At 44.7% G+C, this 72,089-nt stretch overlaps 1 protein-coding gene and 1 non-coding gene across 3 annotated transcripts; one reads left to right on the top strand and one right to left on the bottom strand.

Moving 5' to 3' along the window:
- Positions 1-18,146: 18,146 nt before the first annotated feature.
- Positions 18,147-18,345, top strand: LOC145348800 (U2 spliceosomal RNA). Its single transcript, XR_013888019.1, has one exon. It is a non-coding gene; the product is annotated as a U2 spliceosomal RNA (small nuclear RNA).
- A 23,033-nt stretch (positions 18,346-41,378) lies between these two features.
- LOC145348166 (zinc-binding protein A33-like) lies at positions 41,379-69,296 on the bottom strand. Of its 2 annotated transcripts, none has more exons than XM_080196361.1 (7): positions 69,217-69,296; positions 65,377-65,847; positions 60,395-60,490; positions 55,680-55,913; positions 48,837-48,859; positions 47,118-47,233; positions 41,379-45,232 (listed from the first exon to the last, which is right to left on the bottom strand). In XM_080196361.1, exons 2-7 carry the CDS (start codon positions 65,788-65,790, stop codon positions 44,688-44,690), a joined length of 1,428 nt encoding a protein of 475 aa, XP_080052487.1. In that variant the 5' UTR covers positions 65,791-65,847; positions 69,217-69,296; the 3' UTR covers positions 41,379-44,687. The 2 variants fall into 2 exon arrangements, with proteins under 2 accessions (XP_080052487.1, XP_080052486.1); XM_080196360.1 differs by having other exon boundaries at positions 69,165-69,253.
- Positions 69,297-72,089: the final 2,793 nt, after the last annotated feature.

The following is a 72,089-nucleotide window of genomic DNA, read 5'->3' as shown; positions in this document are numbered from 1 at the left end:
AGAATGTGCAGACTCCACACAGGCAGTGATCCAAGCCAGGAATCAAACCTGAGTCCCTGATGCTGTGAGGCACAATAAGAAGCTTCACAACATCAGATTAAAGTCCAACAGGTTTATTTGGGAGCTTGCAGAGTATCACTCAGCTCAGTGTTAAAATTCCGTCAGCTCCTCTCAGTCCCTGTGCTTGTGCTTGTACTTGTCTGGGCATTGAGTGTGTGTGCGTCTGTGTGTGTGCATGTGTGTACACATGCACATGTGTGTGTGTGTGTATGTGCATGTGTGTGTGTGTGTGTGTGCATGTATGTGTGCGTTAGTGAGTGTGTGCGTGTGCACGTGCGTGTGTGTATGTGTGTGCCATTATTTCATTGAGGCGGTTCAGAGAAGGTTCATTACGATGATCCCTGGTAAGGAGTGATTGTCTTACGAGGAAAGGTTGAACAGGTTGTGACTTTACTCATTGGACTTTAGAAGAATGAGATGATCTCATTGAAAGGGGCTTTAGGGACTTGACCAGGGCTGAGGATGTTTCCCCTCATGGGAGAGTCCAGGACCAGATGGCATAGTCTCAGAATCAATAATAAATACAGGAGCATAATGCAAGACAGAGATGAGGAGGAATTTCATCTCTCAGAGGAGGCTTGTGAGTCTAACACCATGCCACAAAGAGCTATGGGCGCAGAGTCCTTCTGTATATTTAAGGGTGAAGTAGATAGATCTTTGATCAATAAGGGAATTAAGGGTTCCGAGGAAAGGACAGGGAAGTGGGTGTGAGGAATGTCAAATTAGCCACGATCCTATTGAATGCTGGATCATTCTGTTCTCCTGTTCTCATTGCTTATGGTCTTTTTAAAAAAATTTTACTTCACTCTTAAAGTTACAATGTCAATGCTCAGATTGGACCGGGCAAACCTTTTCCTTGCTTGGTCCAAAAATTCAAATTCAAAATCCAACTGAATCCAATTCAAAGTCCCTTCAAGAGAGACAAACAAGATCCAAGCTGACAAGATAAGACATACCAGGTAGTAGACTAGACGGGGTTGAGGTGCATAAGGAGGAGGTGTTGGCAATTCTTTAGAGTGTGAAAATAGATAAGTCCCCTGGGCGGGATTGGATTTACCCTAGGATTCTCTGGGAGGCTAGGGAGGAGATTGCAGAGTCTTTGGCTTTGATCTTCATGTCGTCATTGGCTTCAGATATAGTGCCATAAGACTGGAGGATAGCAAATGTTGTCCCCTTGTTCAAGGAGAGTAGAGACCATCCTGGGAATTATAGACCAGTGAGCCTTACTTCTGTTGCGGGCAAAGTTTTGGAAAGAATTATAAGGGATAGGATATATAATAATCTGGAGGGAAATAAATTGATTAGGGATAGTCAACACAGTGTTGTGAAGGGTAGGTCGTGCCTCACAAACCTTATCGAGTTTTTTGAAAAGGTGACCAAAGAGGTGGATAAGGGTAAGGCAGTTGACGTGGTGTATATGGATTTTAGCAAAGCGTTTGATAAGGTTCCCTATGGTAGGCTATTGCAGGAAATGCAGATGTATGGGATTGAGGGTGATTTAGCAATTTGGATCAGGAATTGGCTTGCTGATAGAAGACAGAGGGTGGTGGTTGATGGGAAATATTCAACCTGGAGTTCAGTTACAAGTGGTGTACCTCAAGGATCTGTTTTGGGGCCATTGCTGTTTGTCATTTTTATAAATGACCTAGATGAGGGTGTAGAAGGATAGATTAGTAAATTTGCTGATGACACCAAAGTTGGAGGAGTTGTTAACAGTCAGGATGGATGTTACAGTTTGCAGAGGGACATAGCTAAGCTGCAGAGCTGGGCCGAGAGTGGCAGATCGAGTTTAATATGGAAAAGTGTGAGGTAATTCACTTTGGTAAGAATAACAGGAGTACAGAATATAGGGCGAATGGAAGGACTCTTAGTAGTGTTGACGAGCAGAGAGATCACAGGGTACATGCGCATAGCTCCCTGAAAGTTGGCACCCAGGTTGATAAGGTTGTTAAGAAGGCGTACGGTGTGTTAGCTTTTATTGGTAGAGGGATTGAATTTTGGAGCCGTGAGGTCATGTTACAACTGTACAAAACTCTGGTGCGGCCGTACTTGGAATATTGCGTACAGTTCTGGTCGCCGCATTATAAGAAAGATGTGGAGGCATTGGAAAGGGTGCGGAGGAGGTTTACCAGGATGTTGTCTGGTATGGTGGGAAGGTCTTATGAGGAAAGGCTGAGGGACTTGAGGTTATTTTCATTGGAGAGAAGAAGGTTACGAGGTGACCTGATTGAGGCATACAAGATGACCAAAGGATTGGATAGGGTGGACAGTGAGAGCCTTTTACCTCGGATGGTGATGGCTAACACAAGGGGACATAGCTTTAAATTAAGGGGTGGTAATTATAGGATGGATATCAGAGGTAGGTTCTTTACTCAGAGGGTAGTAAAGTCATGGAATGTCCTGCCTGCAGCAGTTGTGGACTCGCCACCTCTAAGGGCGTTCAAACGGTCAGTGGATAGGCAAATGGATAACATTGGAATAGTTTAGGTTAGAGGGTCATTAGATTGGTTCCACTGGTCGGTGCAACATCGAGGGCCGAAGGGCCTGTACTGCGCTGTAATGTTCTATGTACCATCCTCCATGCAACCAGCTCCACTCTGTCTGAGCTTTGACATCACATTAAACCCTCGTGAGTCTGAGCATTCCTGTCTTTTCTCGATCAGTCACAGGTCAGAGGGTGGTAAATTTGGGGAACTTGCTGCCCCATTTCGAAGTGGAGGCTGAATCATATAATTTTTACAGTGCAGAAGGAGACCATTTAGCCCATCAAGTCTGCACTGACTACAATCCCACCCAGGCCCTATCCCCGAAACCATCCCCCCCACCCCTCCCCGATGTACTCTGCTCGTCCCCCTAACACAAAGGGCTTTTTTACCATGGCCAATCAACCTAACCTGCACATCTTTGGAGGGTGGGAGAAAACCGGAGCACCCGGAGGAAACCCACGTAGACATGGAAAGAATGTATGGACTCGACACAGACAGTGACCCGAGCCGGGAATCGAATCCAGGTTCCTGGCATGTGAGGCAGATTTCAATAAGAAGATATACATATTTCTAATAAAAAAATGAGTTAAAGGGATATGGGGAATGGGTGGGGAGGTGGAATTGGAACCGGGGGGGTGATCAGCCATGATCTGATTGAATGGTGGAGCGGCTCAAAGGGCTGAATGGCCTAATTCTGCTCCTAATTCCTCTGTTCCTATGGTCTGGTTGCCTATGATCAGATTTCTACCTCTGTCGCATCACTCATACCTATAAGATAGGAGTGGAACTAGGCCATTCGGCCCCTTGAGCCAGGGACCTGGGTTCAATTCCCGATTGGGTCACTGTCTGTGTAGAGTTTGCACGTTCTCCCCATGTCTGTGTGGGTTTCCTCTGGGTGCTCTGGTTTCCTCCCACAATCTGAAATTCGTGCTGGTTAGGTGCATTGGCCATGTTAAATTCTCCCTCAGTGCACCTGAACAGGTGCCCGAGTGTGGTGGCTAGAGGATTTCACAATAACTTCATTGGAGTGTACTCTGGGCAAAATCGCTAATTACACCCTGTTACTCTGTGACAAAGTAAATTCTCCCTGTTCATCATTCTCAACATTGACACACATGCTCACACCACCTTACTTCAATGCCTTCCCACTCATACATATAAGATAGGAGTGGAACTAGGCTATTCGACCCCTTGAGCCAGGGACCTGGGTTCAATTCCCAGCTTGGGTCACTGTGTGTAGAGCTTGCATGTTCTCCCCGTGTCTGTGTGGGTTTCCTCTGGGTGCTCTGGTTTCCTCCCGCAGTCTGAAATTCGTGCTGGTTAGGTGCATTGGCCATGTTAAATTCTCCCTCAGTGTACCTGAACAGGTGCCCGAATGTGGTGGCAAGGGGATTTCACAGTAACTTCATTGGAGTGTTAATGTAAGGCTGCTTGTGACACTAATAAATAAAGGTTATCTCCTCATCAAAGGCAACCCCTAATTTAAAAGAGTGCCTCCTGGTTCTGGACTCCCCCACAAGAGAAAACATCCTTTCCGTGTCCACCTTGTTAATATTGTTGAGGCTCTTTCAGTCAAGGGGCGGCATGGTGGTTAGCACTGCTGCCTTATAGCGCCACGGACCTAGGTTCGATTCCCGGCTTGGGACACTCTCTGTGTGGAATCTGCACATTCTTCCCATGTCTGCGTGGGTTTCCTCTGGCTGCTCTGGTTTCCTCCCACACTCCAAAGATGCGGGTGTTAGGTGCATTGGCCATGCTAAATTGCCCGTTAGTGACCCGGAAGGTGTATGTTAGAGGGATTAGCGGAACAAATATGTGGGGTTACAGGGAATAGGGCCTGGTGGGATTGTGGTCAGTGCAGACTTGATGGGCCAAATGGCCTCGTTCTGCACTGTGGGGATTCTATGATTCTAAGTTATCCCTCACTATTTACCAGGATGTTGCCTGGCATGGAGGGGCTCGGTTACGAGGAAAGGTTGGAGAAACTGGGACTATTCTCCTTGGAAAGACGGAGATTGAGGGGGGACATGATAGAGGTATATAAGATACTGAAGGGAATAGATAGAGTTAATAGTGAGACTCTGCTCCCTAGACTGGGTACAAACATGAGAGGTCATGATTTAAGGGTGAGGGGGGAGAGGCATAAGTGAGAGGAAGGTTCTTTACGCAGAGAGTTGTGGGGGTATGGAACGCGCTACCGAGTAGGGTGGTGGAGGCAGGAACGTTGGACTCGTTTAAGGTTCAGTTAGATAGACACATGAGTGAAACGAGGATGGAGGGTTATGGTAGGGGCTATTAAATAAGGTTAGAACCTCGGGAGACACCGGAAAAGCAGGCTTGTAAGATTAATGTTTTGTCTTTTTATTCCGCAGGTGGAGGTCCACCTCGTGTCAAACAAGGGGCATGCACACGGTGGGTCGTGCGTGGGCTGCTCTTGGAAGTTCCGGGAGTGGCCTAGAACTTCGTGTCGGTGTGTGTGCTTGATCCTGGACCGGTAGGCGGGCGCCGCAACAGCTCGGTGACTAGCACTGCTAGCTGTGCAGATACATGGATTTGGGCCTGTGTCTGTGGGAGTTTGCGCATTCTCCCTGTGGTTGCGTGGGTTTCCTCCGGGTGCTCCGGTTTCCTCCCACACCCCAAAGATGCGCTCTTAGGCTGATTGGTTTTACCAAATTGACACTATTCTCCCCTGAATCTGGCTAAGTTAGGGGTTCCATTCGTAGACACGCAGGGTAGAATAGGCGTAGGGTGATGCGGCGGCGCGGGCTCGTTGGGCCGAAGGGCCTGTTTCCCGTGCTGGGTTGTTCTTTGTTCTTTGTTATTCAAAACTCCAGTGGAAACAATCCCAGCCTGTCCACCTCCAGCGATCAACCTGGTAAAGCAAGGCTCTCCTCTGGATGCTCTGGTTTCCTTCTGGAATCCAAAGATGTGCGGGTTAGGTGGATTGGCCATGATAAGTTGTCCCTTAGCATCAAGGTGATTAGCAAGTAAGTACATGGGGCTACAGGAATAAGGCCTGGGTGGGATTGCTGTCAGTGCAGACTCAATGGGCCGAATGGCCCATCTGCAAGGTACGGATTTGATGATTCGATAAAAGCTCCTCCAAACTGTCTCCATAGTATTTACACCCTTCCTTCAATTAAAGAGACCAAAACTGCACACTGTTTTCAAGATATGGTCTCACCAATGCCCTGTATCACTGAAGAGTTTAATCCTTATTTTTATGTTCAATTCCTCTCTCAATATAGGATAACATCCCATTAGCACTCCCGATTACATGTTGTGTATTAACTTTTCGTGACTCCTGCACTACAGCACCGAGATCCCTCTGCATCTCAACATTCTGCAGTTGTTCTCCATTTAAGTCATCCTCTGCTCTTTTATTCTTCATGCCAAAGGAAACAACTTCACACTTTCCCATGTTATACTCCACCTGCCAGATCTTTTGTCCTCTTACACAACCTATTGATATCCATCTACAAACTCCCTGTTGTCTTTTCCGCAACTTATCTTCCTACCTTTCTTTGTGTATTCTGCAAATTTAGTTGTCTGCCTTCAATCCCCTCATCTAAGTCATTGATGTAAAGGCCCCAGCTCAAAGCCCTGTGGAACTCTATTTATTGTATCTTGCCAATCAGAAAAAGACACATCAATGCAAACTTTCTGTTTCCTACCATTCTTCCAATTTTCAATTCAGCAAAATATGTTGCACCCTACACCATGTGCTTTTTTATTGTAATAATCTTTGATGTGGCACCTTATCAAATGTCTTTTGAAAATCCAAGTCCAACACATCTTCCGAACTTTATCTACAGCTCATGTTACTCCTTCAGTGATCTCTAGTAAATTGTTTAAACAGAATCATAGAATCCTACAGTGCAAAAGGAGGCCATTCAGCCCATCGAATCTGCACTGACCACAATCCAACCCAGGTCCTATCTTCATAACCCCATGTATTAACCCTGATAGTCTGCCTGACACTAAGGGGCACTTTAGCATGGCCAATCCATCTAACCCGCATATCTTTGAGCTATGGGAGGAAACCAGAGCATATGATTTCACTTTCATAGAAACATACTGATTCTTCCAAATTACTTCATCTTGTCTGAGTGTCCAGCTCTAACTTTGTGATTGATTCTAACATCTTCTCCATGGCAAATGTCAAGCTAACTGGCCCATAATTTCCTGCTTTCTGCCTTTCTCCCTTCTTGAATATTTCCAATCTGAACAAACTTTTCCAGGACTGAACAAAGTTTTGAAAATTAACACCAACAAATCTATTACCTCATTAGCCACCTCTTTTAAGACCTTAGTATGAAGTCCATCAGGACATCAGGCTTGTTGGGCCACAGGTCCATCAGTTTGCTCAGTGGGCGACACAGTGGCCCAGTGGTCAGCAGTGCTGCCTCACAGCACAAGGGACACGGGTTCAATTCCTGATTTGGGTCACTGTCTGTGCGGAGTCTGCACGTTCTTCCCATGTCTGCATGGAGGGGAGTGCAGCCTAGGTGAGATGATCTATTGGAGAACTGTTACAGGCTTGATGGACCTAATAGCTTCCTTCTGTACTGTAGGCTTTTTATTGTTTACATAACAAGGCTTAGGAAATTACAGAACATTGTGACTTTGGTACAACACTAAATGATATGCTGAGGAATTGCTTGGTTTGGGGTGTCAATGATGAGTCTATGCCGAGAAAGTTGCTGGCAGACTCAGAGATTAATTTTAAGGGAGTGCTGAAACAGGGTTAGTGGTGGAGAGTGTTGAGAATAGTGCCCAGGAACTTTAGAGCATTTAGAATGACACAGTCCATCTGTTATGATGGGACACTACAGACAGCAGTAATGCCAAAGTAAATACATCAGTCCCAATCAACAAACAAATACAGAAGCTAATAGAGTTATAGAGTTGGAAGATCCAGGAGGAGGAATCAACAGCCTAGGATTATCACAGAGTGTTATAGGTGTAGGGAGAAATCACTCTCCAGGGATTTGCAGATTCAAGGAAACAGAATGCTTCATGTGTCACTGGAAGGGCCACCTGGGACACAGATGAAAGGGTAAGCAGAGCCTGTCTGCTAACAATAAGAGAATAATTCAGCATTAGCACTGCAGTCTCACAACATGAGAGATTCAGGTTCAATTCTGGCCTCGGCTAACAGTCTGTGTGGAGTTTGCACATTCTCCCTGTGTCTACATGGGTCTCCCACGGATGCTCCAGTTACCTCCCACAGCCCAAAGATGTGCAGGTTACGTGGATTGCCTCTTAGTATTCCAAGATGTGTAGGTTAGATGGGTTAGTCAGGATGAATGTATGGGGTTACGGGTAGTCGAGAGGGCCTAGGTAAGACATTCTGCTGGAGAGTTGGTGCAGACTCAATGGGCCAAATGGCCTCTTTCTACACTCTAGGGGATTTTATGATTTTATGGTTGTAAATTATGGGGGACTGTGTAAGTTAACTATCATTCTGTATATTAAGAAAGGGAGGGATGTAGTAGTGAGCCCCTTTAAGGGTGATCTTCTGGATGGTCTTATCAGGCCATGGGATCCACTGAGTAGGGAGTGGGCTTTTGCTCAGTTAGACCCTAGAGGTATGACTAGAAGCATCAAATCTGCATCATCCTGTGAATGCTAATTGTTAATAAACGTTCTTTGTTCGTTCAGAACTTGTGGAGCCAAGTTACTACACTGCCAAACCAATTTAAAAAGGGACATTTAAAGATTAAGGCTGACAAATTATTTTGATGTCAGGTTATCAAAGGAGAATAGAGTTGAGGTCAGCCAAGGTCTAATCAAATTGAGAAACAGGCTGATGGGGTTTGGTGTGTACTCTTCCTGTTATGTGGTCTCAAACAGGTGCCAGACCAGCAATTACAGCGGACAAGGCAATGAATGGAAAAGAACAAAGAACAGTACAGCACAGGAAACAGGTCCTTCAGCCCTCCAAGCCTGTGTCACTCATTGGTCCACCTAGACCATTCTTTTGTATCCCTCCATTCCCAGTCTGCTCATGTGACTATCCAGGAAAGTCATAAACGATCCCAGCGTGTCCGCCTTCACCACACTACTTGGCAGTGCATTCCAGACCCCCACCATCCTCTGCGTAAAAAACGTCCCTCTGATATCTGACTTTTACCTCGCCCCCTCACCTTGAACCTGTGACCCCTCGTGATCGTCACCTCCGACCTGGGAAAAAGCTTCCCACTGTTCACTCTATTTATACCCTTCATAATTTTGTACACGTCTGTTAGATCTCCCTTCATTCTCCGTTTTTCCAGGGAGAACAACCCCAGTCTACCCAATCTCTCCTCATAGCTAAAAGCTATGAGGAGCTATGAAAGTTTTTGAACGGACCAAACAGCTAAAGTTAAAAGTAAATAACACTGAAGGCTTTTTTCAAAAAATTAAAGTCTGTTATATAAATAATAATGAGTTCAGTAAAAATATTTAAGCAAATGTCCTATATAATAAGTGATGTCATAGAATCTCTACAGTGCAGCAGGAGGCCATTCAGACCATCGGGTCTATACTGACCACAATCCCACCGAGGCCCTATTCCCGTAACCCCACACATTTACTCTGCTCATCCCCCTGACCGCAGGGTCAATTTAACAGGGCCAAGCAACCTGACCTGCATATCTTTGGACTGTGGGAGGAAAGTGGGGCACACAGAGGAAATCTACGCAAACACGGGGAAAATGTGCAAACTCCACACACACAGTGAGCCGAGGTCAGAGTTGATCCTGAATCCCGAGCGCTGTGAGGCAGCAGCACTAACCACTGTGCCACCATGCTGCCATGTCAGCACAAGGGAAGCTGATAAAGAACAAAGAACCAAGAAAACTACAACACAGGAACAGGCTGTTCGGCCCTCCAAGCCTGCACCGACCATGCTGCCCAACAGAACTAAAACCCCCTACCCTTCTGGGGACCATATCCATCCATTTCCAGCCTTTTTGTATTTGTCCAGATGCCCCTTAAAACTCACTATCGTATCTGCTTCCACTACCTCCCCCGGCAGCGAGTGCCAGGCACCCACCTCCTTCTGTGTAAAAAATTTGCCTTGTCCATCTCCTTTAAACCTTGCCCCTTGCACCCTAAATTTGTGCCCCCTAGTAATTGACTCCTCCATCCTGGGAAAAAGCATCTGACTATCCACTCTGTCCATGCCCCTCATAATCTTGTAGACTTCTATCAGGTCACCCCTCAACCTTCGTCATTCCAATGAGAGCAAGCCAAGTTTCTCCAAACTGTCCTCATAGCTGATGTTCTCTATACCAGGCAACATTCTAGTAAATCTTTTCGGTATCCTCTCCAAAGCCTCCACATCCTTCTGGTAATGTGGTGACCAGAATTAAACATTATATTCCAAGTGATGATTGGTGAGTAGTTGGTATGTGTTTTTTATTGTAGCCCTAACATTATTCCTCTTAAGTCAGTCAAATGCCCAATAGATAGAGGACAACTTGGACCGAAAGAGTACACATTATGTTCCATGTGGGAACTTTGGGATGGTTCTTATATCCTGGCCACGTTTGCATGAACGGCAGCTGCAGCTGTTCAAGCTCATGTTGCAGCGCTTAAACTATAGTTTTCATTACTCTGGTGTATCTGCAAGACTGAGAGTTTCAAAACTAGTACATTTCTATATGTGGTTACCCCACAATATAAGCGTGGAGAGACAGGTGGGGGGGGATGGGTGATCACCAGATAGTCATGTAGCATACCCTTAAAGCAACTCAATTTCCAATCACCATTCAGTTCTGAATACTACTGAACACGGTGGTTCCTCTGGGAGTGAAGCCTTAGTCAAGTCCACTGCACCATGACTGTCTAAGTTATGTAGGGATTGGAGGAAGTCTGGGCAAGAAATGGTGACAGGAAATTTTATAGTTAGGAGAAGAAACAAACTTTTCTGTGGCTGCAACTGTAAATCCAGAAAGGTTATTTTTGCTTAAAAAAAACAATAGAAAATGTTGGATCAACTCACATGTCAGTATTTGTGGAGGGAGAAATGATGTTTCAAGTCTGTAAACTTCTTTTTCAGAACTAGCATTTTACTTTTATATTCAGATATGTTACTTGCCTGGTACCACGATAAGAGATGACTCTGAGGGAGGAGTGCAAAAAGGTGGAAGTGGATGGGCCATATCAATATAGGTAGAAATCATAGAATCCCTACAGTGCAGAAGGAAGCTATTTGGCCCATTGAGTTAGCACCGACTGTCTCAAAGGGAATCTATAAGCAGCTACCCCCCTGGTGCTGGTTAGGTGTATTGATCATACTAAATTCTCCCTCAGTGTACTCAAACATGCGCTGGTAAGTGGCGACCAGAGGATTATCACAGTAACTTCATTGCAGTGTTAATGTAAGCCTACTTGTGACTAATAAACTTTACTGAACCAGATGGGTTTCAACAACAACTACAAAGGATCATGAACAAAGCCCAGTCCATCACTCAAACCGGCCTCCCATCCACTGACTCTGTCTACACTTCCCCCTGCCTCGGAAAAGCAGCCAGCATAATTGAGAACACCAAGTACCCTGGACATTCTTTCTTTCACCTTCTTCCATAGGGAAACAGATACAAAAGTCTGAGGTCACGTACCAACCATCTCAAGACCAGCTTCTTCCCTGCTGCCATCTGACTTTTAAATGAACCTACCTCCCATTAAATTGATCTTTCTCTACACCCTAGCTATGACAATAACACTACATTCTGCACTTCCTTTTTTCCTTCTCTATGAACAGTATGCTTTGTCTGTATAGTACGCAAGAAACAACATTTTTCGCTGAATACTAATGCATGTGACAATAATAAATAAAATCAAGAACTATTAGCAATGTTTCATGGTCAGCATTAGACTTTTAATTCCAGACTTTTTTTTAAACTTGATTTAAATTGCACCAGCTGCCATGGTAGGATTTGAACCCAGGGCCCCAGAAGATTATTCTTTGCCTCTGGTGACAGCACCACTAAGCCATTGCTTCCCCAGACATCACTGGCTAAGCCAGCATTTATTACCTATTCCTAATGGTTTCTTGAAGGGAAACTTTTGAATGAGAGGGTTGTATGACTTTGGAACTCTGTCTTAGAAAGCAGAGGAGTTAGCATCGATAAATATTTTTAAGGTAGAGGTAGACAGATTCTTGTTAGGGAAGAGAATCAAAGGTTATCAAGGGTATATGGAATGCAGAATCAGAAACACAGATAGGTCAGCCATGATCTTAGGAATGGCGTATTAGGCTTGAGGAGCCAAATGGCCTCCAAATGGTGGGTGGCACGGAGGGACAGTGGTTCGCACTGCTGCCTCATAGTGCCAGGGTCCGATTCCCGGCTTGGATACTGTTTGTGTGGCGTTTGCACATTCTCCCCGTGTCTGCGTGGGTTTCCTCCGGGTGCCCCAGTTTCCTCCCACAATCCAAAGATGTGCAGGTTAGGTGGTCATGCTAAATTGTCCCTTAGTGTCAGAGGGCCTAGCTAGGGTAAATACATGGGGTTATGGGGATTAAGGCTGGCTGGGGCTGTGGTTGATGCAGACTCAATGGGCCAAATGGCCTCTTCCTGCATAGCAGGATTCTGTGATTCTGCTCCTATTCATGTATTTGTATAAAGCGCTGCAATTCATGTGGTGTAGGTACACCCACATTGCTGTTAGGCAGGCAGTTCCAGGAGTCAGCCACAGTGAAGGAATGCTGACATTTGTCAAAGTCAGGATGGTGAGTGGCTTGGAGTGGAACTTCCAGGAGGTGAGGTTCCCAGGTGTCCACTGCCCTTGTCCATCTGAGTATTAGAGGTTGTATGTTTGGAAGAAAGGAGTTTTGGTGAGTTACTACAGAGCATCTTGTAAATAGCAGAAACTGATGCCACTGTGCAATGGTCGTGGAGGGAATGGATGTTGGATGTGGTGGTTTGGGGTTCCATGGAGTGTGAAATGCTGGCAAACTGGTTGTAACAGTAAAAATAGTCAAATTGTAATACAACTCTACAGGCCATTGGTGCAAGCCTCACTGCATTTATCTGTATAGTTTTCATTCCTTTGTTTAAGGAAGGATATTCTTTCCTTGGAAAATGTTCAGGTATCATCAATTCAGTTGACTCCTAGCTTGAATGGGTTGTCTTAGAATGAAGGATTAAGCATATTGAGTCTATTACACATTGAATTTTATGAAAATGCGGGGTGGTGTTATTGAAATATATCAGATTCTGGGAGGGATGGGGTGGCATACTAGTAAGCACTGCCTCCTCACAGCGCCAGGGAACCAGATTCAATTCCTAGCTTGAGTCATTGTCTGTGTGGAGCTTGCATGTTCTCCCTATGTGTGCGTGTGGGTTTCTTCCAGGTGCTCCAGTTTCCTCCCACCATCCAAAAGCCATGCTAAATTCGCCCTCAGTGTATCTGAACAGGCATCGTGGTGCTGGAACTAGGGGATTTTCACAGTAACTTCATTTCATTAGCCTACTTGTGACACAAATAAATAAACTTAATAAAAAGCAGAGTGAATGCTCATTGAATGTTTCCCTTTGTACAAGAATCTAGAACACTGAGGACAATTTGAGAATAACGGGGTTTCCATTTATGATGGTGATGAGGGGACATTTAGAACATAGAACATTACAGCGCAGAACAGGCCCTTCGGCCCACGATGTTGCACCGACCAGTTAAAAAACAATGACCCTCTAACCTAAACCAATCTCTTTTCATCCATAAACCTATCCACGGATCTCTTAAACATCCCCAAACTAGGCGCATTTACAACTGCAGCAGGCAGGGCATTCCAATCCCTCACCACCCTCTGGGTAAAGAACCTACCCCTGACATCCGTCCTATAACTAGCCCCCCTTAATTTAAAGCCATGCCCTCTCGTGCTAGCTTTCTCCATCCGAGGAAAAAGGCTATCACTATCCACCCTATCTAAACCTCTAATCATCTTATATGTTTCAATAAGATCCCCTTCCAGCCGCCTTCTTTCTAGCGAAAACAACCCCAAATCCCTCAGTCTCTCCTCATAGGACCTCCCCTCCATACCAGGCAACATCCTGGTAAACCTCCCCTGCACCCTCTCCAAAGCCTCCACATCCTTCCTATAATGTGGGGACCAGAACTGCACACAATACTCCAAGTGCGGCCACACCAGAGTTGTGTACAGTTGCAACATGACGCTGCGACTCCTAAATTCAATCCCCCTACCAATAAACGCCAAGACACCGTATGCCTTCTTAACAACCTTATCTACTTGATTCCCTACTTTCAGGGATCTATGTACACATACACCTAGATCCTTCTGTTCATCCACTGTCTATAGGCCCCCGAATAATGATCTGGAGGTGGGGCGGGCTGTTAACGCGCAAATAAGTGCGGCGTGCAGGAATGGGACGGCCGTAGTTATGGGGGATTTCAATCTGCGTATTGATTGGTCGACCCATGTTGGACACGGTGGGCTCGAGGAGGAGTTCTTGGAATGCTGCCGGGATAATTTCCTTGAACAGTGTGTGTTGGAGCCAACGAGGGAGCGAGCTATCTTGGATCTGGTGCTATGTAATGAGGCGGGTAGAATTAGGGACCTTGCGGGGAAGGATCCTCTTGGAGAGAGTGATCATTGTATGGTGGAGTTTCTGGTGCAGATGGAGGAGGAGAAAGTGGGTTCCCGGACACGCGTCCTTTGTTTGAATAGAGGGGAGTACGGTAGGATGAGAGAAGAATTGGCGAATGTGGACTGGGGGAGTGCGTTGGAGGGAGGGTCTGCTGAGGAGCAGTGGAGGATCTTTAAGGAGATCTTTCTTGGTGCTCAGCAGATGGTCAAAAAGGACTGTAGGAGGAGAGGTAATAAGCCGTGGATAACAAAGGAGGTGAAAGAAAGTGTTAAATTAAAAGCGGAGGAATTTAGAGTAGCTAAGAGTAGTGGGCGAGAAGAGGATTGGGAGAGGTTTAAATGTCAACAAAGATTGACAAAGAAGTTGATAAAGGAGGGTAGGAGAAACTATGAAGCTGGGCTAGCGCTTAATATAAAAAAGGATAGCAAGAGTTTTTATAAATATATAAAAAGGAAGAGGCTGGCTAGGGTGAACGTTGGTCCTTTAGAGGATGAGAAAGGGGACCTAGTGGTAGGGGATGGGGATATGGCTAAGGTCTTGAATAACTTTTTTGTTTCTGTCTTCACGGAGGAGGACGTGAATAATTTGCCGGGTGTTAGCGATGGAAAGGTGGTAGGACTGGAGGGTCTTAATGACATTACTGTTACTAGAGAGGCGGTGCTCGACAGACTGGAGTGGCTGATTGTGGACAAGTCCTCAGGACCGGATGGAATGCATCCGAGGGTTCTGAAAGAAATGGCGGAGGTTATAGTGGATGCATTGGTGGTTATTTTCCAGACGTCGCTGGATTCCGGGGAAGTGCCGGAAGATTGGAAAACGGCTAATGTTACGCCGTTGTTTAAGAAGGGTGCCAGGCAAAAGGCAGGGAATTATAGGCCGGTTAGTTTAACGTCTGTGGTAGGTAAAATGTTAGAATCCGTCATTAAGGACGAAATTGCGAGGCATCTTGAAGGCAATTGCTTGATAGAGCAGACGCAGCACGGTTTCATTAAAGGGAAGTCGTGTCTGACAAACTTACTGGAGTTCTATGAGGATGTGTCTAGGGCGGTCGATAGAGGAGAGCCGGTGGATGTGGTCTTTCTGGATTTTCAGAAGGCGTTTGACAAAGTACCTCATAAGAGGTTATTGCAGAAGGTCAGGGGACATGGAGTTGGGGGTAGGGTGTTAGCGTGGATAGAGGATTGGTTGTCAAATAGGAGGCAGAGAGTGGGGGTCAACGGGTGCTATTCGGATTGGCAGATGGTGACTAGTGGAGTGCCCCAGGGGTCGGTGTTGGGGCCTCAGCTTTTTACCATTTATATAGATGATCTGGAGGAGGGAACCGAGTGTAGGGTGTCGAAATTTGCGGATGACACCAAGATTGGGGGAACGGCAAATTGTGCGGAGGGTGTGGAGAGTCTGCAGAAGGATCTAGATAGGCTGGGTGAATGGGCCAGGAAATGGCAAATGGAATTTAATGTTGGCAAGTGTGAGGTGGTCCACTTTGGTAGGAAGAATGGTAGGAAGGACTATTACTTACGGGGCGAAAAACTGCAGCAGGCGACGGTGCAGAGGGACCTCGGGGTCCTTGTGCATGAGTCGCAAAAACCCAGCTTGCAGGTGCAGCAGGTGGTCAGGAAGGCAAATGGGATGCTGGCCTTCATAGCGAAGGGGATTGAATATAAAAGTAGGGAGGTCTTGCTGCAGCTGTATAGGGCATTGGTGAGGCCGCAGCTGGAGTACTGTGTGCAGTTTTGGGCGCCGCACCTGTGCAAAGATACTTTGGCCTTGGAGGGAGTGCAGAGGAGGTTTACTAGGCTGATACCGGAGATGAGGGGGTTGAGCTATGAGGAGAGGCTGAATAAACTAGGCTTGTACTCGTTAGAGTTTAGAAGAATGAGGGGAGATCTCATTGAGACGTATAAGATGATGAATGGGATGGATAGGATAGAGGTGGAGAGACTCTTCCCGCTCAAAAAAGACAGTAGGACTAGGCGGCACAGCCTCAAGATAAAGGAGTTTTAGAACGGAGTTGAGGAGGAACTTCTTCACTCAAAGGGTGGTGAATCTCTGGAATTCTCTACCCGTTGAAGTGGTGGAGGCTGCCTCGCTAAATATTTTCAAGAAGCGGGTTGATGGGTTTTTGATAAGAGAGGGGATTAAGGGTTATGGGGAGAGGGCCAGAAAGTGGAACTGAGCCACGACAGATCAGCCATGATCTTATTGAATGGCGGGGCAGGCTCGAAGGGCCAGATGGCCTACTCCTGCTCCTATTTCTTATGTTCTTATGTTCTATTCAGAGTCCTCCCGTTAGCCCTATACTCGACACATCTGTTATTCCTACCAAAGTGAATTACCTCACACTTCTCCGCATTAAACTCCATCCGCCATCTCTCGGCCCAGCTCTGCAACCTGTCTAAGTCACCTTGCAAACTACGACACCCTTCCTCACAATCTACCACACCTCCGACTTTGGTGTCATCAGCAAATTTACTGATCCACCCAACTATACCCTCATCCAGATCATTAATAAAAATTACAAACAGCAGTGGCCCCAAAACAGATCCCTGAGGCACACCATTCGTAACTGAACTCCATGACGAATATTTACCATCAACCACCACCCTCTGTCTCCTATAGCCAATTCCTGATCCAATTTCCTAGATTACCCTCAATCTCATACATCTGCATTTTCTGCAGAAGCCTACCATGGTGAACCTTATCAAACGCCTTACTAAAATCCATATATACCACGTCAAACTGCCTTTCCCTCATCCACCTCTTTGGTCACTTTCTCAAAAAACTCAATAAGGTTAGTAAGGCACGACCTACCCTCTCAGAGGGAGGTTAACCTTTAGAGTTTCACTTCCCCAGAGAGCACTGAATTGTGATATTGTACAAACTAAGTAGTGGCATGATGGGAAAAGTGGTTAACTGTTTGGTATGGTACAAAAAGGACTGACCAAGCAACTCCTAAATACCTGATCCTCGCCCGACCTGGTAAGGCCAACAAAGGCTGACTCCATATATCTTAAGACTAGAATAAAACCAGAGAAGGCCAAATGCCTGACCTCAGTCTGTCTTGATAAGGTTGAGTCCACATACCCTGGGACTACATACGTAAAATAAGATAAGGTCAGAGATGGAGTCACAGAACCTTCTATTATATCAGAAAACAAGATATGGTCAGAGATGAAGGAATCACAGAACTTTTTGGTTCTATCAAAGGCCAAGATAAAAGTATGACTGATGAGACAAAGAGTTCTGGGAGGTCTGCAGGTTGTACCATGATTTATGACGTTGCTTATGATGCTACTACTGATCGAATTCCTCAGTAAGCTCTGGTCACACAAACTGATAATGATTATATATAAATACTGAACTGATTCTTCATGTTAGCGTGGACTTGACGAAGAATTAGCAAGTCGTAACGTCGGCTCTCTGAACTCAAGTTTTTGCCAATACTGCATGCAGTGTTGTGTAAATAAAGACAAGTTATTTTGTTGGAACAAACTTTGTTGAGTCTTTCTACCACAGCCAAGAGGCAGGAAAATTTCCACTACAACAGAAAAGACTGAGTTAGAGATCATTTTGATTTACAAGGGAGTCAAAGATTTGGGAGGGGGCAGTCAGGACAGCCACAATCAATTATATGTAGATCTTTGTGGTGGAGCTGACTCCAGGACCAAATAGTCTACTCCTGTTAATATCATAGACTCCCTACAGTGCAGGAGGCCATTCGGCTCATTGAGTGTGCACCGAACAATCCCACCCAGACCCTATTCCCCCTAACCCCATATATTTATCCTGCTAATCCCCCTGACACAAAGGGGCAATTTAGCACGGCCAATCCACCTGACTCCCACATCTTTCAGACTGTGGGAGGAAATCGGGGGAGACACACTCAGACACAGGGCGAATGTGCAAGCTCCACATAGATATATATGCAAAAGATACTGCTTATGTTAGGTTCACTGTGGAAAGGGATAGAGAGGAAATAATCAGGGCAATAGTGAAAGGGCAAATTGCTTCTCGGCCTTTTGGCTAAGATCAAGTGTAGTATTAACGTGCTGTGCTTGGTTGAAGTCATTAGGTTACATTCCAGCTTCATTTGAACCAATTTTTAAAAGCAGCATCTGGGCCTTTTTGCTAAGATGCAAATGAGATCAAGCCTTTGAGAAGGTGCTATGCCTACTCCAATCAGCTTGGATCATGTAGATCAAGCCCAAGGTGGGAGGTGAAAGCCCTGTCTTGTCAGCTTGAATCCGGAACGTCTCAAGTTGTTGAGACTCTGAATTGGACTTTGATTGGATTGAACTGGAATAAAAACAAAAAAAAAGCTGCTTGGCAGGGGGAGGAGCGATTCGACATATTAATATAACGTCTCCTATACTTCCCTAGCTCAACGCTTCATCATCCTCTGCATCCCTTGCAGCGACTTGTTCAACGCTGCTCGGTTTCGGCAAATTCTGGGTTTGTGGTGATCCTGGGGCTAAGTAAGTATCACCAACACTGTGTGAGCTGGAGGCTGTTTCAAAGACTGCACCAGCATTTAGCTCGGTGCAGCCTGCTTGAATCAAAGGCTTCAATGACACTTAATGAAATATTGTGTCTGCAATGTTTGCAATTTATAGACATGTAGGTTTGTATTGGTTTAATTGAGATTTTTATGAATAAAGTATATTTTTGAAAATAAAATCTGTTCTTATCAGTGTCCTCGACTGAGTGTTGCAGACTGGCGCATTCCAAGGTCCAGGACTACGTGCTGAGGGGCGCGCTGAAGCTTGGGGCAACCGTTGCAAAGGCACAATGGGGAAAGGCCACACTGTAAGGCCTCTTAACGGAGGCAGACTGAGGGCCCAGGAACTGCAGAGTATCCTCGGCCTGCGTAACTGTGTGTCAATCTGGCAAATAACGGCTCACAGTAAAATTTGAGGCGTGTAAACAGTTATTAAGTTTTGAAATGTAATAGCTGTAATTTGTATTGGACTGTAAAAATAAGAACATAAGAAATAGGAGCAGGAGTAGGCCATCTAGCCCTTCGAGCCTGCCCCGCCATTCAATAAGATCATGGCTGATCTGTCGTGGCTCAGTTCCACTTTCCCGCCCTCTCCCCATAACCCTTAATCCCCTCTCTTATCAAGAACCCATCAACCCGCTTCTTAAAAATATTTAGCGAGGCAGCCTCCACCACTTCAACGGGCAGAGAATTCCAGAGATTCACCACCCTTTGAGTGAAGAAGTTCCTCCTCAACTCCGTTCTAAAACGCCTCCCCTTTATCTTGAGGCTGTGCCCCCTAGTCCTACTGTCTTTTTTGAGCGGGAAGAGTCTCTCCACCTCTATCCTATCCATCCCATTCATCATCTTATACGTCTCAATGAGATCTCCCCTCATTCTTCTAAACTCTAACGAGTACAAGCCTAGTTTATTCAGCCTCTCCTCATAGCTCAACCCCCTCAACTCCGGTATCAGCCTAGTAAACCTCCTCTGCACTCCCTCCAAGGCCAAAATATCCTTGCGCAGGTGCGGCGCCCAAAACTGCACACAGTACTCCAGCTGCGGCCTCACCAATGCCCTATACAGCTGCAGCAAGACCTCCCTACTTTTATATTCAATCCCCCTCGCTATAAAGGCCAGCATCCCATTCGCCTTCCTGACCACCTGCTGCACCTGCAAGCTGGGTTTTTGCGACTCATGCACAAGGACCCCGAGGTCCCTCTGCACCGTCGCCTGCTGCAGTTTTTCGCCCCGTAAGTAATAGTCCTTCCTACCATTCTTCCTACCAAAGTGGACCACCTCACACTTGCCAACATTAAATTCCATTTGCCATTTCCTGGCCCATTCGCCCAGCCTATCTAGATCCTTCTGCAGACTCTCCACACCCTCCGCACAATTTGCCATTCCCCCAATCTTGGTGTCATCAGCAAATTTCGACACCCTACACTCGGTTCCCTCCTCCAGATCATCTATATAAATGGTAAAAAGCTGAGGCCCCAGCACCGACCCCTGGGGCACCCCACTAGTCACCAACCGCCAATCCAAATAGCACCCATTGACCCCCACTCTCTGTCTCCTATTTGACAACCAATCCTCTATCCACGCTAACACCCTACCCCCAACTCCATGTCCCCTGACCTTCTGCAATAACCTCTTGTGAGGTACCTTGTCAAACGCCTTCTGAAAATCCAGAAAGACCACATCCACCGGCTCTCCTCTATCCACTGCCCTAGACACATCCTCATAGAACTCCAGTAAATTTGTCAGACACGACTTCCCTTTAATGAAAATGTTTTCATTCTGCACTGTTTGCAACGTATAGACATGTAGGTTTGCAATAGATTAATTGAGATTTTTATGAAGAAAGTACATTTTTGAAATAAAAAATATTAATGAAATATTCTGACATTCTACCTTCCCGAAGCATACTCTAGTATACTTCCAGGAGGTCCGGGCCCCATCAAGTTCCACAACGCCGAGTAAAACTCAGCTGGTAAACCGTCACTTCCGGGAGTTTTACCCTTCTGAAAGGACTCGACGGCCTTTGTCAGCTCGTCCAGAGATACCGGTCTGTCCAGGCTGTCCCGCTCGCCGTCGTCTAAGACCTGCGTGATAGACGACAGGAAAGACTGGGATGCCGTGCTGTCTGTTGGCTTCAGGTCATACAGTCCGGCAGAGAAGGATTTGCAGGTCCTCAGAATGTCAGACTGCGATGACCTTACTGAGCCGTTCTCTTCCTTCAGGCTGTTGATCACAGAGGTTTCTCTGTGTACCTTCTGGAAGAAGAAACGCGAGCACTTTTCGTCCTGCTCCACGGGGCGGACCCTGACCAGAAGATGACTTTGGCGGCCTCTGAGGCAAAGAGCGAGGCTTGCTGGCTCTTCACCTCCCAGAGATCCTCCCTGACATCGACCCCCATCGACTGCAGTTGGAGCAGCTCCTGCATGCTTTTCAGGAGTCAGGACATGTCCCCCCGTCTCTCCTTGGCCTTCTGAACCCCTTTGCGAATGAAGAACCTTTTGATGTTGCCTTTGATGGCTTCCCACCAGAGCGATGGAGACTCAAAGAAGGGTTTGACGGTCCTTCAACCGTGGTAAACCCTCTTGAGTTCCTCGAGGTTCTCTGGGGTCAACAGTTCTACATTCAGCTTCCAGGACCCCCTGCCCACTTTCTGGTTTCCCTCCAGCTGACAGTCGGCCAGCAGGAGGCAGTGGTCAGAAAAGAACACCGGCTTGACGTCGGTGGGCCTGACTGTGAGCGTGTGGGATACAAACATGAAGTCGATCCTGGAGTGGACAGACCCGTCGGGCCGTGACCACATGTACCTCCGCTGCCCTCCATCTGCTGGGTTGCTGAAGACGTCGAGCAGCTTGGGATCTTTGACTGTTTCCAGCAGGGCTCTGGACGTGGGCCTGACAGTATGCTTCTGGAAGGCAGAGTGTCAGAATCCATGAGGAAAGGCATCATTACCCTCATCTACAAGCAGAAGGGGGAAAGGGAAGAAATTAGAAATTGGCGACCCATCTCACTATTGAACATGGATTATAAAATTCTGGCCAAAGTCATCGCCAACCCGGTCAAATCTGCTCTGGGGTCAGTGATCCATCCTGATCAAACCTGTGCTGTAAGCGGCAAGAAGATCTCTGACAGCCTCGCGCTACTGAGGGATACGATCGCCTACGTGCAGGACAGGCAGGTGGATATGTGTCTCATCAGCCTAGACCAGGAGAAGGTGTTTGACAGAATATCGCACAGCTACATGATGGATGTGCTCTCCAAAATGGGCTTTGGGGAGGGAATCTGCAATTGGATCCGACTGCTCTACACAGACATCAGTAGTGCAGTTTCAGTCAATGGGTGGGAATCAGATAGTTTTCAAATCAGGTCTGGAGTCAGTCAGGGCTGCTCTCTCTCCTCCGTCCTTTTTGTGTGTTGCATTGAACCCTTTGCCGAGGCCCTCAGAAGCGATCCAGGTATCAAAGGGGCGACAATGCCAGGCAGTGGAGGCATGCAGGTCAAAGCCTCCCTGTACATGGATGACGTGGCTGTCTTCTGCTTGGACCCCTCATTTGTCTTCAGGCTCCTCCAGGTCTGCGAGCAGTTCGAGCTGGCCTCAGGAGCCAAAGTCAACCAGGGCAATAGCGAGGACATGTTTTTTGGGAACTGGGTTGACAAATCCTTTGTCCCCTTCGCTGTCAGGGCAGACTACCTGAAGGTGCTGGGGATATAGTTTGGAGTGACAGGGGCATGTGCCAAAAACTGGGACGAGTGCATTGCGAACGCCAGGCAGAAACTGGGCTTGTGGGAGCAACGGTCCCTCTCCATCACAGGAAAAGACCTGGTGATTCGGTGCGAGGTGCTGTCCATGTTGTTGTACGTGGCGCAGATGTGGCCCATCACCAAATCCTGTGCTGCAGCAGTGACCCAGGCTATCTTCAAGTTTATCTGGAGATCAAAGATGGATCGCGACCGGAGAGAGGCGATGCACTAATCTTCAGAGAACGGAGGGAAAAACGTTCCCAACGCCACCCTCATCCTGATGGCCACCTTTGTGTGCGGCTGCATCAAGCTGTGCGTAGATCCTCAGTGCACAAACAGCAAGTGCCACTACTTTTTGAGGTTCTACCTGTCCCAAGTGTTGTGGAGGATGGGTCTGGCCACACTGCCGCGGAATGCTCCAAGTAGTTGTACTGTACCGCAGCACTTGTCCTTTGTGGAGAAATTTTTCCGCAAACACACCTTTGGCTACATGGCGATTAAGCAGTGGTCAGCACATAACGTCCCGCAAACCCTGAGAGAAAAGGAGTTGGCGGATCCTGTCACATGGTTCCCTGAGCAGACTGTCAGTGTCATCTGGCAGAATGCCTTGTTACCAGAACTCACAATCAAGCACCAAGACCTGACTTGGCTGGTGGTGAGAAGGACACTCCCTGTCAGATCCTTTATGAATGCTCGAGGTCTCACCACCGCACGCTGCTCTCGAAGCGGCTGTGGGGCTGAAGAGATGGTCGCACACCTCCTTGTGGAATGTGCCTTTGCAAAGAAGGTCTGGAGTGGGATGCAGTGGTATTTGACGAGGTTCATCCTGAGCAGCTCAGTGACGCAGGACTTTGTGCTCTACGGGCTGTTTCCGAGGATGCACACCGAGACAAATTTCAACTGCTGCTGGAAGGTCATCAACTCGGTGAAGGACGCACTTTGGTCCACCTGAAACTTGCTGATCTCGACTGTGTTGCAGACTGGCACATTCCAAGGTCCAGGACTACGTGCTGAGGGACGCGCTGAAGCTTGGGACAGCCGCCGCAAAGGCACAATGGGGAAAGGCCACACTGTAAGGCCTTTTAACGGAGGCAGATCGAGGGCCCGGGAACTGCAGAATACCCTCGACCTGCGTAACTGTGTGTCAATCTGAGAAATAACAGCACACAGTACATTTTGAGGCACGTATATAGTTTTAAGTTTTGAAATGTAATGACTGTAATTTGTATAGGACTGCAAAAATGTTTTTATTCTGCACTGTTTGCAATTTATAGACATGTAGGTTTGTATTGGTTTAATTGAGATTTTTATGAATAAAGTATATTTTTGAAATAAAAAAAAGCAATTTGAGATTCTGGCCCTCAAAGACTCTTTTCTTCAGTTGGCTGAAGGTTGAGCTGGCACATTTCAGGTGATACTGAATTTTGTCTGCTATGTCTGTCTTTGTCAAGCAGAGGTTCCAAGCTGTAGAAAATGGTATGTCTCAATGGGTGGGGCGGCACGGTCGCACAGTGGTTAGCACTGCTGCTTCACAGCTCCAGGGACCTGAGTTCAAATCTCGGCTTGGGTCACTGTCTGTGTGGAGTTTGCACATTCTCCTCATATCTGCATGGGTTTCCTCCGGGTGCTCCGGTTTCCATCCACAGTCCAAAGATGTGCGGGTTAGGTTGATTGTCTATGCTAAAATTGCACTTAGTGTCCTGAGATACATAAATTAAAGGGATTAGTGGGTAAATATGTAGGAATATGGGGGTAGGGCCTGGGTGGGATAGTGGTTGGTGCAGACTTGATGGGCCAAATGGCCTCTTTCTGAACTGTAGGGTTCTATGGATTCTTCTATGAATAAAGAAGGGCAGCTCTTACCTGGTGTAAGCTGATTGGATGAGGATTTTAGGTTTCCAGATGTTAAGCGAAAAAAAAACATTTTCTCATATGTTCCACAGAAGGCGTCCACAATGACCTGGAGCTCAATTTCTGAATGGCCACGCATACAAACTTCATCTGCGTACTGGAGTTGTATGACTGAGGCTGGAGTGATTTTGAATTTGAATTCAATGTGGCGCAAGTTGAACTGTCTGTACTGTAGATTATCTCAATACTTGTGCCTAATTTTCAGCGAGTAAAATGGAGAAGTGTGTTGGGATGATGACACTGCCTTGTTTGACCCCAACCTTCATTGAGACACAGGGGAAGATCTTCAGGTTGTTCACACCAGTAGGACTTCCTGGTCGCAATAATGCACCCTTACTGCAGGTTTCTTGGTAGCACAGGGTGGATTCAATAGGGGATCCCATTGACAGTGTTGGGATCAGAGTATCTCACCGCTGGTCAATGGTGCGTCGCCTCCTACCACCAAGAATTATGCCGTAAAAGTCTACAGGATCTCGCCTGGGGTATGTGATGGTTGTGTTGCTGAGGGTAAGGTCACATCAGTCATTGTGGAGTAGGCAGAAGATGAGGACAAATTTTTGAAGTCAGCCAAATTTGTTGGAAATCCGCCATAAGCCTTCACTGTTGACAGAATCAATTACTTTGTGAGGTTGGGAAAGGTCATGTATCCATGACTCTCCCCACATTATTTCCTCACTATCCTGGACTCTTGCTACATAATGAAACATGCACATGAGCAAAATAATATGGACAAGCCAATAGTTTATCTCCAACTCTTCCAAATTAGAGTTTTGCACAATTAAATTGCATCTTTTAAGTTAGCCAGATCTATTCAAGAAGATCCACTTCAAATAAAAGACAAATTTTAAAATGAGGTGAAAGAGGTCATGTGGGATATAAGAACAAAGAACAAAAGACTGTACAATGCAGGAACAGACTCTATGGCCCTCCAAGCCTGTATTGATCGTGTTGTTCTACCTAAACTGCTTGTATCCCTCTTTTCCCCGTCTGTTCATGTGTCTATCCATATAAGTTTAAATGTTCTTCACGCACCTGCCTCAACCACTTCACTTGGCAGTGCATTCCAGGAGACAACCACCCTCTGTAAAAAATTTCCCCTGGATATCTCCACTGAACCTCCCCCTCCTCTTACTTGAACTGGGCCCCCTTATAATTGTCATTTCTGCCCTGGGAAAAAGCTTCCAACTGATAACCCTATCTATATCTGTCATAATTTTACGCACAATCAGGTCGCCTCTCAGCCTCTGTTCTTCCAGAGAGAACAATCCAGTTTACTCAATCTCTCCTCATGATGCATCTCCACATCATGACTACTATCGACACTGCAAACTGTTGGCTCCAAGTGGAGAGGATCTCCAAGAAGATCACGCATATTGACACAGATACCCTCCATACCAGGCAACATCGTGGTAAACCTTTTCTGCACTCCCTCCAAAGCCTCCACATCCTTCTGGTAGTGTGGTGATCAGAATTGGACACAGTATTCCAAAAGCAGCCTAACCAAGTTTTTATATAACTGTAACATAATTTGTCAACTTTTTGGCCAATGAAGGCAAGCATGCCATATACTTTCTTCACCACCTTTTACACCTGTGCTGCCACTTTTAAGGATTTGTGTACCTACGTGCCCAGATCTCTCTGTGTGTCTATGCTCCTGATGGTTCTGCCATTTATTTTGTAGCTCGCACCTGAATTGGATCTACCAAAATGCATTTGTCCAGATTAAATTCCATCTGCCATTTCTCTGCCCAATTTTCCAGCTCATCTATATCCTGTTACATTCTCTGACAATCTTCATCACTATCTGCAACTCCACCAATCTTAGTATCATCATCAAACTTGCTAAATCAGAGCAGCTCTGTTTTCTTTCAAGACCTTTACAAACAGCACTGATCACTGTGGAACACCACTAGTTACAGATTTCCATTCACCCTACCACCGCTATCCTCTTTCTTCTATGGCCAAGCCAATTTTGTATCCATCTATCTAGTTAATCCCTGATCCCATGTGATTTAATCTTTTGCACCAGTCTTCCATGAGGGACCTTGGAAATGCTTTACTAAAGTCCATGCAGACATCCACAGCCCTTTCTCCATCAATCATTTTTGTCACCTCCTCAAAAAAAGCAACTAAGTTAGTGAGACGTGACCTCCCATGCTGTCTGTCACTAACAAGACTGTTCAGTTCTAAATGTGTATAGATCCTATCTCTGAGAATCTTTTCCAACAATTTCACTATCACTGACATCAAGCTCACTAAGGTGAAGACATTACCCAAAGCTCCAGATAAAACGGACCATTTTATGATTGACAAACAGGAATGAACCAGTCCAAAGAAGAGGAGTATGGAAAGAAGAAGCCAAGATGGCCAACTGTGCACATGCAAAGATAAATGAAATGTAAAGTGAAATGTTTCTATAATGCATGAATATTCCACCCCATATTGAATATTACTTTACATAAGTACTTTTGTGTTAATAATCGTATCTGCTAACCATGAACAGATATGTGATAATAATGTAATCTCACAAGGACTGATCCACCCTGACACCTGTGCCTTTAAATGTGCAACTTTTAGTATCTTTATATATGATTACTTTATCCTCTATATGATTACATTATCTTTTATGTGATTACCTTTTGATATTAGTCAAACAAGTTTACAGTTATTGACATGTATAAGCATGCTTATACAACCTAAGATTTGGCAACTTTTCCAAAATGATTAAAACAGCATTCTGACGCTAATATACATATAATTATTAACAGAGCAGTAATGCAGGCATATGAAAAAGCTAGCCAAATCACAGTGATATGGGATTACCTTTTCATTATGAGAACTGTAGCCCATGCACAGACCAGGAATGAAACTCAGCAGCTCAAACTTGCTGAGTAACTTTTGAAAGGGGAACAAGATGTTCACATAGGACACTGTCCCTTTCGTTGTCACAGACCCAAAGGCTGACAACACCCTGCAGATCAGTCAAATGCTTTTACTCAGAGTTTGGAGGTAAGGGCTGGGTTCATGCATCTGTCTTTGCTTCGAAAGACCTTCAATGCCTCATTGACTACACACTGAAGAAAAACTCCAAATGGGGAAATCTGTGTCACAAATACCCTCACCACTCACTCTCAAGTGTGGTATTAAAGAAAACAATTTCAGAGTCAACTTATAGCACCACCAGGAAGGAGCAAGTACTAAGGGTCAGGTCCCCAAGGTTCAGTGGCTCTGGCACTGAACCTTGGGGAACACCATTGTATACCATCCTCCAAATGGGTTCTGTCCTTGCTCACTCAAAGCAAATTTCTCTTTCTAACACTATAATGTTTTCCCTAATCTGCACTGTCATGTACTGAGGTTGTGCAGGTCACCGGGCAAATGTTACATAGAACCTACAGCTAAGAAATAGTCATTCTCCCCATGTCCGCATGGAATTCCTCCAGATGCTTCACTGTCCTCCTACAGTCTGAAAGATGTGCTGGTTAAGTGAATTGGCCATGCTAAATTGTCCCTCAGTGTACCCGAACAGGCACTGGAATGTGGCGACTCGGTGATTTTCACAGTAACTCTATTGCAGTGTTAATGTAAGCCTACTTGTGACACTGATAAATAAATAAATATATAAGACTGGGTAAATACAGCAGGGGTGTGTGTACTGTAAACAGTATTTGTTCTCCTTCAGTTTATATTTTTAAATCTGCCTTGTTCCACATTCTGTTCACAACTATTTGTTGTCCTATACTTTCTCATTCACTTTTCTATGTTGATGGTCTCAAATGGCTGGATATTTTTAAAAAATGACATTTCAGGTGGAGATTCATCGATAGTTGCAATCTCTGGAAATGTTCACAATTTTTCACTGCTCAGCTCTTGTGAACTGGCAGCCTGGTCCCAGAGTCTGGATGTGAACCGACCCTGGAGCAGAGAGGAATGAGCCTTTCTACTTTTTATTTAATTCATTCATGAGACATGGGAGTCACAGCTAGGCCAGCATCTTCTGCCCATCCCTAGTTGCTCTTGAACTGAGTCGCTTGTTTGGCCATTTCAGGGAGCAGTTGGGAGTCAACCACATTGCTGTGGCTCTGCAGTCGCACGTAGGCCAGACCAGGTAAGGAAGGCAGATTTCCTTCCCTAAGGATTTTAGTGAACCAGATAAGTTTTCCCGACAATCGGCAATGTACTTATGGTCATCAGTAGATTCTTAATTCCAGATATTTTTCATTGAATTGAAATTCCTCCACCTGCCTTGATGGGATTTGAACCTGGGTCCCCTGAACACTAGTTGAGTTTAACAGTCTAGCGATAATACCACCAGGCCATCTCCTCCCCATACTGCCTGTTATTGCCCTAAAATAGGGACAATATTTATCACAACCTGAGATTGGTCATTGCGGACATGATGGATGTTGAGGTCAGGGATAGGTGCGTAAACAGTCTAGAGAATGTCAGTATATCGAAGGAAGGAGTGTTGAGTATCCTAAATTACATTAAGGTAGACAAGTCCCCAGGGCTGGATGGGATCTATCTTTGCCTATCAATATTCTTAAAGATTCTGCCATATACTGTATATTTTCCATTTGTATTACACCTTCCAAAATTCATGACCTCACATTTGTCCAGATTAAACTCCATCTTCCATCTCTCTGCCCAAGTCTCCAACCAATCTATATCCTGCTGTATCATCTGATGATCCTCACCGCTATCTGCAATTCCACAAACCTTTGTGTTGCCCGCAAACTCAGTAATCAAACCAGTTACCTTTTCCTCCAAATCATTTATATATATTACAAACAGCAATGGTTCCAGCACCGATCACTGAGGAATGCCACTTGTCACAGCCCTCCATTTAGGAACACACCCTTCCACTGCTACCCTCTGTCTTCTATGATCGAGCCAGTTCTGTATTCATCTTGTCAGCTCACCTCTGATCCCATGCAATTTCACCTTCTGCACCAGTCTGTTATGAGGGACCTTGTCAAAGGCCTTACTGAAGTCCATGTAGACAACATACACTGTTTTACCCTCACCAATCATCTTGTTCACTTCCTTGAGAAATTTGATCAAGTTCATGAGACATAACCTCTCCTTCACAAAACCATGCTGCCTCTCGCTAATACACCCACTTATTTCCAAGTGGGAATAAACCATTTCTTGAAGAATCCTCTCTAATAATTTCCCTATCACTGACGTAAGGCTAACTAGCCCGTAATTACCTGGAATTTCCTTGCTACCCTTCTTAAACAAAGAAACAACATTCTCCAATTTTCTGCAGCCTCCCCTGTAGCCACTGAGGATACAAAGATTTCTCTCAAGGCCCTAGCAATTTCCTCCCTTGCTTCTCTAAGTATTCTGGGGTATACCCCATCAGACCCTGGGGACTTGCCTTAATGTTTCTCAAGAATCCCAGAAGGATGTGGAAGCTTTGGAGAGAGTGCAAAGAAGATTCACCAGGATGTTATCTGGTCTCTAGGGTGTTGGCTGTGAGGAAGGTTGAATAAACGGGAATTGTTTTCACTGGAAATTCAGAGGCTGAGGGGAGATGTAATAGAGGTCTCCAAAATTATGAGAGGTATAGACAAGGTGGATGGTCAGAGGCTTTTTCCAAGAGTGGAAATGTCAATTACAAGGGAGTACAGGTTAAAGGTGAGAGGGGGGAAAAGTTTAAGGGAGATGTGAGGGGGAAGATTTTCATGCAGAGAGTGGTAGATGCCTGGAATGTGCTGCCAGAGGTGGTGGTGGAAGCAGGCACATTAGCAATATTTAAGAGGCATCTGGGTAGGTACATGAATAGGGAGGGAATAGAGGGATATGGACTGAGTAAGGGCAGAATTTTTCTTTTAGTTAGGGCATCATCATGGGCAGCACGGTAGCACGGTGGTTAGCACTGCTGCTTCACAGCTCCAGGGACTTGGGTTCAATTCCCGGCTTGGGGTCACTGTCTGTGTGGAGTTTGCACATTCTCCTCATGTCTGCGTGGGTTTCCTCTGGGTGCTCTGGTTTCCTCCCACAGTCCAAAGATGTGCGGGTTGGGTTGATTGGCCATGCTAAAATTGCCCCTTACTGTCCTGGGATACGTGGATTAGAGGGATTGGTGGGTAAATATGTAGGGATATGGGGATAGAGCCTGTGTGGGATTGTGGTTGGTGCAGACTTGGTGGGCTGAAGGGCCTCTTTCTGCACTGTATGATTCTATGAATCTATGATTGGGCACGGTCTTGGAGGGCCGAAAGGCCTGTTTCTGTGCTGTGCTTTTCTTTGTTCTCTGTTCTTTGTTATGTATCAGTGCTCATAGAAAACACATTCTGGTTCAGCAACCTCCTGCAAAAAAATGATATGGGACCCAGGAGAAAAATGACAAGCTGACAACATGTATGTCAGTCAATGTCTCTCAGACACTTTGAGAGAGCTTATTTGCTTTTTTTAAATTAATTTTATCAACGTAACAATTGTGAAAAAAAGTGGATAAAGCTATTTTTTTCTGAAAATGTTCAATAATTTTTACATTTCTTAGTGTCACAAGTCAGCTCACATTAACACTGCAATGAAGCTACTGTGAAAATCCCCTTGTCGTCACACTCCGGCGCCTGTTCAGGTACACAAGGGGAGAATTTGGCATGGTCAATGCACCTAACCAGCAGGTCTTTCAAACTGTGGGAGGAAACCAGAGCACCCGGAGGAAACCCACACAGACACGGGGCGAATGTGCAGACTCTGCACAGACAGTGATCAAAACCGGGAATTGAACCTGGGAATCTGGTGCTGTGAAGTAGCAGTGTTAACCACTGTGCCACCATACCTGTCCCAGAGTGGAGTGGGTCTGAAATTTATGATCGTTTGAGAGAGAATTCTTGCAAGAACGGTCACTGCTGGGGTGGAGAATGGGGGGTGGAAGGAAGAGAGAGTTATTGTTGGAGCGGAAGAGAGACAGTTGCTGTGGGGTGGGGGGCCCCAAGGATAGAAGGTAATTGCTGGGTGGGAGAGGGGAACTTTAAAAAAAACGTTCCCATTTTCCAGAGGACAGTAAGAAAAGGGAGTTTAACTGTCACTTTCCAGTTAAATTAAAAATCATTAAAATCCTATTCCTCCCCCGCCACAAGATAATACTGTGACCCCCAGTAACCCCAATCCATCTCCATGAACATTAACCTGAACTTCCCCAAAAGCCTCCTCAGATTCTCTTCAATAACCTCCTCATGGCCCTGAAAACTTCTCCTGGAGAGAACAAAATCTTCATCACTCAAAAACCTCTTCATCAATCTCTTTCTCCCCCCACTTTCTGAAAAGTTAGATCTTTCCTTCCTGAACCAAAAACTGGGAATGTGAGAGCAATGCTCCCTCTCCATTGTGGGTAAGAACCTGATCATCAGGTGTGAGGCACTCTTGGTGACGCTGTACGTTGTGAAGGTCCGGTCCATTCCTGGGCTGTGGAGATCATCCAAGCCATTTTCCGCTTCATCTGGGGGGGTGGTCAACAATGGACCCCATTTGGAGGAATGGGATGTAAAAACCTTTAGATAAAGAGGGGAGAAATATGCCCAACATTGCCCTCATCCTGATAGCCATCCTTGTGTGTGGCTGCATCAGGCTATGTGTGATTCTCAGTACATGAACACCAGGCGTGGAACTTTCTTAAAGAAATTCTAAATGCCAAATGGGTGAGAAAAAGGAAGGTTTTCTCACTGATTTTTTCAGCGAGGTAAGTAATCATAATTTACGACACTCTGCAATACCGAGGCCGTAATGTGATTCTTGCCAATAGAGAGAAGGTGGAGCCTCAGTTAGCCTGAGAAGCAGGCTGCTGAGCTCTAGGGGGTGCAATTGCACAGGTGCTTTGATCTCCCAGTATACTGTGCACACTGTGGGGAGATCTGTCACTATACTCCCCCAATCCCCCTATGGATAGCCTCCTGCCCAGCTGATCGCTGCCCCATCACCTGATTGCCACCCCCACCAACCAGCCACTGCCCCCACCTCCATTCATCGCCTCCATCATCCTGATCAAGTCCCCATACCAATCAACTCCCCTGCAGAATTTGTCCTTCCCTCCCCTCCTGCAGACCTCCTGCCAGCCTCCCCCAGTCAGCTCCATCCTGTCAGGCTCAACCCCCTCAAGTCCCATTCTCAGATTCCACCCCCTCAGCGCTCCTCAGGTCCTGTACCTCAGGCCCCACCCCTTGGCACTGCCAGGGTGCCAGGCTAGCAGTGCCAAAGTGCCAGGCTGCCCTACCTGTGCCCGGTATTGCAAAGAGTGTTTCTGGCCACACTTCACAAAGGTCATGTGGCCTTCAGGACACACGACAGCACAGAGTCGCTGAGCAGAAACGGATAGCCAATTTGCACAAACATGTTACTGCCTAGAGGCCCTAAGGGAAAAGGAAATGGTGGATCCTGTCAGATGGCTCCCTGAGCAGATTGTCAGTGTCATCTGGCAGAATGCCTCATTACCAGAACTTTCAAACAAGCAGCAAGACCTAGCTTGGCTGGTGGTGAGGAGGTGCATCCCCATCAGATCCTTCCTGCACGCCCAGAGTATTATCCCATCTGCATCTTGCCCTCAAGGTGACTGTGGTGGAGAAGAGACCTTTGTCCACCTTGTGGAATGTTCCTTTGCAAAGAAGGTCTGGAGAGAGATGAGGTGGTTTTTGTTGAAGTTCATCCCGAGCAGCTCAGTGATGCAGGACTCGGTGCTCTATGGGCTGTTCCCAGGGATGCATTCAGAGACAAACATCTGATTTGCTGAGGGATCATCAACTTAGTGAAAGATAGACTTTGGTCTGCCCGAAAACTGTTGGTCTTCCAGTATAAGGAGTCGGCCCCAACTGCGTGTTGCAAACTGGCACTTTTCCAGAGCCAGGACTATGTGCTGAGGTAAGCACTAATGCTTGGGGAGCTGCTGCAGAGGAGCAATGGGGAAGGTCATTGTCTAAGACGTTTCAGTCACAGTGAACTGAGGAGTGCAGAACACCCTTAGGATGGATGACTCACTAAATGCATGCAGTGAATACTAAGCTTGGAGTGCAACTTTTTCTCTGTAGACAACCTGTAAAATAACTTTGTAACATTTGTAAGGCTATTGTAAAATGTCTCTCATGTTTCCTTTAATCACCCGATGTAAAAGCAGCACTCCAAAAGCTCGTGATTCCAAACAAATCTGTTGGATTTTAACCTGGTATTGTGAGACTTCTGACTGAATGTTGGTAAAGAACCTTTTTGTATGATGGTCATTTAGGAATATTTGTAAAGGTCTTGCAATAGAATACTAATAGAACTTGCTTTTTATGCTCAGGGAGACAGCGTTGATCTGACAAAACAATATTAATGTTTACATTTCTACAAAACAGTTTTTCTACAAAACAATATTAATGTTTACATTCACAGTATTTTTGCTTTTGATTGCCCCTATTTTATGATGAAATAACACATTATCACCACCTGCTGGCAGATGAACGCAAACACAAGCAAAGAGAAAAGGCGGATCTGAAGAAACGGACTTTCAGAATGCGGACCTGAAAGAGTGGAAGTTGGGAAATTTTGGGCGCCGTACTTACGCAAGGATATTTTGGCCTTGGAGGGAGTGCAGAGGAGGTTTACTAGGCTGATGCCGGAGTTGAGGGGGTTGAGCTATGAGGAGAGGCTGAATAAATTAGGCTTGTACTCGTTAGAGTTTAGAAGAATGAGGGGAGATCTCATTGAGACGTATAAGATGATGAATGGGATGGATAGGATAGAGGTGGAGAGACTCTTCCCACTCAGAAAGGATAGCAGGACTAGGGGGCACAGCCTCAAGATAAAGGGGGGGCGGTTTAGAACGGAGTTGAGGAGGAACTTCTTCACTCAAAGGGTGGTGAATCTCTGGAATTCTCTGCCCGTTGAAGTGGTGGAGGCTGCCTCGCTAAATATTTTTAAGACGCGAGTTGATGGGTTTTTGATAAGAGAGGGGATTAAGGGTTATGGGGGGAGGGCGGGAATGTGGAACTGAGCCACGACAGATCAGCCATGATCTTATTGAATGGCGGGGCAGGCTCGAAGGGCTAGTTGGCCTACTCCTGCTCCTATTTCTTACGTTCTAAATGCGGACCTGGAAGAACGTATGTGTAGACTGCAAACCTGTAAGTGTCCATGTGGATTTCGGACCTGAAAGAATGTACGTATGGCTTGCGGACCTGAAAGAGTGCATGTGTGGAGTGCTGACCTGGAAGACAGGGGTTGGAGTACCACCTGGAAGAGAGGATGCAGCGAGTGTGGACCTGAAAGGGTGAATGTGAGAAATGCAGACCTGAAAGGGTGAGGGTTAGGATGGTAGACCCGAAAGAGTGGATGTTGGGAGTGTGGACCTTAAGAGTGGATTTGGAAGCACGAACCTGAGTGAAAGTGAGGAATGCGGATCGGAAAGCGCGTACGCGCCGAGTGCAGACCGGAAAGAGTGGAATTGAGGAATGGACTCCTGAAAGAGAGGAGTTTGGAAATGAAAAACTTAAAGAATGTATGCGCAGAGTGCAGACCTGAAAGAGTGTACTTTGGGAGTGCGGACCTGAAAGTGAAGACTCCCAATGCGGACTTAAAAGAGTAGATGAGAGGAATGCGGACCTGAAAGAACGGATTTAGGATCGCGGATCTGACAGAATGTAACAAATGCGGACCCAGAAGTATGAAGGTGTGAATGCTGACCTGGAAGAGAGCAGTTTGGGAGTGCAGACTTGATAGAGTGGAGGGATTGGTGCATTCCAGGATCAAAACCACTGGCATGCAGCAATAGACGCATACGCAGAAGTGGAGGTATTTTATATCAGGAGCTGCAAAAGAATCGGGGACAAAACTCATCACTAGGACACGATACTGAAGGTTCCTTACGTACGAACAGGAACAGCCATTCAGCCCATGGAGCCAGCTCAGTTATTCAATACAACCATTGATCATTTATTTCAATGCCTTTCCCTCAGAGTCTGATAAGAGGTACCTTTCAAACATACTCAGTGGCCTGAGCTTCCTTAGCTCTCTGTGAACTGAAAGAGAATTCCAAAGATCCACAACCCTCTGTGCAAATCCTTGTCTCGATTCTAAATGGCTTCCTCCTTATTTTGAAATTCTGTCCCCGGTTCTGGACTCCCCAAGACAGGGGAAACATTTCATCTGCATCTAACCTATCTATTTCTTCAGTAATTTGTAGGTTTCAATGACATCATGTCTCATTCTTCAAAACTCCTGAGAATACAGACCCCCAATCTCTCTTCATAGGACAGTCCCACCAATCTAAAATCATAAAATCCATAGAATCCCTACAATGCAGAAGGAGGCCATTCAGCCCATTGAGTCTGTACAGACCACAATCCCACCCACGCCCTATCCCCATTAGCTCATGCATTAACCCTAACTAGTCCCCCTGAAAACTAAATGCAGATGCAGTAAACCATCAGGAAGACTGATGGTATGTCAGCCTTTATTGCTATTTGAGTACAGGAGCAGTAAATTCTTGCTTCAATTCCTGTACAGAACATTTGGGAGTACTGTGTGCAATTTTGTCATCTTATTGCCCTAGAGGTGAGTGAAACAAAGATTAACCTAGGTTACAGAGTGACATGGTGGCACAGTGGTTAGCACTGCTGCCTCACAGTGTCAGGGACCTGGGTTTGATTCCCACCTTGGGCCACCATCAGTGTGGAGTCTGGATGTTCTCCCCGTGCCCATGCATTTACCCTAGCTAGTCCCCCTGACGCTAAGAAGCAATTTAGCATGGCCAGTCCACTTAACCTAAACATCTTTGGACTGTGGGGGAAACCAGAGCAGCTGGAGGAAACCCACACAAACATGGGGGGAACATCCAGACTCCACACAGACAGTGACCCAAGCTGGGAATTGAACTCAGGTCCCTGACACTGTGAAGCAGCAGTGCTAACCACCACACCACTCTGTAGCCTAGGTTAATCTTTGTTTCCGTCACCTCTTGGGCAATAAGGTGACAAAACTGTACACAGTACTCCCAAACGTGCTCTAACCGAGGTTCTGTACAATAGAAGAAAGAATTTACTGCTCTTGTACTCAAATAGCAATAAAAGCTGTCATTCATCAGCCTTCTTGATAGCTTAGTGCATCTGCATGTTAGTTTTCAATGACTTGTTGATAAAGAAACACAGGTCCTTTTGTACATCTATACTGGCTAATCTCTTACCATTTAAGAAATATGCTGCCACCTGTTCCTTCTACCTAAGTGGATAACCTCACATTTCTCCATGCTATATTCCACCTGCCATTGATGGACTGCGATAGAATTCTTGGTATGAGGCCCTTCGTTTTAATTTTACTATAATAAGTAGGTTAAAGTAATTATAAGGTGCCTTATATATAGTGAGAATTCACAATGTGTCTGTGGTATTGTAAACTGTACAACCACAAATTAACCAAGTATTATAGGCTTAAATTATATATAGTGTGCCTTGACCAATTTCATTCTGAATGCAACATCATGGGAAACACACTGGTAGATAGACCAAATTCTTTTCATACAATGGAGCACTGAAAGGCAGCTTCTCTTCTGTGTTTAATATGAGAAAGGGAAGTTTAATAGGCCTGGTATTTAAGGGAATAAATTTGTTCATGGGTAGCAAGGCTGGAGCACTCTCTCAAGCTGATAAAGGAGGTCCTGTTCCAGCAAAAGAGTGACTCCTTTCACCAATTAAAATTCACAGGTGTTAGTTATGGCCTGGGTTACTAGTAATGATGTGGGTTAGGTTTCCTAGGTAAAGGAGAACGAAGCTCATGGGCAATAAGGTAATAAGCTCCTATTCCTGTTGATAGGTGGAAGGTTATTGGCTAAGGTAATAATGGGTAATATTGTGATTGGGTCCTCTGAAATGTTCAGAATAATATAATAATTTTACCTTGCAATATTAGCTCAGACTGGACAGTCAGCCTTCATTGACTGTGCTTTTCTCTCTCTCCTGATGCATGCATTAGCAAATAAATTCATTTTTGTTCTTTAACTATATATTGTCTTTCGCAGTCTATGTATTGGTTGAACGAGGTTCAACAACTTTAGAGCACCGAGGAGATAGCTGAGAAAATTCCTCTTACCTGGTGTTGTGAGACTTCTTACTGTCGTGCCTTAGTCATTGATCTTCATCTAGTGGCTGATCAGCATCATTTCATTTTATATTCCATACATCAATTGGTAAAAATTGTTCAATGTCAAGTTGTTGGGTGATTAAATGTTAATGGCAGAAGTGCAAACTGAATGCAAACAACAGATTCTTATTATAACAAAAGTCATCTTTCATTCATGAGATTAGACGTTTCCTTTGCCAACCACAAGTATACAGAAGACAATAACGGCAACAACTCACATTTTAATTCCATCTAAAAATATCTCATTACGGAGCAAAATTTAACACAAAACCTATTAGAGAATAGGAAAGAAAAGGTGTGTGTAAGGCCTCAAATGTGGAACTTTGACACTGGAGAATGCTGCCCTGGGTCTGGGACTTTACCAGCATCTCATGACTTGAAGCCTGTGCCAGCTGTCAATGGTTATTTGATATGAGCAGCACGGTGGCATAGTGGTTAGCACTGCAGCCTCACAGCACCAGGGATCTGGGTTCAATTCTGGCCTCAGGTGACTGTCTGTGTGGAGTTTGCATATTCTCTCTGTGTCTGCATGGGTTTCCTCCAGTTACCTCCCACAGTCTAAAAATGTGTGGGTTAGTATTATCAGCCATGACAGATTGCCCCTCAGTGTCGGGGGATTAGAAGGGTAAATGTGTGAGGTTACAGGGATGGGACCTGGGTGGGATTGCTGTTGATGCAGGCTCGATGGGCTAAATAGCCTCCTTCCATGATGCTATGCTAATGTACCATTTAAAATTGTATCATTGTGCTTGGTTTCCATGTGGAATGGAGGCCACAAATGGGATCAGAAGGAATTTCCAATACATCTGATGTGTGCTCCTTATATTCAATGATGAGAGTATTTAATTTTGAGATAGTGTGTCAGCATTGTTAGGTGCCAAGTGTTGCAAAGTTGATTTTGTGAAGCTGAAATTTGACATTGGTAAAGATGTAAAAAAAATTGTGGTCCCTTTAAAAGCTGGCGTTTTGTTTCAGTGCTTGGAGGTTAAAATGAAAAGTACAGAGATCAAGCTGAAACATTTGTATCAAAAAGTCAAGCATAGACTTTACAAGACAACCTATCTTTAAAATTAGCCAATCAATTTACAGACCACACTCAGTTACCAGAAACCTATAAGATTGGAATTTGATGGTGTTGACCACATCAGATAAATCCTAATGTAGGCAAATTGAAAAGTCATCACAAGTGTAAAAGTGAGTGTGGGTGGAAAAATGACAGAACAACAGCAAAGCAATGGAGGAACTGCCAGCTGTCAAGCTGAGAGGGAGAGAGGAGCACTCAACTCTGCCAGCTTCAGATATGCCTTAAGAGAGCATATCATCTAACTAGCATATCAGAAAGAATTTACAGAGAAATCCACAGAGGAACTCCAAAAGTCACAAAACCTGGTTGTATTTTTTGAGTGACTGAATTCTTTTATTGTATTTTTTTTGTTAATGGATATTGTATTTATTTGAACAGCATTCCAGTAGAATCTTATTTTATTCAGTTTAGTTAAAGTTCGCTGTTAGTTAAATAAATAAAGTGTTCATTTTAATGTGAGTGTCAGGTATTTCTGTTAGTTAACCACTAAATGCTGCTGAAGGACAGTTCATATTTTCCCACACACTTTTAAGATTATGAGGTGAGGTATTCCTCTTTGGGGAATTTGGCATTACTTTTCAAAGGAAATCAACCTCCGCATTATAATACAAGGCCAAGTTATACGGAAATTGGGAGACTCCAAACAGAGGCATGGTCATGTGGTCTTGGCAGGGCTGAGACTATGATGCTGCTGAAACATTTACCATCAACTATAAGGTGAGCTGAAATACAGATTCACATCCATGGTTATACGATGGCACAGTGGTTAGCACTGCTGCTGCACAGCACCAGGGACCCTGGTTCAATTCCAGCCTCAAGTGACTGTCTGTGTGGAGTTTGCACATTCTCTCCATGTCTGCGTGGGTCTCCTCCAGGAGCTCTGATTTCCTTCCACAGTACAAAAAAACTGTGCTGGTTAGGTGCATTGGCTCTGCTAAATTCTCCCTCAGTGTACCCAAACAGGCAACTGAGGTATTTTCACAGTAACTTTATTGCAATGTTAATGTAAGTCTACTTGTGATACTAATAAATACACTTCTAAAACTTTAAGATGATTGTGTCCTGAAGATGGATCTCCGATCTGGGGACTCCATGTGATGACAAGGTTTGAACGAATGGGAGGATGCAAGGAAGAACAGAAGACCAAGAGGGACTTTTAGGTGCATGTCCACAGGTTCCTGAGGGCAGCAGGACAAATAGATAAGGTGGTTAAGAATGCATATGGGATACTTACCTTTGTTAGCTGAGCCGCAGATTAAGAGCAGGAAAGTTATGCTGTAAAATGTTGGTTAGGCCTCAGGTAGAGTATTGTGTGCAGTTTTAGAATCCACATTGTTTGGTAGGTCAAATTAGAAAAGGTGCAGAGGAGATTCATGAGGATGTTGCCTGGGTTGGAGCATTTCAGCTATGAAGAAAGGTTGGTTAGGCTGGGGTTGTTTCCACAGAGCAGAGAAGGCTGAGGGGGAACCTGATTGAGGTGTATAAAATTATGAGGGATATACACAGGGTAGATAGGAAGAAACCTTTTTCCTAAGTATAGGTGTCAGTAACCAGATGGCATCGATTTAAGTTGAGGGGCAGGAGGTTTTTAGGGGATGTGAGGAAAACTTTTTTCACCCAGAGGGTGATAGAAATTTGGAAGTAATTGCCTGAAAGATGGTAGATATGTGAACACCTACATTTTAAAAAGCATTTAGATGACCATATAAGGCTACGGACCAAGTTTTGGAAAATGGGATCAGTATAGATAGGTGCTTACAGAGTCAGCGTTATACAGCACAGAGAAAGACTCTTTGGTCCATCACGACTATGCTGGTCAAAGACAAACAATTATTTTAATCCCAATTTCCAGTACTTGATCCATAGCCTTGTATGCCTTCAGTGAGTTCCAGACTCCCACCTTTGGGTGAAAACATTTTTCCCTCATATCATCTCTAAACCACCTCTCCCTGACCTTAAATCAATGCTCCCTAGTCCTTCCACCAAGGGAAAGTTTTTTCCTGTCTGTCTGTGCCTCTCACAATTTCATACTGTGAACCTGCTGTGGGAAAGGCCAGTGATAAGATGCTATGGGTGGCCATGTTGAAAAGACCAAATGAGATATTGAGGCAGATCCTGGAGATCTTCAGCTTGTGACACTAACAGGGGATAGGCCTGAGGAGTTGCCTTATGTTAGAGAAAGAATATAGGGAACACTGATGTTGAGAAACTGATTCAAAGGGGGATAAGCCAGGTCAGGTAATGACAGAAATCAGAGCAATTTCCAGATAAGGCTGAAAAGAAAAAAAGTGGGATAATAGGAAAAGGCTTTCATGATCCAAATATGAATGGAAGTGGAGTGTAAACTTACAGTGCTTTCATTACAATCCATAGATGTGTAGGTTTGATGAACTGCCCATAGTAAATTGCCCCTCAGTGTTCCAAAATATGTAGGTTAGATGGATTAGCCATGGCAAACATATAGGGTTATGGAGATAGAGCAGGGGAAAGGGCTTGGGTAAGGTGCTCTGTCAAATATTTGGTGCAGACCCAATGGGCCAAATGACTGACTTCTGCACTGCAGGGATTCTATGATTAGGATCAGAGTATAATCTCAGAGTATAAAAGGTCACCTATTTAAAACCCTTAAAGGGTAGCAAATTTGTGGAATTATTTACCGGAGGGCTGGGTTGGTAAGTACGTTCAAGGCTGAGATAGACAAATTTTTAATCAGTGTGTTATCCAGGGTTATGTAGATAAGACAAGAGAATGGAGCTGAGGATTATCTGTCAGAGTGGTCGAGATCTCACTGAATGGCAGAGGAGGCAAAATGGCCTACTTCAGTCCTACAGCATAGTCAACTGAAAAACTTAATTTAACATTTTAACAAAACGTTTCAAAACCGCAATGAGCAAACAGCCGGGATGCATTTATTATAATATGGCATTGGGCTGTACATGAAATGTTTTAACCTCTTCATAACAAAATCTCTAACAAGCTGCCTCAGTTTGGTCCACCCAGTGTCAATCTGGAGTGGCTATTAAACAGGTTTTTGCATTCATAGAGGACTTTTTAAGGGAGTAAAGTATCCCAAAACATTTCACAAATGCATCATCAAACAAAATATTCCTCTCCTCAGTATAATTGCATAACATCACTACTTTCCCTCCACAATCACAATTAAAGTCACTTCAAAGGGACACCTACACTATATCTGTGCCCAGTCGCGTGTTTGGCCATGTCATTCTTACATCCTAAGAAACCTTGTTGCATCCATTGTTACAATCGGAACTTGAATATCGCTGAAAAAAGAGACAAGCTGTTAAAACTTTTCACCTTGCACTCATCAGAACCAATGAAAGAATACAAAATTTCTTGACATGTTTGGTTTATATTTATAAAAGTTTGGCAGTTAACTGTTACCTGAGGTCACTTGCCAACCTTCTCATGTAGTAGAAATTGTTATTCCTGTTGACATTTAGTATTCTTTCATCTGTCCTCGCGAGTGCAAGACAAAAATGCTTTGATAGTTTGTCTCTTTTTCAGCAACAATCTGTAGTTTCAGAATGTTGTGAGAAAAGACATGAAAACTGCTTTTCAAAGTTTGAAATACCCACTTCTCATGATGCTAGGAAGGAGGCAAGCTCAGCCAGCTGAATGGCTTTCAATCTTAATGGAGCAATTCATGGCCCAAGTCTTCCCATTAGTTACACTTCACCTCCATTGCAACCACTTTAAGAAAACGAGGGGGGGGGGGGAGAGGAGGGCAGAAATATTGAACAGTCTTGGGACATCTTCCATTTGAGACTCAAGTCCACAGCATCCCAATTATACCACATAACAGGACCATCTGCACAAGAAACCTACACTGTGATGTGGCTTGTGGTACAGAATGGCACTGTGCAACTTGGCACCATGCCCATTTGTGAACTCCTAAGATAACCAGATTGTCAATTCAACGCCCCAAGCGGAGATTACTCTTTGGGGGTACACAGGGTAACAATTAAGTGGGAAAGTCATCCTGAAGCTTACTGAGGCATCTCCTATGATCTAGATATATAAATAACCTTTGTTCAGAAAGGTACCTGGTGACAGGAATAACTTTGGGTGAGGGGAGAAAAGAGAATAACATTCCTACAAGGAACTCAAATGTAACAGGGTTAATCGAGAGTATTAGGAGGAAAAAAGCTCTGTCAGAGTGCTGGCTTAGGCTGCACTTCAGAAATACTTCATCGAATGGAAAGTGTTTTGGGATACCTTGAATTGGAAAAGTAAACTCTAAAACTCAAAGCCTTTTCCTCTAAGACTAAGAATACTGCAATTGGCATTTTGCTCAACCATTCATTAGTCAGAAGGAGAACAAACATAAGTAATTTTTTTACCTTCTGTTGTTAACTTGTGCAACAGAATTACTATTTCATCTGTTTAAGCACTAGTTCTATGAGGTATTAGCACTCAAGCAGTAAACCTGAGACAAATGTTGGTATTCATTCATTTTCAAAAGTAATGTTTGATTAAATTTGCAGCACTGACCAAAACTTCAATAATAACTTCAAATTTCTTACTTAGAACTGATATACACCCACACCCTGAACCCCAGTGTGTTTGAAACCAACCAGCATTAATTAACCATTGCATTAGTTTGTTGAGTTTCAGACCGTCATGCTCTAACATCATTAATGGGCAGTAACAAAGCCTTCCAGTAATGCATTATATAGTCACAGAACATCATTTTGACCCCCCTGCCACCCCCACCCTCCATCTGTTTTCAGACACAAGATGTTACAGTGACAGCATTGAACTCTGCCCACATTGCGGATTCAGTTGTTTCTAATGTATGACACAATAATATACAGGGTAAAACTCTCAATGACTTTGCTTTGCCAATGCCTTACCTCAATCCTCAGAACAGCAGTTTTAGTGCAAATATCCCCCACGTTCCTGCTTGTTCTCCAGAGCCTGCAAACCACCATTTAACAAATGTAGGTCCATGAGCAAAACACAGTTGGACCAGTCTGTTAGATGAAGACATCTGGGATATGGGCAGAAAGTCCTTTACCTTCCAAGTACCTCACTGATTAAAATATAGATCCTAGAAGTCAAAGGCTAATGTACTGCACCACCCAGTAAATCCCTCCTCATGGCCAAATGCATAGTTTCACTGAGGGCTGCCTTTGTCAAAAAAGATGCTTTCTGCAGGAGTGGACATTGCAAACTGGTTAAAATATAAATTGGGCTCTTTGTTATTGTTTCTTGCTGTTGTAGTAGATCTAATTGTACAAGAATCTTTCAGCCATAAGTTCAAAACTTGAGTCCAGATTTGGCAATTGTTTGGGTGAATATTTCAGCTGATTGTCTTGAAGAGACCTCAGAGCTCCCGCCAGTGCTGCCTGCTGTCTCGTCAAGTGGCATACCCGCGAACCCCATTTTATGTTAACGTCACATTGCTTTCATGCTCCAGATCAGATGGAGCTTGAGAGTTGATCGATGGGCACTGGAAAGAGGGTAGTGTGAAGGGAAGGGAGGATCCTGCTCCGAGGCCCCACTCACTCCAAAACTTTGTGGACAATTTATTGTTTCATGCAGCTTCCTCTGGGTGACAATTCAGTGCTCACTTGCAAGGATTCCCCCACTGTCCCCCACTCTCACTACTAAGTCAGTAACTTATGAACCTGGCCTCTACAAAGTAATCCATCAACCCCACCATCCCTACAATCTCACAAAACACCTCACACTCCAGAAGAAAAGCACGAACTCTGAACTCCATATTTATAGAGGAATCCAGATCTTGTGCAATCATTTGTCAATCCCTAAGCCCCCCAGCCAAAAGGAACCGAGTCTATGAAACCCTTCTGGCTGGAATTTCCCACCTTGCTTTGCTTCAGTGCAAATGGAGAAATTCAGGACTTCCTTCTCCTGACCCAGCCTGCAGAACTACAACCATTAAGGTCAATGATGGGATGGTAACAGACGGACAGTGTAACTTTGACTAATGGGAGTTCCTCATGGGCAGCAGTTATAATTCCCAGCCTGTGCATCAGAATCCAACTCTTTCTAACCAGCAGCTTTAATACTCAACACCTAACAACCAACAATAGGGATTAATTTATTTGCCGCAGTGCAGAGTTATAATTGAACAGACTTCCCCTTTAAGAAGGAGCATCACAATTTCTAACCCGACCCGGCCTTCACATACTCCCTGAGGCAAATTAATCCTAACAGCCTACTGAATTACGTAGATAAAGAGGCTCTGAATTTCCTTCCTTCTTGTTGTGAGGGTTGAAAAGGGGATACAGCTTCTCTGTGAACTTATCCCGTATGGTGTAGATAGGATAGAGGTCGTGGGCATCGTAGAAGGATAGTTGTCCCTCCTCGTAATTCAGGTAGACGCGGATGGTGCGGGGCTTGCGGCGGAGAGGGAGGTACTTGGCGCCGGGCCCATTGAGGTTCACCAGGCTCCCATTGACCATTTCTATCACCCAGTATCCCTCCTGCGGGGTCAGCTCCTTCGTTATCAGCCGGTCGGCCGAAACACTGGCCACCCCAATGACACAGGCAGTGTTGTTGCCTAGCTCAATGTCCCAGTAGTGTTGGCCTGACAGGAAGCCGCTGCTGGCCAGAACGCAGAGCCAGTGGTTGAAGCGATGGGATATGAGCAAGCAATCCCGACGCTTTTCACCGTCAATCACACTGGTGAGGTCTTCGGACAAAATGAGTCGTGGATGTGCTGTCTTGGGATCCAGTTGCAGAAATTCCCTGGCTGGAAGACACAAGTCTTCAGTTAACGGAGACAATGACTGTCCGTTCATACACAGCTAACACAAGCAGACGTAGTTTTTGGATGCACATCATCAATTGCAGGAGGCATGATGAAGGGTAAAACCGCAAATAGAGGCCAAGGCAGGGCCCGAAATCCAAAATTCCAGCCTGATTTCCTCCAGCCACATATTTAACTGGTTTGGGAAACATGGCAGGTAATGATCCATTCACAAGCAAAACAATGCTGCTAGTTCTAGATTGAACAATTTGAAATGTCTTTACATTTGGGTTTTTCCAAGAGGTGGGTGAGTTTCTGAAGCAGTGTGAACATTGTCAGTTCAGAGTGCTTGTAAGCCACTGGGGAGGCCTGTTCTTCAGTCAGGAACCTTTTGACAGGCAAATTTAGAAGGTTTTGCCAACTTCGCATTACAATTAGATGCTGTATGGTAAATTATGTTTTTAATGCAGTGATTAATGTTAACGCTCCGTTTTTAAAAGGTACAAGAGGAGGAATTTCTTCAGCCAGAGTGGTGAATCTGTGGAACTCTTTGCCACAGAAGGCTGTGGAGATGAGGTCATTGAATATTTTTAAGACAGAGATAGATAGGTTATTGATTAATAGGGGGATCAGGGGTTATGGGGAAAAGGCAGGGGAACTGGGATGAGAAAAATATCAGACATGATTGAATGAACAAGACTTGATGAACTGAGTGACCTAATTCTGCTCCGATGTCTTATGGTCTTACTTGACCATTAAATTGACTGGTACTGTGAAAGTGTTTAGATGCATTTGAGTACTTTACACAGCCGATAAGGGATTCTTCTGACTGAAATAGTATCAAAATTCAGATTTCCGTGCTTGAGCTAAACCACATGGTTTCATCTTTACATTGACTGACAGTTCAAACTTCAGACGAGCCTTTATGATTTCTGAACAGGTGGTTGAATTTTCTGATTGGCAGCTCAGCCATCTGTTAAGGCTAAATAAAATACCATAATGTCTCAACTCTGGAGGTTTTGCTGACACAACAGTGCAATGAAATCTCATTATGAATGCTTGGCTGAGTTCCAAAACCATGATTGGGTTCAGGATATGTTGCTGATAAAGTTGTCATGGGACTCTAGCTTTGTCTGATTGTCAATTTCATGGCCAGTTAATTGAATTATGTTTTTTGAAGTTAGTTTACTGTTTTTGTTACTTTAACGGCCTACTTAATATGATTAAGGTTTTGTTTAAGTGTAATTTGAATGGCTGTCTATTTGACTGACTACTTTATGAGCCTCTAAGAGGATTAAGGATTTTTCAAGTGGAGCTTGCACATTTGTTTATTTTGACAGTTTCACAAGCATCTCAAATACTTTCCAGTGTCATTATCTGGTTCTTGAGTGGATGTTGGATGAGCATACATGGGACATTCCCTGTTATTACAGTCACTCATTGTTCAATGCTGCAGAACTCACTTACTCAGTGCATACAAGATGCTCACCACCCAATTTTGTTTTACACACCAAACGAACAGCAATGTAATAATTACCAGCCATTCTGTTTCTCAGTGATATTAATCAAGGATTTAATATTGGATAGCACATGGGGAAAGGACTCCTCTACCAAGTAATGCCATGGGAACCTCTACCCAGGAAAGCAGGAGCTTTGATTATATCACCTCATCTGTAAGACAGCACAACTAATAATGCAGCACTCCCTCAGTAATGCACAGCAGTGTCATACCAAACTTTACACTTTAAAGTCAGGAGTGGGACTTGAACCTTTAACCCTCTGATTCAGAGGTAATATTGCCCTTGGTTGAGCCACTGGCTGCTATAACCACTGTGTAACAGATTCAGTTAGAACTTAGTCCCCTGCACTCAGAGGAGGGATCACATACCTGGTACAAACGCTTTAAGCTCATTCCAGATTTCAACATAACGGAAAGGCGTAATGATGGAGTCAGCACGCAGCACAGTGAGGAAGTCTGCAGGTTTGACGTGCTCTTGCTTACACCTAGAATGGAGTAACATCACAAAGGAAGGATTACAATTTAGAGCTGTATTAACCCCCACCCCCCCGCCTTTCCCTTCCCAATCTCTGCTCTCCAGAAGCTAGGGTCTGTTACTGAGATACAACCCCCTAGAGATGGACAGCCATCTAGCACCATGTCCAAGTGGCCACTCTTTCCAAGCCAGCTCGAGACAGTGAAATCTTAGCAAGGTATTTGGCAAAGAGCATCAGATCAAGCCACTGTTCCCATTTAAAGGAATATTTCATGGTCACAGGACACATTCAAAGATGGTCTGCGGCCAATTAAAATGGTTTTGTTTTGAAGTAGAGTAACTACAGCAGATTAGAAGACCCAGCAACTTATTTGGTACAACAAACAGTAGTATGATGACGGCCAGACAATCTGTTTTAAGCAATAAAAACTGAAATTGCTGGGAAAAATTCAGCAAGTCTGTCAGCATCTATGGATAACAAACAATGGCTGGAGTCCAACATGACTTTTTGGACGAATTACATTCAACTCAAAACGTTGACTCTGTTTCTCATTCCACAGATGTTGCTTTTCCATTGAGTATTTCTAGCACTTTTAGTTTTTGGATTCTCGGCATTCACAATATTTTGTTTTAAATCTGTTGTTAGTATCAGTTCAGGGATATATACTGAAGTTATCTGCTCTTCCTCAGAACACTGCCATGGGATCATTGACCTGAGAAGACAGACAATGCCTCAGTTTAGCCTCTGAAAAAGTGCAGTGCTCCCTCAGTACTGCACTGGAGCACCAGTTTGGATTTTGTACTCTAGGCCCCAGGGACGGACTTGAGCCCGTGACGTTCTGAAAAAGAAGTCGTAGTACTAACTGAGCCACAATTGACACCAAGAGTGCTTCCTACCCAGGGCCATTGGATAGTGAACGGACTGGTTAATCCTCTCCCAAGGATATTTTGGCCCTGGAGGGAGTGCAGAGGAGGTTTACTAGGCTGATACCGGAGTTGAGGGGGTTGAGCTATGAGGAGAGGCTGAATAAACTAGGCTTGTACTCGTTAGAGTTTAGAAGAATGAGGGGAGATCTCATTGAGACGTATAAGATGATGAATGGGATGGATAGGATAGAGGTGGAGAGACTCTTCCCGCTCAAAAAAGACAGTAGGACTAGGGGGCACAGCCTCACGATAAAGGGGAGGCGGTTTAGAACGGAGTTGAGGAGGAACTTCTTCACTCAAAGGGTGGTGAATCTCTGGAATTCTCTGCCCGTTGAAGTGGTGGAGGCTGCCTCGCTAAATATTTTTAAGAAGCGGGTTGATGGGTTCTTGATAAGAGAGGGGATTAAGGGTTATGGGGAGAGGGCGGGAAAGTGGAACTGAGCCACAACAGATCAGCCATGATCTTATTGAATGGCGGGGCAGGCTCGAAGGGCTAGATGGCCTACTCCTGCTCCTATTTCTTATGTTCTTATGTTCTGGCACTGAGCCATAACCCAAGATGAGAATGACTAACACAGCACAGATTTGTGGTTGAACCCAGGGGTGTCATGGTCTGTGTGGCTCAGGGGTGCAGATATATCCAGTGGGGTCCAGGGGAAAACACTCAAAGAAACTGAAACACACACCTTTCCAGGAGCAGCTTGACATCCTGAAGAAAAATGAAAAAGAAATCCAGTTATAATTTGACAATTATGATCAGGAATCAAATAAATTACCTACTGACTGCATATCAAATGAGGTAGCAAAAAGGGACTTGGAATGGAAGTTCAATTAATTGTACTTAATAGACGCTTGCAGTACAGAATGAGTTGTTTTTGACCCAATACACCAGCTATCTGAAAGAACAATCCACTTAGCCCAATTCCCAGGCCTTTCCCTTTTAATCTTTGATCAATACTCTGCTTCAGTATGGAAGCAATTTTGAAGAATCGGATGTCCCATTAGACAAGATGTTATGAAGAGAGGTCCCAACTGCTTCCACAGATGAAATAAAAGATCCAGAAGCACCTCCCCATATCCCCTGCCCCCCACTCCTCTCAGTCCTTCCCATCCCCTCTTCTCCCTTCCCCTCCCTCCCCCCGCCTCCCTTTCCACCCCTCCCCTTCCCCATCCTTCCCCTTTGACCTCTCCTCTCCTTCCCCTCCCATTCCTTCCCACTCCCCCCATTCCCTCCCACTCCCCCCCTCCTTCAATTGCCCTTTCCCCCTCCCCTCCCCTTCCCTGCTTCCTCCTTCCCCTCCCCCTCCATCCTTCCCTTCCATCTTCCCCCCTCCATTTCCTCTTCCCCCCACTTCCACACCCCCATCCCCCAGGACCCTATCCCACTTCCCCGTCCCCTTCCCCTCCCTCTCTCCTCCTCCCCACCTCTCCCTGTCCCCTCCCAGCAAATTTAAAATGACAGTTTCTTTGATCATTTGTCACATGGCTTTTCATGAGAGTTTGCTGCGGTGAAATTAACAACCACTTTTTCCAACATTCCAATAGTGACTATATTTCAAAAGCTCATCAGAGGTTTTAAAATGTCTCTGAGGTGGTAAAATGTAATTCTTCTTCCCACTATCATCTTTTCAAAAGATTTACCCACTTCCCTTGGAAAAGCAATTGTAAATCTGGTTCTCACAGTTGTTTCCATCAGGTCGATCCATGCTCTGATAACTCTCTACATTAAGAATACTTTTCCTAAGCTCTGCTTTTTATTTGGCCTCATATCTAGCTACAGTCTTTGTAGCAACTATCATTGATACACTCATTTAACTTAGAAAACATCAGGTAACGGCGGTGCAAAGTAAAAGAAAGACACTGAGCCAAAGGAGTAACTAAAAGCTTCAAGAACTGGACTCCAGGGAGGGTTTTGACGCTGTAGACAGGGTTAGAGTGTGATGAGCTGAAGGAACAAATTTCAGAGTATGGGTCACAGGCCAATGATGGGGTGAAGAGCTACATATGATGCTTGTGTCATTTGGAATTTGACAAGGTGGTTTACAGGTGTGATGGAGTTTACAGATGTGAAACAGAGGGAGGATTTAAATTTGAGAATTTAAATTTGACCCATTTGTGAGACCAAAAGTCAGTGTAGGTCAGTGAGGACAGGGATAATAGATGAGTGAAACACGGTACTGTTTAAAAGAAGGTCCAGCTAATTTAAACTCTCCCAAGAGATGATTTGACTCTATGGAGATTTTAGAATGTAAAACCAGCTATGACAGCATTAGAATGGTCGAATTTCAAGGTGACAAAGTGTGACTGTGATTTTCGACACTGAGGCTGCAAACATTCTGCGTCAGTTTGAGAATGTCAATCTCAATTGGGGCCAAGAAGAGTAGCTGGGTTGTCAACAGTTTGATGGGTTGGGTTCAAAGAAGCAGAAAAGTGAACCACACAGAGGAGGTGAGTTCAGAGAGTGCGCGAAGGAAGATAGGAAATAAACTGGAGAGCTGGAAAAAGATAGGTTCATGGTTGAAGCTTCAGTGAGTGTGAACAAGTTTGGACTGGTGGATAAGGGGAATGGTCAGAGAAAGTAGCAAATTCAGCTAAATGGATAAACTGAACCATAAATGAAAAATAATTCTGCATCCTTGCTGCTGAAGCTGAGGATTTAAGGGCTAATGAACAGATAATTGATAGTGGGAAGTTGTTGACCTCAGAGCAGGAACTCTTTGAATTCAACAACTCAGAAGTAACTTGAAGGGGCCATAATTTTAGATGAATGTGGGTAAAATTCTGGCCATTATAAAAGATGCTTCGGGAAATAGTGATCACAATAAAATGGAACATACGTTGTTTGAAATCGACATACTCCAAGCACAAACAAAAATCCACACTACCACTTATTTTATTTCTTTTCATTCATCCATTTTTAACACATTTTATTTTTAACTGTATTTTCCATTTCTGAAATCTCACTCTCCATCTCATCTCCAATACCCCCCCCACCCCTCCAAGGACATTCCTCAGGTACTTCGTCCAACAATCTGTACCTTTGTTCTGTCATTCACACATTCTGATCACTTCATGGACACTTTTAACAGCTTTCTCAGTCTTTATCACCACCATTTCTATTCCCTTTGCCCAATTACAGCACCTCCCACCCATCTTCATCGCATAAATTTTGTCCAATTTCCCTTCACTTCAACTCTGACAAAGGGTCATCCAGACGCGAAACATTTGCCGAAATTTTACTGGCATGCTCGCCCCAGAATCAGAGTAGGCGAGGCTCGCTGAACAGCATTCTTCATTGGCCTTGGGCAGATCTTACAAGCCTTGGGTGGGCGAAGTGGTAAAATTCCAGGAGCTGGCGCTATTCTCTCTCCACAGATGCTGTCAGACCTGCTGAGTTTCTCCAGCATTTTATGTTTTTGTTTTAGCTCTGACTTGATGGGTTGCAGTCTGAGCTTCAGACATAGGGAGAGGGCTTGCTACCTGGACACTCCAGGAGGCGGTCATAATCCTTCAGCAAGCTACTTCTGATTTAGTCTGTGACAAGGAACAGAGGGCGTGCCTGAATGAGGGAGGCTTGGGGGCCAGCAGGTGGCAATTGAGTATCTTCAAACCTTACTACTATCCAAGATTTGATGTCCTTGCAGCTTATGTGGATGGGAACAGGGACTGCAGTGTGAATGAGCAGATTGTCCACATCACTCCAGTGCAGGAGCCATTTTCAAGTGAGGTGGGGCGGGGGGATGTGGTTGGGGGAAGAGCAGAAAAGAATGGAGTTGTGGAAGGGGACAGAATTTTATGTGTATTTGGGTAAAATTCTGGCCATTGTAAAAGATTCGCTGAGGAATAATAAAATTGAATCTACATTGTTTGCAACTGACATATTCTAAACACAAACTAAATCTTAAACCTAAGCAAAACCATTCACATAGACGAGAGGAAAGTTAGCTATAGATAATTAGGAAAGTAGACTTAAAAATATGGCAGTAAATAAACAGTTGGAAATATTTAAAGAAACGTATGTATTTCATTGAAAGAAAAGCCCAGACGAGAAATAACAAAGAACAAAACAGCCTGGGAAACAGGCCCTTCGGCCCAACAAGCCTGCACCGCCATTTTAACATTACGAGCCCCCCCCCTCCACCCATGACTCTTATTTATTACACCAATCAGCCTAATAGCACATCTTTGGGGCGTGGGACGAAACTGGAGCACCCGGAGAAAACCCACGCAAGCATGGGGAGAATGCGCAAACTCCCACAGACACTGGCCCAAATCCATGTGTCTGCACAGCAAACAGAGATAGTCACTGAGCTGTCGTGTTGCCCAGCATCTGGTCTAGTTTAAGTGTACACTAATGACATGAAGTACTAGGCTATTCTCAAAACAACCAAGAGCAGCCCTCATACAACCCATCGCGTGTATGCCCCTCGTTGGACAACAAGGCGGACCGAAGCACCTGTGAATTAAAGAGAAAAACATTAGTATCATCCACATCCTTATACGTTACCAGGGACGTCCCAAGGCTACTGAACCTTATTTAACACAATCTCTTATATCCCTCCATCTCCAACCCACTCATGTGCCTGTCTAAGTAACTCTTAAACAACTAAACAACTTAAAATATCTACCTATGACTTCCTAAAAAGGTTAAATGGTATTGGATTAAGAGGCTTATAATGTCACAATGAACAGTAGCAAGTCTGAGAATTAAGAGTTTTAGAAACAAGCAAAGGGCCACCAAAAAGTTAACAGAAAGGGAAAAAATTGAAAAGTAAATGGGACAAGAATATTAAAGCAAACTACTCGAGCTTTTATGATTTTATAGAAAAGGAAGAGCAGCTAAAGTAAACTTATCCCCTTAAGGGAGACAATGTAAATTATCATGAAGAAATGGCAGAAACATTGTACAAATATTTTCATAATGAAGACACAAGTTACTTACCAGAGATTGAGGGTAACCCAGTTCCAAAAGGTGCAAAGAAAGAAAGGTAATCAATATTTGTGGATAAAAAGTACTGGAGAAAGTTGAGAAACTAAAATATAGCATACCCCAGGATTAGATGACCTATGGTTCTAAAGGAGATATAGTGGATGAGCTAATTATTATTTTCCAGAATTCCCTACATTCTGAAATGCCCCAGCAGATTGCAAGTTAGCAAATGCAATACCATTTTTCAAGAAAGGATTGAGAGAGAAAGCAGGAAGCTGCAGGCTCGTTAACCTGACATTATGGAAAGTTGTGAATCTATTTTTGTAGAATTTATCTTCAAGGAAGTCTTACCAACTCACTTAGAAAGGCATATTATAACATTGAGCAAGTCAACTTAGTTTTATAAAAGGGAAAACATGTTTGACATGTTTATAGAAACATTTCTGAGGATGCAATGAGTCAGGAAGATCAGGGGGAACCAGTAGATGCAATGTAATTGGATTTCCAAAAGGCAATCAGGTTATATACAAAAGGTTAGTACACAAGATGAGGGCTTATGGATTTGGTGATTATTTTAGCATGGATGGAGGATTGGTTAACAGGCAAGATGCAGAGAGTCAGGTTGGTAGGCTGTCATTAGTGGAGTGTCGCATGGATCAGTGCAGGGCTTCTGCTATTCATTATAGATATTAAGAACTGAATGATGCATCTAGGTTTGCTGACAATACAAAGCTAGGTGGAGTTGTGAGGAGGACACAGATGCTGCAATAGATTTGGGCCAGTTAAATGGATGAGAAATAAGGTGGCAGATGGAGTAAAATGTGGGCAAGGGTGAAGTTACTCACTTTGCTCATAAGAACAGAAAAGCTGATTTTTTTTGAAAATTGCAAATGTCCATGTTTGGAAAGACTTGCGTGCACTCCATATTCAAAGAAAAATGCACTTGCATTTGAGGCAGTACAACAAAAGTTCACTGCTTTGGTCCCAAGGATGAGAGGGTGGTCCGATTAGATGAGAGGCCAAGCAAATTGGGTCTATGTTCTCTATCATTTCAAAAAATGAGAGATGATCCCATTGAAACATTATGAATTGGCTTGACAAGGGAGGCACTGATTGGGAAATTTAGGATTGTGACGAGGATGAATTTCTTCACTCAAAGTTGTGAGTGAAGTTCTCTATCCCACAGATTGTGATGTGCAATCATTGAATATATTTAAGGCTGAGATATACCGGTTTCTTTTGCCTCTCAGACAATCATAGGAGTTGATAAAAGCACATAATAGTGAAATGAGAACATTGAATGGTGGAGCAGGTGGTGTGGTGTTCAGCTACTATTTCCTATAATTTTTACAGTCATGTTAGATTAGTGGGTAGCATCTTTACCTCTGAATCGTAAGGTCGTGGGTTCAAGCCCCACTCCAGAGATTTCAGTACAAGCCTGATATTTTGTGCAGTCCGAGAGAGTGCTGAACTGCCAGAGGTGCACTTGTCTGGACGATACATCAACCCAAGGCCCCATTTATCCTATTAGGAAAATACAAAACATCCCACAACACATTTCGAAGAGGAGTGGGGGAGTTCTCCTCATTACCCTGGCTAATATTTATCCCTCAACCATGTTTGGTCATCATCACACTGTGCATAAACTGGCTGCAGCTTTTCCTAAATTACAGCAATGGCTGCAGTCCCAATAAAAAATTCCAAGTTGGGTTGTGGGTTGTAAAAGTACTTTGGATGCTGTGTCAGGAAGACTGCTATATAAATGCAAACTCATTCTCTCCTTTCTCAGCCAGCAAAGATTTCCTTAAAACGCACAGAACACAAAGCAAGGCGCAACAAAGGTGAAACAGCAGCAGCAGTGTGTGTTTACTCCATGCTTCCCCACAGGAGGACATTCCCCTGTCTACATCAATGAGGAGGAAGTGGAAATGGTCGAGAGCTTCAAGTTTCTATATGTCCAGATCACCAACAACCTGTCCTGGTCCCTCCACACCGACGTGTTAAGTTAAGGAAGCCCACCAATGCCTCTACTTTCTCAGGAGGGTAAGGAAATTTCCGGTGTCTACTACAATTCTCATCAATCTTTATATGTGCACCATAGAAAGCATTCTTTCTTTTTGTATCACAGCTTGGTATGGCTCCTGCTCTGTCCAAAACTGCAAAAAACTATAAAGGGTCATGAATAAAACTCAGTCCATCACTCAAACCAGCCTCCCATCCACTGTCTGGTCAGCACATCCCACTGCCTCAGAAAAGGAGCCAGTAAAATCAAGGACCTCACGCGCCCTGGACATTCTCTATTCCACCTTCTTTTGTTGGAAAAAAAACAAAAGTCTGAAGTCACGTACCATCTCAAGAACATCTTATTCCCTGCTGCTGTCAGACTTTTGAAAGGACTTACCTTATATTAAGTTATCCTTCTCTACACCCTACCTATTACTGTAACACTATATTCTGCATTCTCTCCTTTCCTTCCCTATGAACGGTATGCATTGTCTATATAGCAGCACAAGAAACAATACTTTTCACTGTATACCAAAACATGTGACAATAATAAATTAAATCAAATCAAGGCTGCACTCTCCCACCTGTCTCTTACCTGAAGCAGTTCCAGAGGCTCTGTGAAACTCAGCTGCAGCCGCACATCCAGGATGGCTTCCTCCATTGTGGAGATTTCTTGTTGGATCTTAGTCAGGTTTTCCTTCAAGGGTTCAATGGTCCGGCACACTTCCTGCTCAATCTTCGACTCTAGTTCCTGCTTCCTCGCATTTAGAAATTGATAGATGGTGTCCAGATCGGCCTCAACCCGATCCTTCAGCTGTGTGCCTTGTTCCTGGGTGAAAATGACCAAACAGATCCGTTCAGTCTTACCTTCCCTTCTCTTTCACATCCCCCCACTCCCCCTCAACATTACAAGAAATGACCTGAATCATAGTGCTAAGAGTGCTGACGTCCCTATGGCATCCTGCACAAGTAACCTGAGGCAGGCAGCACTGGGCCCCAGAGGGCACCATAGTATGTACCGTATACAAGCTGCACTATGGCATGCCAAGCTTCCTTCAACAGCATCTTCCAAAGCACTTGACTCCTACCACCTGGAAAGACAAGAGCAGCAGATGCATTGGAATACCACCACCTGCAAGTTACCCTCCGAGTCACATGACTTGTAACTATATCACCATTCCTTCACCACAGCTACACCTAAAAGCTGACATTCCAATTTCTAACAACACTAAGGGTACAAATGACTAGTGGACTGGAGTGGTTCAAGAAGATGATCTTATTGAATGGCGGGGCAGGCTCGAAGGGCTAGATGGCCTACTCCTGCTCCTATTTCTTATGTTCTTATAACTTACCACCTTCTCAGGGGCAATCGGGGATGGGCAACAAATGCTGACTATGCCACAACTGCTGGCCGTGCCACTGTCCCACATATCCCAAGAGCATTTTTAAAAACATCTTCTGAAGGAATCACTGAGGCTCTTGCCATTGCCTCATTTACGGACATCCCATTGATCTCCCGATCTACCAAGCACATAACTAGGGCCATTTCTGATCACTTCTTTGCATCACTCTCCATTGGCATCCCTCTTCCCTGTCCCATTCCCGGCTCTGATGGGAAGATGCTGGTGTTGCACTGGGGTAAGCACAGTAAGAAGTCTCACAATACCAGGTTAAACTTCAAAAGGTTTATTTGGTAGCACAAGCTTGCACCTCTTTAAATCCTTGTTTAACCCTTTCTCCACTCACACTGTCTGTACTTTAAAGACTTGATTACCAGTAAAGACTTGCATTCCAATCATTATCTTGTAAATTGAATTTGTGTCTATATATGCCCTGTTTGTGAACACAACTCCTCACTCACCTGAAGAAGGAGCGACAATCCGAAAGCTTGAGCTACCAAATAAACGTGTTGGACTCTAATCTAGTGTTGTGAAACTTCTTACCATTCCTAGCTCCCCAGTCTTCACAACTGGGGAAACAAACCCTCTGCAAAATTTACCTCCAACTGCATTTTCTGAATCTCACCACAATATTTCTGCTTTATTCAGCCAAATTCTTACTTCCACCTTTGGTGCCACAGACTGCACTGAGGTAATCACCGGTATTGCAGACCACACTAAGACAATCACTGGTACCGCAGACCGCACTGAGACAATCACCGGTACCACAGACCGCACTGAGACAATCCCCGGTACCACAGACCGCACTGAGACAATCACCGGTACCACAGACCACACTGAAACAATCCCCGGTACCACAGACCGCACTGAGACAATCACCAGTACCGCAGACCGCACTGAGACAATCACTCTCGCTGTCATTCCAGTTATTCCTCCTGCTCAGCTCTTATCTCTGTTCACTCGAGTCCAACATACACAAGACTCTGAACAGATATGATGGATCATTGTTTTAGCCATTCACCGAACATCTACTTGGAGCAATTCAAACGTTATCGTGTCCTGCTCTCGTCTGCTATTCCAGCATCGTCCAGGAACGCCAAGATAAGCTCCAGGTTCTTTTCCCTCTTCACACTGTCTTCTTAAACCTCCCTCATCCCCGTCTCCTCTACTCTTAACCCCAACCTTCCCCGTGCCAACAACAACAGATACAGGCTCATGAATTTCTTTTTTGCTAAAATTGATTCCATCCACTTCCCTCCCTTTCCTAAGCTCATTGGATCAATCTTCCTCAAGAACCAACGCACTCTAATTCTCATCTACAAGCCGCCTTTTGATATCATCTGAAAACACAGTACCTTTTTTTTTATGTGCTGACATCATTCAGCTATACCTCACCATCGTTGCTCTTCATTCTTCCACTGCATATCAGACTGAATGAGCAGAAATTTCCTCCAGTTAAATATCAGGGAGATCAAAACCATTTGAGTTTAATCCCTCTCACAAACTCCATCTATTCCTTAGCAGCTGACTCTACCCTTCTCCCTGGCAAATCTCGAGACTGAATCAGACTTGTCCTTGCCACCTTGGCATTGTATTTGATCTACAGATGAGCTTCTATCTATTTTGTGAAACCTCACTAAGTCACTGATTTCCACTTCTGTAAAATCATATCTGCCTCAGCTCATCTGCTGCTGAAATCCTTGTCCAAGCCTCTGTTACCCCGAGACTCTGATGTGGAGATGTCTAGACTATCCCAATGTACTCCTTGCTGGGTTCTGACATTCTGTCCTTTGCAAACTTGAGGTCATCCAAAACTCTTTTTTTTTATTTGTTTCTTCTTAAATGTATTGTTCATAGGATTTGGGTGTCGCTAGCTAGACTAGTATTTATTGCCCATTTCTAATTGTCCCTTGAGAAGATGATGGTGGGCTGCCTTCTGGTACTTTCGCAGTGCTGTTTGGGAGGGAGTTCCAAGATTTTCACCCAGTGACGAAACAGCGATATATTTCCAAGTTAGGATGGTGAGTGGCTTGGAGTGGAATTTTGCAGGTGCTGGTATTCCCACGCCTCCGCTGCCCTTGTCCTTCTAGATAGTACAGATCACAGGCTTGAAAAGTGCCTGCACCAAGTCCCGTTCACCCATTAACTAGTGTCACTGACCCACATTGGCTCCAAGTTAAACAATGTCTCAATTTTAAAATAATATTCATGGTTTCAAATCCTTCAAAGGCCATCCCCTCCCTATCTCTAATCTCCTCCAGCCCCACAACCCTCCAAGATATCTGGATTCCTCTAATTTTCCCTCCCTGTATCTCTTTCTGCTGAGACTCTCCATAAAACTTTCTCCTTTGACCAAGCTTTTGGTCTTTTGCCCGAATATCTCCTGATGCGACATACGCCAAATCTTATTTCAACATGCGACTATGAAGCATCTTTTCATAAAATACACATTATGAATATATATTCTTGTCTTATGCACGATGGTCTGGCTCTGATTTTAAGTTTCCATCCCTTTGCCCTGACTACCCGACCAGTACAAAACAATTTCTCCCTGGATGTCATTTTTTGCAAAATCCGAAATACTTCAATCAATCATGTCTGCTAAATGCCAGGGAATACAAGCTTAGTTTATGTAATCTAAAGTTGAAAAGTTTATTTATTAATGTCACAAGTAAGCTTACATTAATACTGCAGTGATGGTACTGTGAAAATCCCCTAATCGCCACACTCTGGCACTTACTCAAGTACACCGAAGGAGAGTTTAGCATGGCCAATGCACCTAACCAGCATGTCTTTCGGACTGTAGGAGGAAACTGAAGCACTCAGAGGAGATCTACGCGGACATGGGGAGAAGGTGCGGACTCTGCACAGACAGTGACCCAAGCTGGGAATTGAACCTGGGTCCCTGGCGCTGTGAGGCAGCAGTGCTAACCACTGAGCCACTTAAACCTTTTGAACCTGAGTGACATTCTGGTAAATCTACACCGTACTCCTTTTAAAGTTAATTTATCATTCTGAAGGTGTGCTGTCCATAATCGGTCTGGGTTTTGTATAGCTGGAGCAAAACATCTTCCCCTTTATATACCAGTTCTCCAGATATAAAGGCTAACACGCCATTCATTTTTTTTTGTTGGACTTGACCACTACATTTTAATGATCTGTGTACATAGATCCCTAAATCATTTTGACCTCCACTGTTCTTAACTTTCAGCATTTAAATAACACTCAGGCTTATTGATTTTTGCTATAATGCTTGTCACTCCACTTATCATGTTATGTATTTTAGCTTGTCCGACTAGCTTTAAAAATGTATTTAAGGAGAATCTTGTGTATTAGATCGTTGCTGGACTTTTCTATTCAGCATACAGTATTTAAAGTTATTATTGTACTGGGACATTCCTATTTGTGCCAAAACTTCTGCTCAAAGCATCTTCTACCTATCAACTTAAAGGATTAGTCTTGCTGCCTCACAGCGCCAGGGATCTGGGTTCAATCCCAGCTTGGGTCACTGCCTGTGTGGAGTTTGCATATTCTCCCCGTATCTACGTGAGTTTCCCCCGGGTGCTCCAGTTTCCTCCCACAGTCTGATTACATGCATTGACCATACTAAATTCTCCCTCAGTGTACCCGAACAGGCGCCAGAGTGTGGCAACTTGGGGATTTTCACAGCAAATTTATTGAGGGTGTTAATGTAAGCCCACTTGTGCATTAATAAATAAGCTTTAAAGATATGCAGGTAGGTTAACTGCCATGTTAAATTGCCCCTAAGTGTAAGGGGAATAACAGGGTAAATACGGGAATAGGGCATGGGTGGGAATGCCGTCGGTGGCTCGATGGACTGAATGGTCTCCTTCTGCACTGTAGGGATTCTATGACGAGGCCCAACCGTAGGAAAGGATACTACACTCACCTTAATTACACAAATCTTTGCCTCTTCCTGGATTTGACTTTGGCAGGCCTGATCCTTCTGCGACTCAAGGAAGCCGATGGCTTGTTCCAATTTTTCCTGCAGGAGAAACCATGAGCTTTGTAAGGCTAGGCATGTACAGATTATCAAACGGAACAATAAAAGAAATAGGAGCGGGAGACCACCATGCTGCCTTTCAGCCTGCTTCACTGTGTTTTATTCATTCATTTGTGGGAGATAAGCGTCGCTGGTTGGCCAGCATTTATTACCCATCCCTAGATGTCCTTCAGAAGGCAATAGTGAGCCGTTCAATCTGATTCTGGTGAATCTTTGGCTTCAACTCCACGTCTGTTGATAAAGTATCTATTGGTAAAGAATATGCTGTGGAATTCAGAAGAGGTGATCTCTTTGAAACATTCAAGCTTGACAGAGCAGGCACTGAGATGCTATTTCCCTTGGCTGAGGAAACTAGAACATGGGGCCCAATCTCAGGTTAAACAGATGATCATTTAGGGCTGAGATGATGAGAAATATCTTAACTCAAAGTGTTGTCTGTCTTTGGAATTGTCTATATCACAGCATTGTGAAAGCTCTATCATTAAGTAGTTTGAAGGCTGACTTCAGGAGCTGAACAGCCTCCTTCTACACTGTAAGCATTCTGTACACGCTTCACCCTCTCCCTGTGTCCTACATAACATAAAAACATAAAATCTAGGAGCAGGAGTAGGCCGTCAACCCCTGGAGCCTGCTCTGCCATTCAATAAGATTACGGCTGATCTTTTAGTGGACTCAGCTTCACTTACCCACCCGCTCACCGTAACCCTTAATTCCTTTACTGTTCAAAAATTTATCTATCCTTGCCTTAAAAACATTCAATGAGGTAGCCTCAACTGCTTCGCTGAGCAGGGAATTCTACAGATTCACAACCCTTTGCATGAAGAAGTTTCTCCTCAACTCAGTCCTAAATCTGCTCCCCCTTATTTTGAGGCTATGTCCCCTAGTTCTAGTTTCACCAGCCAGTGGAAACAACATCCCTGCTTCCAACTTATCTATTCCCTTCATAATCTTCTTTGTTTCTATAAGATCTCCCATCATTCTTCTGAATTCCAATGAGTATAGCCCCAGTTTACTCAGTCTCTTCTCATAAGCCAACCCGCTCAACTCCAGAATCAACCTAACGAATCTCCTTTGCACTCCCTCCAGTGCCAGTATATCCTTTCTCAAGTAAGGAGACCAAAACTGTACAAAGTACGGTGAGGCCTCACCAGCACCTTATACAGCTGCAACATAATCTCGCTGTTTTTAAACTCCATCCCTCCAACAATGAAGGACAAAATTCCATTTGCCTTCTTAATTACCTGCCGCACCTGCAAACCAACTCCTTGTGATTCTTGCACAAGCACACCCAGGTCCCTCTGCACAGCAGCATGCTGCAATTTTTTACTATTTAAATAATAGTCCATTTTGCTGTTATTCCTATCAAAATGGATAACCTCACATTTATCAATATTTTACTCCATCTGCCAGACATCGCCATCCACTTAGACTATCTATATCCCTTTGCAGACTTTCAGTGTCCTCTGCACACTTTGCTTTGCCACTCATCTTAGTGTCATCTGCAAATTTTGACACACTACACTTGGTCCCCAACTCTAAATCATCTATGTAAATCGTAAACAATTGCGGTCCCAACACTGATCCTTGAGGCACACCACTAGTCACTGATTGCCAAGCAGCAAAACACCTATTTACCCCCAATCCTCTATCCATGCTCATACATTACCCGTAACACCCTGCACCTTTATCTTATGAGCAGCCTTTGGTGCGGCACCTTGTCAAATGCCTTCTGGAAATCCAGATACACCACATCCACAGGTTCCCCACTGTCCACTGCACATACAATGTTCTCAAAGAATTCCACCAAATTAGTCAAACATGACCTGCCCTTCATGAACTCATGCTGCGTCTTACCAATGGGACAATTTATATTCAAGTGTCCCGCTACTTCTTCCTTGATGATAGATTCAAGCATTTTCCCTACTACAGAAGTTAAGCTAATCGGCCTATAGTTACCCACTTTTATCTACCTCCTTTTTTATAACAGTGGCGTCACATTTGCTGTTTTCCAATCTGCAGGAACCACCCCAGCGTCCAGCGAATATTGGTAAATTACCACTAGTTTGCTATTTCCCCCGCCATCTCTTTTAGTATCCTGGGATGCATTCCACCAGGGCCAGGAGACTTGCTTACCTTTAGCCCCATTAGCTTGCCCAACACTACCTCTTTCATGATAATGATAGTTTCTAGGTTCTCACCTGCCATCACCTTCTTGTCGTGTTATTGTGTCTTCTACTGTGACCAATTTCTGTCGTGTTATTGTGTCTTCCACTGTGAAGCCTGACACAAAAATACCTGTTCGATGACTCAGCCATTTTCTCATTTCCAGTTATTACATCGCCTTCTCATCCTTTAAAGGACCAATGTACTCTTTAGCCATTCTTTTTCATTTTATATACTTGTAGAAACTTTTGCTACCTGTTTTTATATTCTGAGGTAGTTTACTCTCATAATCCATCTTACTTGACTTTATAGCTTTTTTCATGGCTTTCCGTTGACCTTTAAACATTTCTCAATCCTCTAGGTTCCTACTAATCTTCACAACTTTGTATGCATTTTCTTTCAATTTGATACCCTCCTTTATTTCTTTAGATATCCATGTCTGATTATCTCTTTTTCTACAGTCCTTCCTTATCACTGGTGTATAGTTCTGCTGAGTACTGTGAAAGATCGCTTTGAAAGTCCTCCACTGTTTCTCAATTGTCCCACCATAAAGTTTTTGCTCCCTGTCCACTGTAGCCAACACCTTCCTTTGTATCCCACACCCTCTGTCTCCTGTGTATCACACACTCCTCACCCTGCATTTTGTATACCCCTGCACCCTTACCCTGTGTCCTGTATACCCTCCACCCTCACCTTGTGTCCTGTATCCTCCACATTCGCTCTGTATCATAAAAACATAAGAACTAGGAGCAGGAGTAGGCCATAAGAACATAAGAACATAAGAAATAGGAGCAGGAGTAGGCCATCTAGCCCTTCGAGCCTGCCCCGCCATTCAATAAGATCATGGCTGATCTGTTGCTGCTCAGTTCCACTTTCCCGCCCTCTCCCCATAACCCTTAATCCCCTCTCTTATCAAAAACCCATCAACCCGCGTCTTAAAAATATTTAGCGAGGCAGCCTCCACCACTTCAACGGGCAGAGAATTCCAGAGATTCACCACCCTTTGAGTGAAGAAGTTCCTCCTCAACTCCGTTCTAAACCGCCCCCCTTTTATCTTGAGGCTGTGCCCCCTAGTCCTACTGTCTTTTTTGAGCATCTGGCTCCTCAAGCCTGCTCCGCTATTCAGTAAGATCACGGTTGATCTTTTTGTGGACTCAGCTTCACTTCCCTGCCTGCTCACCATAACCCTTAATTCCTTTACTGTTCAAAAATTTATCTATCCTTGCCTTAAAAACATTCAATGAGGTAGCCTCAACTGCTTTACTGGGTAGGGAAATCTACTTAATGCCTCCTTAATTACCTGCTGCACCTACAAACAAACTTCTTGAGATTCCTGCACAAGGACACCCAGGTCCCTCTGCACAGGAGTATGCTGCAATTTTTAACCAATTAAATAATAGATCATTTTGCTGTTATTCATACCAAAATGGTTGACCACACATTCACCAACATTGTACTCCATTGCCAGATCTGTATATCCTCCACACTCTCCCTGTATCCAGCATAGAAACATAGAAAATAGGAGTAAGCCATTCAGCCCTTCAAGCCTGCCCCACCATTCATTGTTCAAGTAGACAACCTTACAATTATCCACCTTACACTGCATCTGCCATGCATATGCCCACTCACTCAGCTTGTCCAAATCATGTTGAACCATCTCTGTGACCTCCTCCCACCCAGCTTTGTGTCATCTGCAAATTTAGAGATGTCACACTTAGTTCTCTATCTAAATCATTAATATATACATAATAAATAGCTGGTGTCCCACCACTAAACCCTGCAATACCCCAGTACTCACTGCCTGCCATGTGGAAAAAGACCCGTTTATTCCTCTTTGTTTTCTGTCAGCCGACCCATTTTCTACCCATCTCAATACACTAGCCCCAATCCCATGTGCTTTAATTGGATATGCTAGTCTTTTTTGTGGGACTTTGTCAAAAGTCTTTCAAAAGTCCAAATAAACCACTCTACTGGCATCCTCTCCCTGCACCGTTTATCTGGCATGCTGTGTGTCCCGGATATCCTGCAGTCCTTTCCCTGCATCCAGTATAACCTCACCCTCCCTGTGTTCTGTAACCACATCCCCCCCCCACCCTCCCTTCTGCATATCCCACACAATTTCTATGTCCCGTATATCCCGCATCCTCTCTCCTTGCTGTTGTATGTCGCAGACCTCTCTCCCTGCTCCCCGTATGTCTCAGATCTCTCTCCCTGATCCCTGTGTCCTAGATCCCCCTCCGTGATCCTTCTACATCTCAGATCTCTCTCCCTGATCCCTGTGTCCTAGGTCCCTCTCCCTGCTCCCTGTATGTCCCAGGCTCCTCTCCTTGCTCCTTGTATGTCCCAGACCTCCCTCCCCGCTCCCATATGTCTCAGATCCCTCTCCCTACTCCCTGTATGTCTCAGATCCCGCTCCCTGATCCTTCTACGTCTCAGATCTCTCTCCCTGATCCCTGAGTCCTAGGTCCCTCTCCCTGCTCCCTGTGTCCCTGTGTCCCAGATCCCTCACCCTGCTCCCTGTGTCCCAGATCCCTCACCCTGCTCCCTGTATGTCCCAAGATCCTATACCTGCCCCTATGTCTCCTAGGCTTCTCTTCCTGTATGTCCCAGACCCCTCTCCCTGCTCTCTATATGTTCCTGCATGTCCTACAATCCGCTCTCTTTCCCCCTGTTATCCAGCTTCCTGATCCCCTGTACATTCTCACCTTGTATATGACAGCAGCCTCCTCGACGGGAATAAAGCTGTGGCCTCGGTGCTCTTTGGCGCAGGAGCACACCACACAGATGGCCCCCTGGCAGTCCTGGCAGAAGAGCTTGCGACGCTCCTCATGCCGTTGGCAGTAGAAGGCAGGATGGCCCTGGCGAGGCTGCAGTTTCAGCTCCCTCACCCCCTCCACAATGTTGGCCAGCATGCGGTTTGGCTTCAGCTTCTTCTCCCGGAACTCCTCCCTGCACTCGGGGCAGGAGTAGAAAGAATTGCCCTGCTCCCAGCTCCTGGAGATACAGAGCCGACAGAAATTGTGTTCACATTCCAGTGCCACCGGCTCCTGGAAGAAATCCAGGCAGATTGAGCAGGTCACTTCACTGAAGAGACGGTTCACATACTGAGCTGTGGCCATTCTCAAACTGATTTCGATAGGACTTCCTTCCAATTTCAATCCTTCTCAAATATCCACCTGAAAATAATTATATATAAATAATATCAAATTTAACAGACATCCACATTACAGCAAACTTTTCCAGTCCCCTTCATTTCTAACTAAATTACATTTCTAATACAGTCAGCCATGGATTACTGCTTTGAACTCTCTCCTCAGCCAGAAGGCTGTGGGGTCAACTTATACATTCTCAGGGCTAGAGCCCACAACCTAAGCTGATGCTGTAGTCTAGTACCGAGGGAGTGCTGCACCATCAGTCATAACAGTTTTCAGAAGCGCAGTTAAACAGCAGTCCCCGCGTGCGTTCTAACATTGGCATGGAAGACCCCTGGCACCATTCTGAAGTCGTCCAGAGGAATTCTCTTCCATAAACTGATCAGTATTTTGCCCCTTAATGAACATCACGTTAAATAAAAAACATTTTATCTGGTCACTGCTTTTTGTGGGTTATTTCTGGATGCAAATTATCTGTTTTTTCACAACAGGAAATATGCTTTAGCTGCACTTCATTCATGGTAAAGCACTTTAGGATATCCTAATGAAATTGATACCAATATGTAAGTGAATGTTTTTTTCAAAGTGGAGCTGAAAGCATTGAGAGAGGCCATTGGGCCCATCACATCTTTGCTAAAACAATCAAAATCTAAATTTGCTGCCTCACACCACCCCTCCCCAACTCCACTTCTCCTCCCACAGTAATGTTTATTTTGCTACTTTGGATATTTATATTAATTGTCCTAAGATGCACGGTCTCTGCTTCAATCTCTTTCTCCCTGTGGTAAAAGACTCTCTTCTCCAACATCTCTCTACACAGATACATTTACTCTATTAACAGTTTTCAACTGACATCTCAACAGGAGAAACAGTCATCCCAGTACCAAAGAAAAGCCAGATTGCGTGCCTTAATGACAATCATTCGGTGGCTCTGATTTTCATCATTATGAAGTGCTTCGACAGGTTCGTCATAGCACGAATCAATTCTAGTTTTCCCGATTGCGGCCGCAGCTGGAGTACTGTGTGCAGTTTTGGTCGCCGCACTTACGCAAGGATATTTTGGCCTTGGAGGGAGTGCAGAGGAGGTTTACTAGGCTGATACCGGAGTTGAGGGGATTGAGCTATGAGGAGAGGCTGAATAAACTAGGCTTGTACTCGTTAGAGTTTAGAAGAATGAGGGGAGATCTCATTGAGACATATAAGATGATGAATGGGATGGATAGGATAGAGGTGGAGAGACTCTTCCCGCTCAGAAAGGACAGTAGGACTAGGGGGCACAGCCTCAAGATAAAGAGGGGGTGGTTTAGAACGGAGTTGGAGGAACTTCTTCACTCAAAGGGTGGTGAATCTCTGGAATTCTCTGCCCGTTGAAGTGGTGGAGGCTGCCTCGCTAAACATTTTTAAGACGCGGGTTGATGGGTTCTTGATAAGAGAGGGGATTAAGGGTTATGGGGAGAGGGCGGGAATGTGGAACTGAGCCACGACAGATCAGCCAGGATCTTATTGAATGGCGGGGCAGGCTCAAAGGGCTAGATGGCCTACTCCTGCTCCTATTTCTTATGTTCTTATTATTATGTTCTCCTTATACACTAATGACTGTGTGGCCAAATTCCCCTCCAACTTGATTTTCCAGTTTGCTGATGACACCACCATAGTGGGCCAGATCTCAAACAATGACATGACGGAATACGGGAAACAGATAATCTGGTGAACGGGTGTGACGACAATAGTCTCTCCCTCAATATCAACAAAACAAAGGAGATTTTCATCAACTTTGGGAACATGCCCCTGTCTATATCAATGGGAATGAAGTAGAAATGATTGAGAGCTTCAAGTTTTTAGGTGTCCAGATTATCAACAACCTGTCCTGGTTCCTCCATGCTGACGCTATAGTTAGGAAAGCCCACCAATGCCTCTACTTTCTCAGAAGACTAAGGAAATTTTGCTTGTCCCCTACATCTCTCACCAACTTTTACAGATGCACCACAGAAAGCATTCTTTCTAATTGTATCACAACTTGGTATGGTTCCTGCTCTATCTAAGACTGCAAGAAACTATGAAGCCCTATCCATCATTCAAACCAGCCTCCCACCCATTGACTCTGTTTACATTTCCCACTTCCTCGGAAAAGCAGACAGTGTAATTAAGGACCCCACACATCCTGGACATACTCTCTTCCACCTTCTTCACTCAGGAAAAGAATAATAAGTCTGAGGACACGTATCGATTGACTCAAGAACAGCTTCTTCTCTGCTGCCATCAGACTTTCAAATGGATTTACCTCGCATTAAGTTGATTTTTCTCTACACGCTAGCTGTGACTGTAACACTGCATTCTACACTTTCCTTTCCTCCTTTATGAACGGTATGTTTTGTCTGTATAGCACACAAGAAGCAATACTTTTCACTGTATACTAATACATATGACAATAATAAATCAAATCAGTCTCCTCATTCTCTCTGCTTAAACATTTCATAATTTCAGAAGCCTTCATTCAATCTCATCTCGGCCTTCCCTCCAGTAAAAACAATGCCAGAAGCAAGTACCCCCTCACAGCTATGGTTTCCAACTTGAGATATTTAAACACACAAAAATTGTTAAATGTCATCAACACTTAATTTTATATATATATAGTTTAAAATCTAAGTACACTCAGTGATGATGGAAAGTTAGCCACCTGAATGAACCGTGAATGGTTTCTCACATTTCTATAGATGCCACCCTTACCTGCATGTGTCTTTTTTTGTTGATTACAGTAAAATTAAATAAGTGACAATTTTTTTTTAGTGGGGAAAATATGGAATTTAAAAGCAGCCTTCATTTTGTCAATTAGGCTGTTACTTTGAGGTTGGACTCTGAAATACAGGGAAACTTGCCTCAGCTCAGTTCTGGAGTTTGTGTTGTTGCTGTTTACGTGGTCATTTCACATAATTTCAACAAAAATTTGTGCGTGTATATATATATTTTGAATTTCTCCTGCCGTTTATTTATCCCCCTCATTTTATCCCCCACCCCAGTTTTGCAGTAGGTGTTTACAAATCACCAGCTTTCTGCACAGTTTCTGGGCATTAGACACACTTGGCAGAACTTCGGTGGACAGAGAGCAAGTTTCTGGGATTTAAAGGGAGATTTTGAAATTGCCTGGAAGGTGGATTTAAATCAAAAGGACAGACAGACACCTACAGACATGCAGCCAGTCTCTGGGCGGTCGCCACCTTCACTAATTCACTGCACGCCATGTTCACAGCACTTTGTAAACTACAGGGGAAGTTGCTTCACTTTCTCTTCCCATTTTGATCCAATTCACGTCATTAATGTACGGCTGCGATCTTAAAACTAACCTTCAGTTCCTTTTATGCACAAACTCCTTTCATTCACTAACACAGCGCTTACTTTTTATCGTGTCTGTGGAAAGAGCCAAACCTCCACCCCCAAATACTGGCAGCTTTTCATGGTGCTGCAGTACCACTCCCGGCCACTGACAGCACTGTCCTACCTCCCGCCGTCCCTGCTGCCACCAAGTGCTGCTGCAGTACCGCTCCCGGCCACTGACAGCACTGTCCTACCTCCCGCCGTCCCTGCTGCCACCAAGTGCTGCTGCAGTACCGCTCCCGGCCACTGACAGCACTGTCCTACCTCCCGCCGTCCCTGCTGCCACCAAGTGCTGCTGCAGTACCGCTCCCGGCCACTGACAGCACTGTCCTACCTCCCGCCGTCCCTGCTGCCACCAAGTGCTGCTGCAGTACCGCTCCCGGCCACCGACAGCACTGTCCTACCTCCCGCCGTCCCTGCTGCCACCAAGTGCTGCTGCAGTCCCGCTCCCGGCCACTGACAGCACTGTCCTACCTCCCGCCTTCCCTGCTGCCACCAAAGCGCTGCTGCAGTATCGATTTCACCCGCCAAAGGAGTGCTGGTGCGCCACCCCGCCCCCACAAAGGAAAATTGCCGGTAAGTGCTGGAATACCGCTCCTGGCCATCAGAAGCGCTGCAGTACCGATTTCTGCCGCCAAGAGCGCTGCTGCATGTCCTGCCGCTGAGGGCGCTGCCACCAAGGGCGCTGCAATTGAAGGTGCAATACAGATTGATTTGATTTGTTATTGTCACATGTGAAAGTATTGTTTCTTGCATGCTATGCAAAGCATAGCGTTCATAGAAAAGGAAAGAAGAAGGTGCAGAATATAGTGTTACAGTCATAGCTAGGGTCCCGAGAAGGATCAACTTAATATATGGGAGGTCCATTCAAAAGTCTGATGGCAACAGGGAAGAAGCTGTTCTAGACTCGGTTGGTATATGACCTCAGACTTTAGTATCTTTTCCCTGATGGAAGCAGGTGGAAGAGAGCATATAAAGCACAGACAGTTTACTGTCTGTCTGTCTGAGGCCAGAACTCTCCATTCACCTGACGAAGGGACTAACTCGAAAGCTTGTGCGTTTACTATCAAATAAATCGGTTGGACTAAAACCTGGTGTTGTCAGACTTTTTACGGAGAAGGGATAACCAGCCGTGGTTATCGAAGGAAATAAAGGAGAGTATTAAATTAAAAGCTGATGCGTTCAGAGCGGCTCAAAATAGTGGGTGATTAGAATATTGGGAAAGATTTAAAAAACAACAAAGAATGACTGAGAAGGTGATAAAAAAGGAAAGATAGAGTATGAAGCTAAACTAGCTCTAAATATAAAAAATGACAGTAAAAGTTTTTACAAATATGTAAAGAAGAGATTGGCTAGAGTGAATGTTGGACCCTTGGAGGACGAGAGGGGGGATTTAGCGGTGGGCGATGAGGAAATGGCTGAGGCCTTAAATAAGTTTTTTGTGTCGGTCTTCACGGAGGAGGACACAAATAGTTTGCCAGATATTAAAAATAGAAGGATGGTAGGAGATGAGGTCCTTAATGCAATTACTGTCACTAGAGAGGTAGTGCTTGATAGACTAACGGGACTGAAGGTAGACAAGTCCCCAGGACCAGATGGAATGCATCCCAGGGTTCTGAAAGAAATGGCAGAGGTGATAGTGGATGCCTTAGTAATTATTTATCAAAATTCGCTGGACTCCGGGGAAGTGCCAGAAGATTGGAAAACGGCTAATGTTATGCCACTGTTTAAAAAAGGTAGCAGACAAAAGGCAGAGAATTATAGGCCGGTTAGTTTAACATCTGTAGTTGGAAAAATGCTAGAATCCATCATCAAAGAAGAAATAGCGAGGCACCTAGAAAAGAATGGTTTGATCAAGCAGACACAGCACAGATTCGTTAAGGGGAAGTCGTGTTTAACAAATCTATTTTATTTCTATGAGGATGTGACTAGTGCGGTAGACAGAGGGGAACCGGTGGATGTGTTTTTAGATTTCCAAAAGGCGTTTGATAAGGTGCCTCACAAAAGGTTGCTGTAAATGGTTAGGGTGCACGGAGTTGGGGGTAAGGTGTTAGTGTGGATAGAGGATTGGTTATCGAATAGGAAGCAGAGAGTTGGAATCAATGGGTGCTATTCTGGTTGGCAGTTGGTGACCAGTGGAGTGCTGCAGGGATCGGTGCTGGGGCCTCAACTGTTTACCATTTACATAGATGATCTGGAGGAGGGGGCTGAGTGTAGGCTGACGAAATTTGCAGATGACACGAAGATGAGTGGAAAAGCAAATTGCGTAGAGGGTGTGGAAAGTCTACAGGGAGATCTGGACAGGCTGAGTGAGTGGGCGAGGACCTGGTAGATGGAGTATAATGTTAGCAAATGTGAGGTTATCCACTTTGGTAGAAATAATAGTAGGAGGAATTATTATTTAAAGGCTGAAAAGCTGCAGCATTCTACAGTGCAGAGGGACCTGGGGGGTCCTTGTGCACGAATCACAAAAACCCAGGTGCAGCAGGTGATCAAGAAGGCGAATGGAATGTTGGCCTTTATAGCGAGGGGGATAGAATATAAAAGCAGGGAGGTCTCTTGCTGCAACTGTACAGGGCACTGGTGAGGCCGCAGCTGGAGTACTGTGTGCAGTTTTGGTCACCGCACTTGTGGAAGGATATATTGGCCTTGGAGGGAGTACAGAGGAGGCTCACTAGGCTGCTATTGGAGATGAGGAGGTTAGCCTATGAAGAGAGGTTGAATAGACTGGGTCTGTACTTCTTGGAGTTTAGAAGGCTGAGGGGGGATCTTATACAGACGTGAAAGATAATGAAGGGGATAGATAGGGTAGAGGTAGAGAGATTCTTCCTGCTTAGAAAGGATAGCAGGACTAGAGGGCACAGCCTCAAAATTAGGCAGCGGGGGTGGGGTGC

Source organism: Carcharhinus amblyrhynchos, chromosome 9 (assembly GCF_965287045.1).
Source record: "Carcharhinus amblyrhynchos chromosome 9, sCarAmb.v2.hapA, whole genome shotgun sequence".
In the NCBI taxonomy this organism is placed as follows: domain Eukaryota; kingdom Metazoa; phylum Chordata; class Chondrichthyes; order Carcharhiniformes; family Carcharhinidae; genus Carcharhinus; species Carcharhinus amblyrhynchos.
Note: the sequence above shows the minus strand (reverse complement) of the source record. Positions and strands in the feature narration are given on the sequence as shown.

Excerpts from the sequence above, each read along its gene's own strand:
- LOC145348166 (XM_080196361.1), bottom strand. The coding sequence starts at position 65,790 with ATGGCCACAGCTCAGTATGTGAACCGTCTCTTCAGTGAAGTGACCTGC. Across the intron at positions 55,914-60,394 it reads CAAAGATTTGTGTAATTAAG|GAACAAGGCACACAGCTGAA; the intron begins GTGAGTGTAGTA and ends ATTTTCACCCAG. Across the intron at positions 45,233-47,117 it reads GCTTAAAGCGTTTGTACCAG|CCAGGGAATTTCTGCAACTG; the intron begins GTATGTGATCCC and ends TGTGTCTTCCAG.